Source organism: Myotis myotis, unplaced genomic scaffold, assembly GCF_014108235.1.
Source record: "Myotis myotis isolate mMyoMyo1 unplaced genomic scaffold, mMyoMyo1.p scaffold_m19_p_6, whole genome shotgun sequence".
Taxonomy (NCBI): domain Eukaryota; kingdom Metazoa; phylum Chordata; class Mammalia; order Chiroptera; family Vespertilionidae; genus Myotis; species Myotis myotis.
The window spans coordinates 31,488,795-31,560,883 of NW_023416368.1; positions in this window are offsets into that span (position 1 = coordinate 31,488,795).

A 72,089-nucleotide genomic window follows, 5' to 3' on the forward strand; every position below is an offset into this window, starting at 1 on the left:
CATATGTGGCAAGACTTGTCTACTCTGATATTTTAGTTCATTTTCTTCCCAGCACCTGTGGGAACCTGGTAATTTTACTATTCCCCACCTTGCAGATGTGGAAATTTAGGTACAGAATACTAATAGTTATTGGATTTACCCAAAGTTATACATCTTCTGTAAACTTAAGGCTTGTATTTGAAGACTATACTGGCCTATTGGAATAGGAACCCCTGGGGAACCATTGAAAGAGTTGTGGAAGGCTGGCTGCAGTCCTCTGTGTTTCCTTCCTCTTTTCTGGGAGGTTGAGAACAGGTTTTGCAAGTTGTGGTGTCTCAGTTCCTCATGGCAAAATGGGTATAGTTGTGTTGGCTTTTGCCAGTGTCATGGGGGTATTTAACTTCATTATGTTATATTTAAGATTTATTTTCTTATTCTCTGGGTTGTTAAGATGATGAAAATCTATATTATTAGAAAAATAAGAGATTACTAGAAAGTTTTAGTAACAGGTTTTGGCTAATATCAGTTTGCATTCTTGGGATATACCAAACCATAATCATTACAGCTGACACTTACTAAGCACTTACTCTGGGCCAGGAAGTGTATTAGGTGATTAACTAATGAAATCTTTAAAACCACCCTGTGTGGTCGGCACTCACTTTACAATTGGGAGGTGGTGGAGCTGGGACAGGAAATCACCCTGATTTGGGGGATGTGTTCTTAACCATGGTGCCCCATCCTTCCCATGACAGAAAGCATAACACTCGGACTTTTGAAAAGTTCGACTGAGTCAATGATGAATGCAAATGATTATTTTAGAATGTAGGTGAGGTGTATTCAGAGTGAGGCTCTTTTGAACAATACCTCATCCAAAATAATGAAGCTTAATGCAATATGTATTTAAATGCACCCCATTTGAGGACATCCCAAGATAAATTACTTGGTTGATTTTTACAATGGACATGAACACAATAGAATGATAGATGAGACAAACTCAGGTAATCTCTGGATTAAAATTCTGAGCAAAGAGCATCTTTCGAGAAAGGTTGAATCTCCTGATAAGCTCCAAAGGATATTCCCGCCTTACTTTAGAATATGTGTTGGCAGCTTTAACAAGATCTTGGCACATTCTAATTTGAAATTTATTACAAGATGTGTGCATGTTTAATAGGGGCTTAATTATTCATATCCACAGCTTTCTGACAGTAACTTACTTCAGCTGTAGATCAATTCCTGGTGCATTGGGAAATACTGGCTTCTACTGTTGATAAAATCTAGTGAAAGGAAAATTAAATGCATATGCAAGAAATTACCCAGGACAACCAACTCCACTTAGGCAGGAGGCCTGGTTTCCCTTGTATGGGATTGCTAGCAGAACTCTTCCATGCCCCTGGCCTGGGAGGCAGCCCATCCTGGGAAGAGCTCAGGCTCTGGGGTCAGGCCTAATAGAGGCCAATCCAGTTATGTCCTAAGGGTTGAATTCCCTTGGGCTGATTTCTTAAGGCCTCTAGGCCTCAGCTCTTTTGCATGAAAAAGAGGGTCCCTAATGCCTCTCTCAAAAAGTTGATACAAGGCATACGGGCCAGTATTGCTCAGTGGTTGAGTGTCCACCCATGAACCAGGAGGTCATGGTTTGATACCCGGTCAGGGCACATGCCTGGGTTGTTGGCTCAATCCCCAGTAGGGGATGTGCAGGAGGCAGCTGATTAATAATTCTCTCTCATTATTGATGTTTCTGTCTCTCCCTCTCCCTTCCTCTCTCTGAAATCAATAAATAGAATAATTGCAGTTAAAAAAATAAAATTGATGTGAGGCTGAATTGAAACATCTAAAGAAAGGAGCCCAATACCTGGTACAGGAAGCACTGAAGGGAAGCTCCCTTTCCTTTCCTCTTCTCCCACCATCTGTTCCTTTGAGTCCATCTGTCCAAAGCTCTTGAAGAAAACACAGTGGAAATTATTTTCTATAGAAAGGAACTATGAATCAGTGAGCTGCTGATGAAATGTAGGGAAGTAGGCATGCCCAGATGCTGCTGGTAAGTCTGAATTGGCACAGCCCTTTTAGAGGTCAACTTGTTGATAGCCATTGGAATAAAAGGGCTCAAGGCCTTTGCACTTCTCTCTTCTCTGTGTGGAATGCTTTATTCACACTGGTCCAAATGGCTGGTTCACTCTCTATTTCAGCCTTTGACTCAAATGTAAACTTGCAACACTCATCACTCTATAGATCCTTTGCCCTGCTTGGTTTTCTCCATAGCCCTTAATACTCCCTGACATTGTTATATGTCCATGTATGAGTTTGTGTGCCCATCTGCCCCTCAAATGTCAGTTCCAAGAAGCTGAGTCTTTGAGTTGTTTCTTGCTGCACATCCAGTTCTGAGAGTGCTGCTGTGTCTGGCACAGAGTGGGAGATTGATAAATACTTGTCGAATAATGTAAGTACAAGATACTGCCTTGAAGTTCTGTTTGTGCAGACACGCCATAGAGCTGGGCTGGTAGCTCTCAGGGACCACATATGCACTATTAGTTTGAGCAAAGGTATAGATGCTCTGAAGGAAGTGTCTGAACACAAGATCTGGCTCCCTTGACAAGGAGGGGGTAGGGTGCTTTGTCCTGGTTCAAAGAACAAAGGACAGTGAACTCAGGTGCTAGACATCCAATGGCTTCTCTATGAGAGAAAGGTGAAATTGTTCTGACATGAGAGTTTCATACAAGGGAGGGCTTGTGTGTTTTTATATAGCAAAGATATACTGAGAGATAATACCATAACTGATTGGTAAATAGATTTTTTTAAATCAAGACATTTTATTTCACTATTTTAAATTACATAAATTACTAAAATTTTTCTTTTAAAAGATTCTAATATTATTCATAAGCTAAAAGTATCTTCATCACCTTTTATCCCGGTTGCCCCCACCATCTCCTGTCCAAATGCCAGCACTGTTATCAGTTTGCTGTATGTACATCCAGACATGCTTTTGTGTGTTTCCATACATACATGTCAAACTCAAGGTCTGAAAGTAGACTGGAAAACATTTAGCTTCCTCGGTGAGTGCTGACCCCTCATGTTGCTTCAGCTTTGAGCCATCAAACTTTTCTTTCCTTTTTATTGAATTTACTAGTGGCCCGGTGCACGGATTCATGCACATTAAAAGGAAATTAATTAGAAAAAAGATTCATGCCCTGACCGGTTTGGCTCAGTGGATAGAGCGTCAGCCTGCAGACTGAAGGGTCCCAGGTTCGATTCTGGTCAAGGGCATGTACCTTAGTTGCGGGCACATCCCCAGTAGGGGGTGTGCAAGAGGCAGCTGATCGATGTTTCTCTCTCATCGATGTTTCTAACTCTGTATCCCTCTACCTTCCTCTCTGTAAAAAATCAATAAAATATATTTTTAAAAAAAGATTCATGTGGTAATTATGTTACTGCAAAAAAATTACATGTCAAAATCCTATATAATAAAAGGCTAATATGCAAATCGACCAAGCAGTCGCTGTGACACGCACTGACCACCAGGGGGCTCAATGTAGAAGCTGTCCCCTGGTGGTCAGTGCGCTCCCACAGGGGGTGCGCTGCTCAGCCAGAAGCCAGGCTCACAGCGAGCACAGCCATGGTGGCGGGAACCTCTCTCACCTCCGTGGCAGCGCTAAGGATACCTGAATGCCGGTCCCCGCTGGGAGTGGGCCTAAACCAGCTGTCGGACATCCCCTGAGGACTCCCGGACTGTGAGAGGGTGCAGGCCAGGCTGAGGGACACCTCCCCCGCCCCCCCCCGCCAGTGCACGAATTTCATGCACTGGGCCTCTAGTAGTATATATAATATAGTATTATAGAGTTAAAACGCATGTGTGATTGGCACCAGTGAGAGCTTTATATGTATCATGCATGTGTGAGTCAACGTTTATTTTTAGATTGCCAGTGTGCGTCATATGTACGGGCTGGTCAGTCACTTAGCCTTTTATATATATAGATTGGATTTACACTGGTTAACAAAATTATACAGGTTTCAGGTGCACAATTCCACAACACATCATCTGTACCCTATTGTGGTTTAGCACCCCAAGTTAAGTCTCTGTCACCACACTTGTCCATGTCTGTTTTTTATTTTTTATTTCTTTTTGCTCAATCTCTTCACCCTATCCACCCAGGCACCCAACCCCCTGCTGTTAGCCTGTGTCTGTCGCTATTTTGCTTGTTAGTTTATTTTGTTCATTAGATTCACATTTCTATATGGTTTAATGATGGTGTCGCTTTCCGAATCAGATGGGTTTTCTTTTTCTTGCCTAATTCCTCTGGCTAGGACTCCCAGTACTATATTGAATGGAAGTGTTGATGCTGGGTTTCCTAATCTTGTTTATTATTTTAGAGGAAAAGCTTTCATTTTTTTTTTACCATGTAGCATATAGTTCTGGACTTTTCATATGTGGCCTTTCTTATGTTGAGGTAATTTCTTTCTCTCTCTAATCTATTGTATGTTTTTATCATGAAAGGGTGTTGAATTTTGTGAGATGCTTTTTTTTTTTTTTGCATCAATTGAGATAGTCCTATGATTTTAATTCTTTATTCTGTCAGTCACATTGGTTGACTTACAAAAGTTGAACCCTCGCATGTGAGGGATAAATTCCACTTGGTCTATGATCCCTTTAATATTCTGTCTAATTCAGGTTCCTAGTATTGTGCTTAGGGTTTTTGCATCTATAACAAATAGATATATCCAATAACATTATGGATATTGGCTTGTAGCTTTCTTTCTTTTTTTATTTATTTTTTTGATGAGGTAAGTATTCTTTTTATTAGCTACTTGAAAGGGACAAAGTGGGAGGAGTGGGTGGTTCCGATGCTAGGTCTGCCATGTTTCACTGGCTTGTAGGTGATGGAGAACTCACCCAGGTAGTGGCGAATCATCTCAGGCTTGATTTCCAACTGATTGAAGGTCTTGCTATTGTATACACTCACCATGTAGCTTTCTTTTCTTATAGTATCTTTGTCTGACTTTGGTTTCAGGGTAATGCTGGCCTCATAAAATGAGTTTGAAAGTATTCCTGTTCAATATTTTGGGAGAGTTTGAGAAGGATTTGGGTTAATTCTTCTTTAAATGTTTAGAATTCTCTAGGGAAACCATCTGTTCTTGGGATTTTCTCTTTTGGGAGGCTTTTGATTACTGATTCAATCTTGTTACTCATAATAGGTTTGTTCAGATTTTTTATTTCCTCATGATTCAGTCTTGGTGTGTTGTATGTTTCCAGGAATTTGTCCATTTCATTTAAGTTATCCAATTTGTTGGCTTACAGTTATTCACAGTACTCTTTTATAATCATTTTTACTTCAATAAAATCAGTGAGAATGTCCCCACTTTCATTTCTAAATTGAGTCTTTTTAAAAATTTATCTTTATTGTTGAAAGTATTGCAGATGTCCCCATTTTCCCCCCATTGACCGATTCTAGCTCTCCACACTTCACCCCCTCACACCCTAGACCTTCACCGTACTATTGTCTGAGTCCATGGGTTATATGCATATAAGTTCTTTGGTTAATTTTTCTTGGTCTAGCTAAAGCAAGCATGTCTAATTCATGGCCTGCGGGCTGCATGCGGCCCACAACGAATATTTTTGCGGCCCAGCCAATATAATAGTATCTAAGAAATGTTTTAATAAAACTATTGTAACTTAATTTTTACAATATCCTGTTATACATAATTATGAATAACGAACTACAACATTTGCTAATGACTGATTACTATAATTGTGATGCATTCATTTCCCTTATGCGCCTTACGTGCAGGTGCACTATTTCTCTCCACTAATACTAGCAGTGAATATTTTAGCAGCTGATTGCCACATCATTAGCCTTGTACTGACTTGTTTGGTGTGCACAACAGGAAATATTTCGTTTTTGGAGAACAAGAAAAATAGGTTTCTTTGCGATACACTTACTAATTTGTGCAGTTAGTGTCTGGTAAGTTAATGTACAAGAAAAAGTATTAATTTTTATTAAAATGTTCTATTATTTTGTGTTAACAGCTACTCATTTATTTCAGCCCTTTGTATTCAGCATGTATCTTTTTAAATAAACCTAAGTTTCTATGAAAATTGAAGCTTTTGTTTTTTTTTTTGCAGCCCACATAAACTTAAACCTTGTTTATTTGGCCCGTGTTAGCCTTTGAGTTTGACATGCTTGAGCTAAGAGTTGACATGTTTGAAAAGCCCAACTCTTAGTTTTGTTGACTTTTATTATTTTTCTCTTGTCTATTTTATTTCTGCTCTAATCTTTATTATTTTCTTTCTTCTGCTAACTTCCTTAGTTTGTTCTTTTTCTAGTTCTTTGAGGTGAATGTTAGGTTGTTTGTCTGAGCTCTTTCTTTTCTATATAGGCATTTATAGATAGTCCTTGGGCTAAGTTGGACTCGATGTACGTCACTTCATAGTTACGTCGCCATCTCCCATCCTATATAATAAAAGAGAAACATGTAAATTGACTGTCCCTCCACTATGCTCATCAGCCAATCAGTAGTGAGTATGCAAATTAACCCGACAAAGATAGGTTAATTTGCATACACAGGTACCCGAAGAGAGCAGCCCGGGAGAGCTGGCAGAGAGTGGAGTGGCTTGGGGAAGCCAGATGGAGAGCAGAGAGGGAGAGCTGGTGGCTTGGAGGACTTGGCAGAGTGGGAGGCTGTGGGAGACATAGCAGGAAGGGAAAACCAAGATCGCGGGGAGCACCAGGAATTCTGGGAATAGTATTTTTGGTGACAGCCCCAGGACTGGAAGCGGAAGCCCAGAGCTCAGGGAGCACCAGGAATGCTGGGAATCATAGTTCTGGTGGCAGACGGATCTCCTAGATGCTGGACTCAGCTAAGTGAGCCTGGAGCAAGTTACTGTTGCAGTGGGGGATGGAGGGAACGCAAAGATGAGAGACATAAGTAAAATCAGAGTGTCTAGGAAAAATTAAAGGGAATATATCCTAAAACTTCCAGGAAATCTCCACCAATGAAGCAAAGAAAAAAAAAATGCCTCTATTATTCTGTGAGCAACAAACCAAACTGAGTTGGGGTCTCAGACAATTCGCTCATATGATTGCAAAGACAGACAGAAACTCCTGGATTGGAGAGGGCTCCCCTGAGGGCTCCCAGATTGGAGAGGGTGCAGGTCAGGCTGAGGGACCCTGCACACACCCCAGTGCATGAATGTCGCACACCGGGCCTCTAATTTATTTATATAAAAAGAATTCTGTCATTTTGACGTATGTACATATGTGCTTTATGTTTTTTATTATTTATTTACCACAAGTAAAGGTCAGGAATTGTTATCTTTCTTTCAATTTTTTTATTTTTTACTGTTTCACTTCTTTACTGCTGTGTATGTGCTCCATGTGAGTGATGTAGGTGCTTATGTAGGTGGGTTCTGACTTACGGCAAAAATCGTTTTACATTGTGCCCTAGAAACGGATCTCCGATGTAACCCGAGGACCTACTGTACTGCTAAAAACTTCCCTCTTAGTACTGCTTTTGCTGCATCCCATAAGTTTTGTTGTATTGTGTTTTCTTAATTTCTGTTTTGATTTCTTCTTGACCCAATGTTTGTTCAACAGTATGTTTAGTACTCTCATATTTTTAAAAAATTTCATTTTTCTTTCTGCTATTAATTTCTAGTTTAATTCCATTGTGGTTGAAAAGATACTTGGTATGATTTCAGACTTCTTAAATTTGTTAAGACTTGTTTTATGACCTAACATGTGATCTACCCTTGAGAATATCCTGTGTACACTTCAGAAGAGTATATACTCTGTTGTAGTTGGGTAGGATATTCTGTATATATCTGTTAGGTACATATGGTTTATGGTGCTTATTTCCTCTTTTTTCTTATTAATCGTTTTTTGGGGTGGTCTGTTAATTACTAAGAGTGGAGGATTGAATTGATATCTGTTACTATTATTGTGTTGTTATTTCTCCCTTCAATTCTGTCAATGTTTATTTCATTTATTTGATTTCTCTGATATTGGATGCATATATATTTATAACTTTATTTCTTTAGTAAATTGACCCTTTTATAGTTATATAATGTTCTTCTTTGTCTCTTGTAAGCTTTTGATATAAAATCAATTTTGTCTGAGTACAACCATCCCAGCTCTTTTTGTTTACCATTTGCATACAATATATTTTAACATTCTTTCACTTTCAGTGTGTTCTTAAATCTAAAGTGAGTCTCCTTTAGACAGCATATGGTTGGATTAAAAAAATACATTTAGAGACTGTTTTTGGGGAATTTAATCTGTTTACATTTAAAATAATTTCTCATAGGGAAAGGCTTATTGTTGCCATTTAAAAAATTGTTTTATGTCTGTCTTGTAGCTTTTTTGCCTCTCTTTTTCTCTCTTGTATCCTGTTTTTGTTTTATTGTTTTTTGTTTTCATTCTTTTGTAGACATGCTTTTCCATTCTCATTTTCTTTTGTGTATCTTGTATTGGTATTATCTTTGTGTTTACCATATGACTTAAATAAAACATAATTATAACAATTATTTTGAGCTGGTAACAACTGCAACCATATACAAAAATTATACTCTTTTATTCTTCCCATATGCTTTGTATTATTGATTAGAGGCCTGTGCACAAATTCGTGAACCAGTGGGGTCCCTCAGCCTGGCCTGTGGGATCGGGCTGAAACTGACTCTCCAACATCCCCCAAGGGGTCCCGGATTGCAAGAGGGTGCAGGCCAGGTCGAGGAACACCACTGGTGCATGATTGGGGCTGGGGAGGGATGCGGGAGGTTGGCCATCTGGGGAGGGATTGAGGGAGGGTTCCAGGGTGTGTCTGGACTGTCTCACTCAGTCCTGATCAGCCTGACCCCAGCAGCAAGCTCACCTACTGGTTGGAGCATCAGTCCCCATGTCATAGTGACTGGTTGACCAGTTGACTGTCTGACCCCTGGTGTTCAGTGCACATCATAGCGAGTGGTTGAGTGGCTTTAGCATATCATTAGCATATTATGCTTTGATTGGTTGAACGGCTGACTGGACGACCGGACATTTAGCATATTAGGCTTTTATTATATAGGATGGTACAAATTACATTTTTCATATTATGCATTTATTAACTTATTTTTATAGTTACTTTTGTACTTTTATTTTTACTCCTATACCACAATTAAAGGTGATTTATGCATCACCATTACAGTAGTATAGTATTCTATGTTTTTGTCATATTTACTTTTATTGGTGAGCTTTATACTTTCATATGTTTTTGTGTTGTGGTTTAGCATCATTTCATTTCAACTTGAAGGACTCCTTTAGCTTTTCTTGTAATGCAGGTCTAGGTAAAATACTTGCTTAGCTTTTGTTTGTCTGGCAAAGTCTTTATTTCTTTAATTTGAAAGAATTCTGCTGGGTATAGTATTCTTGGTTATAAGTTTTTTCTTTCAGCATTTGGAATGTATCATTCCAATGCCTTCTGGCCTGCAAGCTTTCAATGGATAAATCTACTGATGATTTCATTGTAGCTTTCTTTTAAATGATGAGTCACTTTTGGTGTTTTTAAAATTCTTTCTTTGTCTGACTTTTGACAGTTTGATTATAATCTATCTTTATGTGAACTCCTTTGGATTCACCTCAATTGGGATCTCTTGGACTTCTTGAATCTGGATGTTTTCAGCCATTATTTCTTCAAATAAGCTTTTTGTCCACTTCTCTCTCTTTTCTTCTTTTGAGAATCCTACAGTGTGTGTATTGGTCTTCTTCATGGTATTCCATAAATCATTTAGGCTTCACTCATTTTCATTGTGGTTTTTTTTTTCTCCATTAACTAGATCATTTCAAATGACCTCTCATTTGAAGTTCTTTGATTCTTTTATTTGCTTAAGTCTGCTGTTGAACCCTTCTACTAAATTTTTCAATTTATTTATTGGGTTCTTCAACTCCAGAATTTTTATTTGATTCTTCTTGAAATTCTCTATTTCTTTGTTGATATTCTCATTTTGTTCATGCATCATTTTCCTGAGTTGGTTGAGTCTCTTCATTAGGGTTGAATTCTTGGTCATATAATTCATATATCTATTTATTGAGGAATGCTTTCTGGAGATTTATTTTGTTTATTTGATTGGGCCATGTTTCATTTTTGCTTTGTGAGCCTTGTAACTGTGTGTTGGGATATATGCATTTGAAAAAACACCATTTCTTTCAGTCCTTACAGACTTGCTTCATACAGGGAAAGAACTTCATCAATCGGTGGTGCTAGAGATTCTGAGAGTCTCTCAAACCTTTCCTGGAAGTGTGTAATCTCTGGGCTTGTGCATATATTTTCCCAATTAGAGGGGTTTACCAGTTTTTTTTTTTTGTTTGTTTTTTTTTAAGGAGCTTGTTGTCTCTTTATTTCCTCTGGTGTCTGTCTGCAGCACTGCAGGTTCTCTGGTCTGCCAAAAGCCACTAAGCTCTCTTTTGTTCTCTATGGCCCCCAGGTACTCAATGTATGCCAGTTTTTATCTGTGCTCTGAATCATATGAGATGGAATATTTTATGCATGTTTCACTGTTTTATTTTTTCACAAGGGAAAAGCCACCAGCTGGGCATTTTCTCCCAATTGCAGTGAGCTGTGTCAGTTTCTGTTTGCAGTATTACAAGTTCTCTGGTGTTTCCATGAGCTTGAGCTCTTTCATGTTCTTTGAAGCCCCCAGGCATTCAAGGTATGCTGTTCCTCATCAGTGCTCTGAGACAGGTGAGACAGAAATCACTCCTCTAGGCAGCCCCCTAAAATGTCGGAGCATTGACATATATTCCATTCTTCCCTTTCCCTCCCCAGGGAGAAGCTACAAGTTGGGTCTTTCTTCCTAACTGTGAACAGTGTCAGGTTGAGGGGGAGGGACTGACGTGGTTGAAATGAAATGACTTCTCTTACCTTTTCAATGCAGCTGTTTTTGGCTTTACAGTACTGAGACTTTCTAATTGGTTTCTAGAGTGCTAATAAAGGCTTTTTGGACTGTACATTAAATTGGCATTTCTGTGGGGGAATGAAGTTGGGGTTTCCTGTTTTGCCAAAATGCTGATAGCATTCAAACACAAAGTATTGTTTTATGGAATTTCCTAAAATTGTAACCCAGCATCACTCTGGTGGTGGTAGAACTAGTTTCATAATTGACATTGTTCAAGAAACCATTTTACAAATTTTAAAAGACCTTCTTTTCAAGGGATGTCAATTTATTATGATTAGTAATAAACATATTGGAAGAATGTGTTGCATGAAAGAAAGGGGTGATGAATGGCTTTAAATTAGTAGGGTTTTTATCCAATGCTAGGCATACTAGTGTTGCTTGCAAATCAATTAAAGGTTAGAGGAAAGCTCAATCATTGAACTCTCTCTGGGTTTTTCCTTACACAGAGATATTCTTCCAAATACAATTGCATTGGGAACCCATGAATCCTGAGTTATTTTGGGGAGAGGCAGCTTAAAATTTACTGGGTAGTTTTCATGATGCTTCAAACAGGCTCCATAAATTTTGTGATATATGGCCTTGGGATTTGTCTACATGTACTTCCTCCTTTTTCTGAGGAAGAGATTGGAGAATCTTGAACTGCTGAAGTGGAGAACGTGACTTATACTATTTAGCCAACTGCATGAGCTGGCAAATTTTAGGGACTAAAATGTGAATTGTATGCCCTTGGCAGAATGGTATCCATGAAACCTCCCCTGTGATTAAACAGTCTGTAAATGAATGAAGTTTTATTTCCTGCAGAGAGGCAGGTGAATCAGTCCACAAAACCACATTATTGAGTGTCTCTGCCCTTGGCTACATGTTAGGAAAAATTTTATCTCGACCAGGTGAAGTGTCCAAAATGGGCCTACTCTGTGCTTTCCCAAGCATGTTCTGATTTTTAGAGTCCTAGTTTTCAGCTTCAGCGTACTACCGGCAACAGAAGGAGAATTCAATAACAGGCAATGTTTTTTTCATCTTTGAATTCCTTTGTCGTCAGGGATGGTTTTCTTAGTGACATCCTGAATCTGTTTCTCTTCCCACTTCAGATCCAGTTGGCCATCTAAGCAATTATCTGGTTCACCACTCACCAGAAACCTAATTATAGAGAGAACCACCTGGAGTGCTCATAGCTCTTCTCAAGGTACGGAGAGCGGTTCCCAGGAGAGAGAGCTGAGAAGACAAAGCCCGTCATGGCGATCAGGTGGCCCCTGGAAATAGAAATTCTGCTTCACATTCTAGACAATAGAGCCATACTTTTTTATTATTTAAAGACAGCTTTTTTCTTTCTTCTCAGCTACTTGACAGCTAGCAATTTAAATGAGCTAGGTTTATGGCTGGCTGCAGAAATCCTCCTCACTCAAACCCTGTATCTATCCATCAGGTACTGTGCAGCACTTTACGGTGGAGGCAGCAAGGGGACAGCTCATCAGACTCACCCCAGTGGAATGTTATGATAGAAAAGGAGAGGAATAGATTACATATTTATGTAGTCTTTGACAATGCAGTGGGACAGGAAGATTGCTTGTAACGTATGCAGTTACATTAAGTGACTATTAACCTTCACTGGTAAAATGTCTGGCGAATACGTTTATGCCTGTGCATGTTGTGTGGCTTGAAAAATTAATGAGACTTTTAAAATAATCAAATGAAAAGTATTTGTTACCCTAGGTTCTGGTGAGCTATCAAAACAAAATAGGGAATAACTCACAAAAATAAAATGCCTGCCAAGAGAAAGAAAAATATAAATTGTGGGGTGGGGAAATTAAGATATGCAGATCTTGGAACTGAGTTTCATTTGATGGAATAAAAGGAGGGAATGTGCCTATTGTAACTCAGTTTCATTTGTAGATTATGGCTGAAAAATTACTCTTTTGTCATAAATGTATCATATTCTGGAGAAAAGAATGTTTTATTTCTGTGGGTGTCAGACTTTTCTTCAACCTGCTGACCTGCAGGGTTGGTTTGCCAGGTGTGGTCATGAGTGGACCTTCTGAACTGAGCCTTCACTTCCTGAAGCAGGACGTTTCAAAGATGCTTTTTTGACAAGGAGAGTTTGACTCTGCTGAAGGTTCAATCACACCATTAAACTTAAATTTTTTTAAAAATTGATTTTAGAGAGAGAAAAAGGGAGGGAGGCAAGAAAGAGGGAGGGAGGAAGGGAGGGAGGGAGAGAGAGAGAGAGGGAGAGGGAGAGAGGGAGAGAGGGAGGGAGAGAGAGAGAGAGAGAGAGAGAGAGAGAGAGAGAGAGAGAGAGAGAGAGAGATGAGAGAAACATCGATTGGTTGCCTCCCACACATGCCCCAGGATCAAACCCACAACCTGGGTATGTGCCCTGAGAGGGAATCAAACCTGTGACCCTTCAGTGCATGGGAGGATACTCCAGCCAATTGAGCCACACTGGCCAGGGCACACCATTACACTTTTTTTTTTTTAACATTCTCACCTGACTTTCATGAAACCATCCCCATCAATTTTTGAAACTCACCCATTCTTGTTATGCTGAGGTCCACATCCTACTCAGCATCCTGCACCACAGCAGCAGTGATGTACATCAGGATGAAACACGGGAGCCCCTGAAGGTTGGAGACCACAAGTTCTCGCTGCCCTCATTTCATGGCCACCAGATAGGAGGGGCAGGAGATAAGGAGTTCCAGCAATTTCACTGTATGAGTGAGGAACAAAGGCCTTTTTTTTTGCTCCCCATTTTAACATTTTTTTATAAAGCCCTTTGCGTTTATCTTGCTGTAGTACAAGGTGGGGAGGGAGACGAAGGCTGTCGATTAATGACCAGGGACTCTGTCTCTAGGACATCAACATCCAACTCTGCCAACAGAGATACCCTACTGCCCCAGCCAAGCAGTGCAGTGAGGGAGCAGTCATGTTGTACCCAGAGCCCTCTGAAAAGAGAGGGCCACTTGGTTTTCCTGGCTGTGGCCTTTCAAAGCACTTATCAACTTGGAGAAAAGAGTAATCCTCTGAAGGATCCACCATGTTATCCTCTTATACGACATGACACTGGTGTGTGTGTGTGTGTGTGTGTGTGTGTGTGTGTGTGTGTGTGTGTGCGGCTCTTTAATGCATCTTCTTCAAAGGCAGGTGGATTTGTTCATTGGCAGACTGCAGCAGGCCCACGCGGATCACAACACCATCTTATCTTAATTGTTAAATAAGAAAGCGACATGTGAGTTTGGCCAATTGATCTGCAGAATTCTAGTTTCCTACAATTTAAGACTCTGTCCTGGGGATGAATGAAATGTTCAGAGGGCAGAGGATTGAGAGATGGAACCTGCAGGGAAGAAAATAGTTAGAATCAAGTTAGAATCAAGGCAGAGACAGTCCTGTATTCCAGGGATTTTGAAGCAGATGGTGGTTGGTACTGATGGACTGTGTGAGTCCTGGTGCTGGTCGTGGCCCTGGCAGTGAGCAGGGAGGGAGTAAGCCTCAGCTCTTCAGGACTGAAGCTCTTCTCTGAATTTCCATGATATCAACAACTAGGAGGGAGGTCTCAGGACATAGTTGAAGAAAAGAAGGTTGGCTCTAGTTAACTGAGCCTCCAGGGATTCCAGTCTCACCCTTTCCAGCAGCCTGGAGGTCACCAGAGCTTATGAGAAGTGCTGGCTCTCGGGGGCTCCACCCCAGCCCCACTGAATCAGTATCTGCATTTGAACTAGAGGCCCCGGGGATCCAGAGCAAAGTCTGAGAGGCACAGAGGGACAGGTGGCTAACTGCATTCTTGCAGCAGATCTTCCTGGGCCACAGCCTAGTTGCCTTGCTGGTCTGGACACAGCAAGAGAAGACAGACTGTGCCTGGTCTTAGGGAGCTTACAGTCTAGAAGACAGGAAGGCAAATAACCATAAAACAAGATAAACTGATCTCATAGGTGTGTTCCTGAGAGCCCGAAGCTGCCAGTGCTTTGGGAGGCCACCTGGTGTACTCTGGTGGCATGTGCCCTGGTGTGGGGATCTTCTTTTCCCCCTGCGTGAAGCAGAGGGGATCCTAGGTAAAGTTTTCAGACTCTCAGCTTCTGTTTCCTTTTCTTTGTTAGTCCTCACCTGAGGATATTTTTTCCATTGATAATTAGAGAGTGGAAGGGAGGGAGGGGAAAGACAGTGAGAGAGAGAGAGAGAGAGAAACATTGATGTGAGAGAGACACAAAACACATTGATTGGTTGCCTCCCACACCTGCCCCAACCAGGAATGGGGATCGTACCTGCAACCCAGGGACATGCCCTTGACTGGGATTCAAACCCACGACCCTGCAGTGCACAGGGTGATGCTCTATCCACTGAACCACACTGGCCAGGGTGGCTTCTGTTTCCTTTTATACAAAATGCAGGGAGAAAATAGTGTCTGCTTCTTAGGACTAAGATCATTCAAGAAGTTTGTGAACATCTGGTTTATACCTCAAACTGTACTTGGTGTGGAGTTGAAGACGGGTCACAGCTCACAGCCTCATGGGACTGACAAAAGAACGAAGAGAGAATTACAGTCCCATGGTGTATGGAATGCGGGGGGAGGTTAGGGGGGTCGAATTCTGTCCAGGGCGGCTCCGGGAAGGCTTCCTAGTAGAGACGGATGGATTTTTAGCTTGGACAATGCAACTGTTCATGGGCATAGCTCCAGCTCTAGCTTTTGTGATTCTTTGTTCCTCTCGGAGCTGCATGTGGCCTTGATAAACTCCCGCTGAGGGAGTAGGGGAAGATGGACCTGGCAGGGCGAGCAGGCCAATGGGGCTCAGATTTTAGAGGAGCCGTAGGATTTCGCCAGCAGCTGGGTGTGGTGCATACAGCAACTTTTTCCTGTGTTCCTGAAGACAGCTCATTTTTGTTAGGTATTGAGATCACGCTGGGAGACAGCTTTAAATGTGCTGACCTCACAAAAGCCAGGTAAAGAGGTGGGTCTGGCTGGGGTGACCTGTGAGCCTCATTTACGGAGCTGTGCTTGGTGCTGAGCCCAGGAGGAGATGGGCTCGGGGAGAAAAAAGGAAATGGAAAACGTGGTCCATGTGCTCTAAAACTTAGAGCCAGGCTACAAATCAATGGCCAGAGATTCTATCTGGGGATTAACAGACATGTGACAGAGATTAATACTAACTACCTTTCGTAGAGAACAGCATGTGTGTTCCAGGCATTGTGCGGGGTGCTTTCTATGTGCCATTTCTAATTAATTTTTCAAAGTCCTTGCCAAAGCAGCTTTTATTATCCTTGTACATGTGAGGAAAGTGAGGCTGAGACTCGGAAGGGCCACGAGGGCAGAGCTGGGATTCAGAGACAGGTTTGGTGGACAGCAGCTCCGTCCTCCTTCTCCTGTGCTGTGTGCTGGTTTTAAATCCAAAACCCAGTCGGGAGAGGCCGGGGCGGTTGCTGAGTGCAAAGGTGGGAGTGTTGGTGAGGCGACATTTTGGAGTTCTTTGAACTGTTATCACGGAAATTAGGGTTATCCCAGTATCACACGAGGGAATGATGTTTCCTTGTCCTAGTCACCCCTGAGCAGGGATGGGATGGGGGTCTTGCCGAGCAGAGGAAAGGAGGTGTGGCCGCTTGTCCGCAGAGGCTGTGGGGAGCAGAGAGGCCCTCCCAGGGCTCTCCATGCAGGCTCCGGAGGGGCAGGAGAACAGCAGAAATAGGATCAATAGGATCAAGCCCCAGGGCAGGGAAGCCTGAGGCCAGACTGAATTGAGATGACCCTGGGACCAGCTCCCTCTGAGAGAGGCTGCATGTCTGCTGGGGGTGGGGGCAGGGTCCATGTGGAAGCACTTGTCAGCTCCATCTTTCCCTGTGGGGAGCCCCTGACAATTTTGCGTCTCCCATGGGACACGCTCGCAAAGAGGCTCTTCGTTTCCCCCAGGATGTGGAACCACTGAGCCCTGCAGCAAATGACTAGGAGCAGCAGGAAAACTGTTCCTGTTCCTGTTCCTGTTCCTGTTCCTGTTCCTGTTCCTGTTCCTGTTCCTGTTCCTGTCCCTGTTCCTGGGGGGCTGCAGGGAGCAGCCTGTAGGGCATGGTGGGCTTACATTTGAATGATTCTTTTCCAGAGCATCAGTGTTTGTGCGGTGTAGCAATGTATTCTGGGAGCTTGGAGGAATGGGCTCAGGTTCATTTGAGGGGATAGAAGGGAGGCCGGAGCCTGTGATTCTCTTCCTGAGGTTGGTTGGGTGACTCAGGTGCCCAGCCTGCTCCCTATTTCCAGAGACTACGACTTGCAGCAGACGAGGCACCAGGGTCCTCAGCAATAAGCCAGTGGTGGGCTCTGCTCTTTCTCTCTTCCCCTTCACTCCCCTACTGGCAATGGATGGCAGCGGCACATTTTGGTTCAGGACAAGTAGGCCCCACCATCTGTTACCCCATGTAGGTAGGACTTTGTTCTATTGCTGTGTCAAGCTTTGCTCTTAGTCTAAGATGCTTCAAGGGGAAGACAGTCACCCAGGGTCCCCAGGATTGGGATTCACGTTTAGCTGACAACAACAACAACAACGACAAACAATAACAACGACAAAAGGCCTGGCCCAGCTTCACTGGTGCCTGGTGGTGGTTCTGCCTTTCAGACCCACCCATTAGTGGACATTTCTGCTTCAGGGGCTTTTACTAGTCAAAGAAGGCCTCCTACCATAGATATTACTCCTGTTGGAGTATTTACCAGGTGGGGATGGGAAAGAGAGATGGGCTAGATTTTGGAGCAAAGAAAGCATTTCTTCTCAAATCCTCAAGACTTTGAGCTCTGGTGGGCTCCTTCACCCTTCCCTGTACCTCATTCCCTGGTGGCCAGGAGCCAGGGCCATGCCGCTTCTGAAAGAGCACAGATTCCCTCCCTGCACCATGGATGGCCCCGGCGGGTGTGGGCGCCTGTGTGGGCACTTCTTGGCATAGTCTATTCTATAACAAAATCTCTGAACTTGGGTTAAGGAAAAGAAAACAACAACACAATTTTGCTCCTTCCTCACTGGTGTGGTGTAAAGGGCCTGGAGTGTTCATGGCATGGTTTTGCCCAGGGGTTCAGCGATTTTCTGCTTTATTCTCAAACCGTCCTGTAGGAGGCGCTGACTGGCTGAAGGGTGATGCGCTCATGTGAGTGTTGCAAGGATGAAAGCCAGCGGACACCTGGCCCTCTGAGGTCATGAGCCAAATCAGACCAGAGCCGGGGCCAGACCTTGTCTCTGGAACCTGTGGTTTTCTTCTCTGGACACTCACCGCTCTGGCAGGACGCTGCCCGGAGCTTGGCCTGTGAACTCTCCTGTGCAGCCCCGCTGCTGGGGTGTAAGGGAGCCAGGTTTGGGTACTGAGCCATATCCTAGGGGGTTTCTAGGCACTTTTTAAAATAAGATGTGTCTAGGATCCCTTTAAAATAAAAGCACCCACAAGAATAGGGATATTATTGCAGCTACATGTCAAGCAGTGAAAGGGGCTCCACATTTTCAAATAACTGATCACCTGCTTTTTCTGGTTTGGGCTTAGCAATGGGAGACTCACTTTTGTCAGAGAGTATAACACCTAATGAATTCAGACGAACTAAGTAAATTAGGGCACAGGCGTACATGGTGATACTAGGCAGGCACTAAAATGATGCTGTAGAATATTTTAACGCCATGGGGAAGGTTCATGCTTTATTAAGTGTAAAAAGCAGGTTACTAGAGTGGGTGCAAAATTATCCTATTTTTCTTGTCATTGAAAAAAAGTCCAGAAAAAGACTGACAGGGCGGGTATCAAAATGTTAACAGTGGTTCTTCCTGGAGTTCGGTTTGCAGGTAATTGCTATAATTTCTTATTTTTATATATTTGTTATTTTTAGTATACATGTGGCATTTCTCAAGTAATAGGGGGAAACAGCACTAAAAGTGTGTGTGTGTGTGTGTGTGTGTGTGTGTGTGTGTGTGTGTGTGTAAAGCTTAGATTTGTGAAAAAGAGGGAAGAGTAGATACTTGGAACTTATTTGGAAGTATTGGGACTAATTACCTGTGCTTACAGATTCAGCAAAGTGCAAATAACCTTATCTTTTTCTACAGGATGGATGTAATTACCAAATGAGAACGTCCTGTGTGAAAACTCTAAGGCATCAGCATTTTTTGATACTCTCCAGGTAGCTTTAATATGTGGCCAGGACTGAAAGCCAGTCATTAGCATGGGGCTCAGGAATAGACATCAATAGGGAGTCAATCTCCTCATCTCCCACCCCCACCACCACCCCCAAGCCGAGAGAGAGAGAGAGAGAGAGAGAGAGAGAGAGAGAGAGAGAGAGAGAGAATCTAGGGTGGGCTTAGCATATAGATACTTAGAAAAAGGTCAGCCATCTTTTTCTGAAATCAGTGCTTTACTTCTGGTTACAATAAAACCATGACATTCTGAAGTAAATGAGACAAAGAAATGACTTTGAATCTGTTCCTTTCAGACGAGCTGTGTTTGTTAAGGTAACACCGGAGGAACTGTGAGAGGCCCGAGAGATTAGTGCCCACTTTGAAATGTGCTCTTTAAGATTTTTAGACCAGCGTGTAGGAGGGTTGCCCTTGGGTGAGAGGAGGGTCCTCGAGCCATCATGGTACCCTGTCATAGGCGCCCAATTGATTTCAGTACCGTCTCACCTGCATCCGGCCAGGGGAGGCAGCTTTCCTCCTGTTACGTGTCGCAGCCTCTCATTTCTTGGGTTGCTCTTGAAGTATTTCATGGACATTACTTAGTAGAAAATAGCCATAAATGTTCGCTGAATTATTAATTCGTTAGTCAATTCATTAAGCTCTTGGTGCTTTGCAGTGATTGATGATGGGGGCCCGTCCCCCATTGGAACCCCCGTTCTCAGGCACAGATTCCCACTGCTGTGCATGGGGCAGGGCAGGGAGGGGGATGCTGATGAAGGGTGGGATGACACAGCTACAGATTTTTGTGCAAATTCTCCTTTCATCACAGGAAGAAAGCTCCACGGAGGCCAGCTCACTGAATGTGCGTTACTGTTTTGATGATTAATGATTCTGGCGTGTTGATCCACCCTCTTTTCTTCAAAACAATTATTTCAGCTGTAATCTCCCCTGCGGAATTGCTTCTTCTGGTTAGTCAATCAACAGACAACATAAAATTCTTAAATGAAGACGGCACCAGCGCGGCTCCACCTGGGTGCCTCTGTGCTGTGCCGTTTATAATTGCACTGAGGTTTGCTTGCCTTTTTTCCTGAGCTGAGAAAAGACTTGATGTCATTCATTTGAATGGGAGGTCGACAGTCACTATTTGCAGAGCCCTCCCAGGCCAGGAGCTGTGTTAAGCACGCTGGATACGTTTTCTCGTGTAATCCGCACAAGAATCCTTTTAAGGAAAGTAGTATCAGCTCTGTTGTACAGGCTTGGCTCGGCGAGGCTCAGTGGCTTCCCTAGGCACGGGGCTGGGCAGTGCAGCTGCGCTCAACACACAGGGCAAAGTGTGCTCTTTCTAGGCCTTTTGCCTCGCGGGTTATTGTGCAAAGAGGCAGGCATTTTCATGTCCGGGTTCCTCATGACCAGTTTGGTGACATCGATGTATTAAAAGGGACATTGAACAACCTAATGCCTTCAGTGTGTAAGCCCCTCTACTGAAGGCTGGACCATGAATGATGGGGAGACCCCACCCTCTGAGTCCCTACTTACTTGGCAGGCATGATACTAGATACTTTTCTGGGGGTTGTATTTGATCTTCACGAGAATCCCGTGTGGTAAGTGTCTGTAGCCTCAACTCACAGTTCAGTGAAGGGGAGGGATCTGCATGAGGACGCAGAGCTTCAGTGGCAGAACCAGGATTTGGATTTATGTTCGAGCTTCTCGTAAACAGTTACCATCCGTGGGAATCACGCCACAGCGTGCTCCGCCCCTGGTAGAGGACAGTGCATTTAGCAGGCACTTGTGCTGCCTTCGTGTGCCAAGAAGAAGGGAGCAGACGCACTAGGGAGAACAGCAGGAGGCCGGGAAGGGTGGGGGCTTCTGGAGGAGGCGATTGATTTGTTTCCTGACTGGAGGGAGGGGGCGGACAAGTGGGTGATGAGAACAAAGCTCCCAAGACCAGTGTGGAATGACCAGGAGGGGCCTGTTCCCCTGGCAGGAATTCTGGTGACTCTGCCGTCTTCTATCTCATCGCCCTGTTATCTTCCTGTGGGCTCCTCGCTTCACCCTTCCCTTCCGCCAGGAGCAAGGGCGGAAGGCCTTCGCCACGGAGTCTCTGAGTTAGGCAGAGAGACAGCAGGATGCCCATGGAGTAGCTGATCCATCACTTCTTCCCGGAGATCGATCTCTTTTTAGATGACATTTCCCCCCAGAATAGAATGGACTCTTTTGCTATTCTGATATAAAAGTAATTCATACTTATTACGAAGGAATCAAACTCTTCAGAAAAGCACAAAGAAATAAAAAAAAATCCATAATCTTACCACCTGGAGATAACTTGTCAAAATTTCATGTATATTTCTACAGTTATTTTTTAGCATATATATGAACATCCCTCTCCCTGTCTTTTTCTGAGTATGATACTGTTTTACAGTCTACTTGTTCTCTTAACCATTGCCCTCAGTCATCTTAATATGTCAGTACATTCACCACTCTTCCTGTGGCTGCTGAGTGCTCCGTTGAGTGGCTGTATAACAAATTTTCTCTAGATGGTGCATCGGTCAGGGTCCAGTTAGGAAAACAGAAACCACTTCAAATGTTTCAGTGGAGAAATTTAATACAGAGAGTTGGTTATGGAGGTGGAAGAGGAGAGAAGAGCCGGAAATTGTTCCTCACCTGGGAGGCAGTGGTGGTACGAGAGATCAGAAGCCAGAACTGTGGTGAGGGTGGCCCTGGGTGAGCGAGGACCACGGGATGGCTGTCCACAGGCTTGGAGTCATGCTGAGATGCCACCTCAGCAAGGAGAGGTGGGGCGAAGCACCCCGGGCCATCCCTGTTCCCTGCCCTCCACCATCCCACCTGGGCCTCCCATTGCTGCAGCCAGAGGTCAAGAGAGTTGAGAAATGTCTTTCCTTCTGACACAGAGCAGAGGCAGAGCAAGGAGTTGTTCTGAGATCAAACAGGCAAGTGACTGGCACAGATGAGCATTGGGTAACTTAGTCAAAGGTTTTACTAACCGCCAGTTCTGTGCTCAGCACTGTGTGTATTATTCATCCTCATGGCTCAGGGAACAGTATCCCATTTCTTCTTTTTAAAAAATATTTTTATTGATTTCAGAGAGGAAAGGAGAGGGAGAGAGAGATAGAAACATCAATGATGAGCAACAAGCCCTGTGTCCCTGGCTGGGAGCAGAAGCAGCTCTTGGAGGAAGAGAGGCTTATTAAAACTGCCCTGTCTGGGCTTATGTGAATATGTGATTTAGGTTGTTAGGAAGATTTCAGAGGTGGTGGCTAAATGGATGGACTCTCGTTCCCATCAGCAAAGCCCCACTTCCCCTCCGGTCTGTGTGCGCATGACAACAGCCACCTCATCTATATCAGTTTTTGCTCAAGTTTGTATTTCTAGCTCTTAGCACAGGACGTGGGAGAAGCGACAAATATTTATTTGGGACTGAGGATACAAACTGGCCTATAAGCTAATTCCATTTTACAGCCAAGTTAGGTAACCATGAAGTGACGGAGTTGGACAAGGATGAGGTCTGTCTTGGCACCCGAGGGGCCCTGCTGAGGAGTGTGTGTGCTGGGTGCATTCAAGACTCCTCACTTTTCCAGGTTTTGTGGGGCCTGGAGCTAGTACAGCACAGGGGCCTCCTTATGAAAAAGGATACAATGTGATATAGACAGACTTAGGAGTAGGATTATTCGTTGTTTAGGCTGAAAAAATAAATCATCAGAAAATTACACATTTAAAAAGAAGCTGACAGACATGACAAACATGATCCAGTCTGGAAAATAACAGATTTATATTATAAATTAACCAGTGACACACCTCTGTAATCAATTTGTCGTGTGTGTGTGTGTGTGTGTGTGTGTGTGTGTGTGTGTGTTTTCTGCATGCTCTTTGGTTGTCTCTTTATATAATATTAATTTCATAATATTTTCTACAGAGAGATTAGAAAGATAATTCAGTCTTCCCTCTAGCATGGCTGATGAAATTTGTTTTTATTTTTGATGATTGCATGAACAAAGCACCTGATTTCTCACACAGATATACGCTACTCACTATTGTAATGTATCCCTCATGCGCAGAGATTCCGAATAACCCTAGGTCATGTGACTCCCACCAAGATGTAAAGGAATAAAGCATGTGCGTTTGTAATTAATTGCTCATGCTTCATTCTCGAGGGTGCTCCTGGTGGGAGAGAACTTGCATTCTGAACAGGCATTAACAAGCACTGTTTTACGTGGCTGATGTCTTGCTGTCTTGAATTTGTCTCCGTATGTTTAAGACTTCTTTTCTTCTCTACCCACATACTTTGCTGCTGGGCACTGAGGGGCATGTTTCTACCTTGACATGACTTTTGGCCCTGTTCTTGCGTGTCACCAGGACACCGTGTGCGTGGTTACACTCTGGAAAGCCATTCCCAGACCACTGTACTTGTACATAGAAGTGCCCCCAAACTACCTAATTCATCCCAGCAAATTCTCCCTGCTTATATCTCCACTGATTCCTCTTAGCGGGATTCCAGTGCTAGCTGGAGAAGGTAGACTGTGACAGAGTGGAATGTGTCATGGGAGGAGAGAGTCTTAATTGACTGTAGTAAAATCTTACTTGTGTCCATTTTATGCAAATGTATGTCCACGTAAGCACATTGCTAGGCCCGACCCAAGGTTTTGGAAGGAGGGTGTTTGAGAAGGGTCCCTGAGGCTTATTACCTTCTCAGCACACTTGGCTTGAGCCTAGGGGCATCTCCAGGTCCTTTGGGCTGCTTTGGCTGAAGTTGCAATGGAGCAATTGGATTTGAGCTGGGCACTAAGGAGATAGGACTGGCAGCAGCCTACAGGGAGGAGCCCTGTTTTTATGGAAGGTCATGACTAAGCAGTCAGTAAGCAGCACAGACAATGAGGTGGAATAGCATAGAGGACAGGAGTGGCCATCTTGAGACCTGTCTGTGTCACCAATAACAGTCAATGAGCTGCTGACACTGAATACTTCCTGTGGCTGGCACTGTACTAAGAGCTTTTCAGCCCTATCTTGGCGAATCTCCCAGTGATGCATTGAATTGTGGCTTCCAGAAGGATCTGTTGAAGTCCTAACCCCTGGTATCTCTGAGTGTGATCTGATTCAGAAAGAGTTTTTTTACAGATGTAATCAAGATTATCATTCCTTCCCTACCTTCAGTGTCAGGTGTGGATTCAAGCCTTTGAACATTAAGGTCATTAGAGTAGACCCTGATCCAATGTAGCCAGTGTTCTTGTAAGGATAGAAGAGACACCGACAGAGACAAAGGAGGGTAAATGCTGTACATGGCAGAGGCAGAGACTGCAGTGCTGCAGCCACAACCCAAAGAATGCCAGGATTTCCATCAAACACAAGAGGCAAGGAAGGATTCCCCTCTACAGGTGTTAGGGAGAGCATGGCTCTGCTGACACCTTGATTTTAGAGTTCTAGCCCCCCAAACTGTGAGATAATAAGCTTCTATTATTTCCAGGCATCCAGTTTGTGGTATTGTGTTGTAGCATCCCTAAGAAACTAATATACTCCCCAACAACCAAGAGTGAGATGACATTATAGTCCCTGCTGGCTGATGTGGGAGCTGAGGCCCAGACTGGGTGAGTCACTTGTTGAGGTCACACAGCCAGTCACGGTAGAACCTGGTCAGCGTCTCTCCCCTCTGCTCTAGAGAGGGGCTATCCTGGTGGAACCTGTGTGACCCATGGGTCCCTGGCCAGAGCAGCTTACAGACTTTACTCCTTGGTGAACCAGGACAACCTGCCTGCTCGCCCTCAAGCTGGGAGCCACTTCCCTCATCAGGTCTGCTGGTTCCCAACATCGCAGACGTTACCACAGTGCCTTCTGGGGGGGACATTCCTAATTAGTTGTCACCATAAAAATCCTGTTCCTGACTGTCCCACACATTCTGCAGCAAACATAAACTGCTGAACTTGGCGAAGCCCGTGCCTTCCCTGTGATGAGAGTCTTCTAGAAGGCTGTGGAGCCTACGAGGAAATGCAGCTGCTGTAGGGCTTGTGTACCCCTGTGAACAAGTTTATGGCAAACCTGCTGTGCCAGGGCCTGGGAGAGGTGCTGTGGGAGATGCCGAGATAAACAAAACATCCTTCCTTTCTACCTCCAGTGTCAGGTGTGGATTCAAGCCTTTGAACATCAAAATCTAGTTTCTCATGAATAAAAATACTTCAATATTTTTTTTTTACTGTCAATGATGGTGTCTTTTCTATTTTCAGTTGGTAAAGGCTTTAATGTTTAAATTTTATTCTCTTTGGTCTTGTTTACAATTCCTGTTTCCTTATTCAGTAACGGTATTTATTGAGCACCTACTTTGGAACAGCCCTGTGTCTGTTCTGGAAATAGAGTGGTGGAAGTGTGCAGAACAGTTGGCCTTATAACTCCCCTCTTTTATGCACTGAGACAGGTGACAGGGTAGGAAACGGAGATGCACTGTTGAGTTCTTTAACCTTGAGTCATGAACTCCTAATGGATGTGAGAGTTCATGGATACATTAGAGGGTGTATAAACCCCTGAAACTATTTGTGATGCATTTGTATAAATATGTGCTTTTTTTTTTCTTGGAAGGGAACATATAGTTTAATTAGACTTTCAATGGGATCTAAAATGGATTTAAAGGAACCTTAAGGTTAACTCCTTTTGTAAAGTGAAGTAATCTACAATATGCATGCCCTCCCACACTTTATCTGTTCAAAACTATTAAAAATCTAACTTTATTTCCCCCTTTGCCTTTACATTGTTTCTAAAAGGTCCATTTCCATGAGGTAGGGCTAGCCTGAATTTCTGCTAGTCTGTTTAAAGATGCTGCAGTGATCCAGTAGTAAGTTCAGGTGCTTTGTAGGATGCCTCTTCAAGAGCTCATTCAATGTTACAACAGTTGGAAGCACATTGTTTTAGAAAATCACGATCCCAGTACTATGGGCCACCTAGAGTGTGCTGCTCATGGATGTCAGTCACCACTTACAGCCCTTGCCACCCTCTCAGCATTTAAAATATTTACCTATGACTCTGAAGCCATGCTGCCTAGAGAAAATTTGTGAATCTGGATTTGTCAAAATCCAAACTTGAAATCAGACTTCCTTCCTTCCTTCCTTCCTTCCTTCCTTCCTTCCTTCCTTCCTTCCTTCCTTCCTTCCTCCCTCTCTCCCTCCCTCCCTCCCTCCCTCCTTCCCTCCCTTCCTTCCTTCCTTCCTTCCTTCCTTTCCTCCCCCAAGGATATTTTCCCATTGATTTTTACAGAGGGTAGAAGGAAGAGAGAGAGACACAGAGAGAGAAACATTGAGGTGAGAGAGACACCTTGACTGGTTGTGTCCTACACATGCCCCGACCTGGGGCTAGGGATTGAGTCTGCAATCCAGGTATGTGCCCTTGACCAGAATTGAACCTGGGACCCTTTGATCCAAGGGCCATTGAGCCAAACTGGCTAGGGCAGACTGATTTATTTTATTCTCTAGATTGTCTTTGCTTATGTATAGGAGATTTCCAAAAAATGGTGTGATTCTTCTTCTTTCTGTGCCTTGAGTAGTCCTTGCCAAAACGAGAACATGCTTAGAACAATAATGATGAAATATTTGAGTGTTCTCACATGACAGAGTTCCTAATGGTCTCAACCAGACTTCATGCCTAAGAAAAAGGAAATGAGGAGATATTGCTTTAGTATTTACTATTGCTCCAGAATAGACCAGGGGGAACTGGAACTGATGGTGGAGGTGGAAGGGAGGTTCACATGGAGCTATTCCTATTTCTGAAGGCGCTCAAAACTGGTGTTGGCAGAGAACATTGCTACTTATAGTCCTGCCCCAAATAGCACCCCCATCCCCCCTGTGGCTGCCCCTAGTGTACATAGTAGGATTGTCATGGATGCCTCTTAGTTCATACATTTTTTTGAATAACACAATCACTAATGGATCATGGACACCCATGGGCGGCTATAGGGACCTGCTATTTGATAGATATCTAACAGTAGATCCTGAAAGTGTGAGTAGAGATGAGCCATTTACCTTTATTGGTGGTAAAGGGGAGGTGAACAACCCAGGTGGGGGTTCCAAGGTGGTATCAGAGTCCACGGGAGGCATGGATAAGAGAACATGGATAAAAGTCAGTTAATGGACTGGAAGTTTCTCAAGGATATGTCTCTCTTTGCTGTTTGTTTGAGGATGAACCTATTCTTTTATCAAGACCTCATAGTTTTAGACTAGATTCCTAAAGAAGTTTCCTTTCTCTGAGAAACAAACTCATTGGCTTAGGTGTGCCAGAAGAAACTAGAAGGAATTTGGTCCTTGAAAGAAGATACTGCAGTTGGTAAAATTTGTATTTTTTGCTTGAGGGAACTCCGTAGTTACTGGAGCAAGGAGTAGTTAGAAGTCAAGCAGAACAAAACAAAACAAAAAACCTGTGCTATTAGTGAATTGGGGAGTTGGAGGACAGAGTTTAGAGCTGCCATAACAACTGGAAAATGAAGGAGGAAATGTTAGAAATGAGGGCAACCACAGAAGGAGGAGCATGAAAATCATTGGTAACTTTGCTCAAATCATTCACTGACTTCTGAGCTCACATGAATGGGGAGACTTCAAGGTTCCTAGCAAAAAACAACAGCTGAACAGTGGAAGGAACTGAGAAATTTTAGCTGGTACCCTTGGTAGGGGAAACTGACTTTGGAGTTTGAACTAGCCCAATTAACTACCTGCTACAATATAAAAATGAATATTTCCTCCCCAAAGATAAAAGAATTTAGACCCTCTTAATGTATTATACTACATAATAAAAATTACTAGAAGAAATAGGAATGTATAAACTGTGGCTAAGAGACAAGACAAACTAACTTATCCTGAGATGATCCAGATGTTGGAATTAGGAAATAAATGCTTTAAAGCAACCGTTATAAATATTTTCAAAGATTTAAAGGGAAAGGCAGTCTTAATGAATAAACAGATTGAGGAATCTAAACAGATAAATGAAAACTATTTAAAAAATGAAAATTCCAGTGTTGAAATGTATCTGAAATTAATAGTTTATTAGATGGGGTTAACAGCATATTAAAAATGGTAGAAGGAAGAGTCACTGAACCTGAGGTTAGATCAAGTAAAAATATATACAATCTGAAAAACAGAAAAAAAATAGGAAAGATTTAACAGAGCATTAGCGATAGTGGAACAATATAAAATGGCCTAATATATATGTAATTGGAATCTAAGAAGGAGACAAGAGAGAGAGAATGGTGCAGAAAAAATATTAGGAGACATAATGAACTGATATTCCCAAAATTGGTGAGAAAAAATCAACTTACAGAGACAACAAGTTCAGCAAACCCAAAGCAGGATAAATACAAAGAAAGTTGCTGTTTACATAATAGTCAAAGTATTAAAAACAAAGAAAGATAAGTTCTGAAAGCAGCCAGAAAGGTTAAAATGACATAATACATGTGGTAAAAATAATGATATTACTAGTAAAAGACTGACTCCTTATTAGAAGTAATGGAGACCAGATGACAATGCCATAACATTTAAAATACTAAAGAACATGAAAAAAAAAATCTGTCAACCCTTAAGATCAGTATTCAACAATCCTATATAATAAAAGCCTAATATGCTAAGTGTCCGGTTGTCTGGTTATCTGTTCAACCAATCAAAGTGTAATATGCTAATGATATGCTAAGACCACTCTACCACTCGTTATGATGTGCACTGACCACTAAGGGGCAGACAGTCAACCAGCCGACCAGTCACTATGATGTGCACTGACCACCAGGGGGCAGATGCTCCAACTGGTAGGTGAGCTTGCTGCTGGGGTCTGGCAGATAGGGACTGAGCAAGATGGGCCAGACATGCCCTGGAGCCCTCCCACAGTCCCTCCCTGTCTGGCCAACCTCCCACATCCCTCCCTGGCTCTGATCGTGCACTGGTGGGGTCCCTCGGCCTGGCCTGCACCCCTTGCAATCCGGGACCCCTTGGGGCATGTCGGAGAGCCAGTTTTGGCCCGATCCAGTATGCCAGGCTGAGGGACCCCACTAGTGCATGAATTCATGCACTGGGCCTCTGGTAATGTACATAAAAATGAAAGTGAAATATTTTCAGAGAAGTAAAAGAAAATGTGTCAACAGCATAATTGTATCATGCTAAAGGAAGTTCTTCAAGTTGAAGGGAAGTGGCTCCTACTGACAACATAGATCTGCAGGAATGAATCTATATACATAAACAGTTTTATATATATATATATATATATATATATATATTTTCTTGATTTATTTAAAATAAATATAGCTATTTAAAATAAAAGGTAAACCACTGTTTTAGTTTATAATGTATGCCCCTTTGGGCTATTGCACATGGAGTGTTTGCCTTTGTCATAAAATAAGACTCGAATTTTAAAAGATTGAAATCTTAGAGTTTGTTCTCAGACCACAATGGAATTGAATTAGAAGTCAGTGTTTAGAAAATCCCAAATAAATGGAATTTAATGATGCTGTGTCTGCAGTTCCCACAGGAGGTCTGGGAAGGCCCCTTTCTGGTGTCCAAAGTCACAGGATACCCTGCACTCAGGGTTGGTTAGTCCATCACAGTGAAAGGGGAAGATAGTGGCATTCACCAAGTTCTCACTTGTTACAAAGTACCTTAGATGCCTAACTCCTGTAATCCTTACAGGGCTATCCCTGGGTGAGAGCTAGGATCAAGTGACTTGCCCAGCGTTTCATAGGTAGGTGGGAGAGCCGAGGTGGGGCCAGGTCTGACTCCAGAGGCCCTTCCCAGGGCCACATTAAAGTGTGGTCCCTTCATCACATTTGTATAGTTGCATTTCATTTCCTGATGAGATTTTGGATAAACATAAAAATCTGTTCATTGTCTACCTTTACATCTTACAGCTGTACCTTTTCCACTTCATGTAATTGTTATATTTTCATTAATATTAAGTATTCACAGAAATCTTCCTGTCACACCTCAATTGAAGGGACCTGCTGATCTCGTAGATTTAGGTGAGAGGACCTCTGAAACACGTGTATATATGTGTGTATGCACATAAATGTATATGTGTGTATGTATGCACATGGGTATATGTGTATGTATAGATGCATGCACACACATGTATTTATGTATATATGTATATACTAGAGGCCCAGTGCATGAATTCATGCATGGGAGGGGTCTGGCGGGCTCAGCCCCAATCGGAGTAGATCAGGGCTGGGCCTGTCGGGAGGAGGAGATGGCTAAAGGTTGGCCAGCCAGCCCACCCTGATCAGGGCCCCATCAGGGCCCAGCCAGCTGGGGGGAGGGGCCATGGGTGATTGGCTGGTGGGCCCCGCCCCTGATTGGGGTTTGGGGCCGACTGGGGGCAGGGCCAGCCACGGGGAGGGGCTGTGGGCAGTGGGCTAACCAGCCCCACCCCCGAATGTGGTGGGGAGTGCCGACCAGGGGCCAGTGGCCTGGGGGAGAGGCCATGGATGGTTGGCCAGTCAGCCCTGCCCATGATCGGGGTTGGGGGGGGGGGGCTGATATGGGATGGGGATGGCCAGGGGGAGGGGCTGCAGGAGGTTGGCCAGCCAGCCCCACCCCCTATTGGGGTGGGAGGTGTGATCAGGGGTGGGTGTCCATAGGGAGGGGCTGTGGGCAGTGGGCCAGTTGGCCCTACCCTTGAACAAGGGTGGGGAGCCATCAGGGGTGGGGCTGGCCAGGGGGAGGTGCTATAGGCCAATCAGGGTGGTGGGGGTCCATCGGGGGTGGGGCCAGCCAGGGGAAGGGGCTACAGGAGGTTGGCCAGTCGGCTCTGCCCCCTATTAGGGTGGGGAAGGCCATTAGGGGTGGGACCAGCCAGGGGGAGGGGCTGTGGGCCAATCAGGGTCATGGGGGCGGGGCTGGCCAGCCAACCTCCTTCAGCCCCTCCCCCTGGCCAGCCCCGCCCCCTATTGGGATTGGGGGGCAATCAGGGGTGGGGCCAACCAGGGGGAAGGGTTGCGGGTCAGTCAGGTTGGTGGGGGCACATAGAGGGCCGAGATGGCCAGGGGGAGGGGCTGTGGTCCTATTGTGGTGGGGTGGGCCAATCAGGGGTGGGCTGGCTGGGGGGAGAGGCCGCAGGAGGTTGGTTGGACAGCCCCACCTCCTGATCAGGCCAGTTTGCTGGCTACAGTGGGCATCATAGCAACTGGTCACCAGTCATTACGGTCGTTACAGATCCTGGCTTTTTATATATATAGATTATACAAATAACATACAAATTACATATTTAATATATACAATATATATTTTTGTCTCTTCTTTGGGCTTTCCTTGAGGTTTTCTTAGGTTAACATTCTTTAAGCAGGTTAACCCTGCCACTCCCCCTTTTGCTGGAGGGCTCACCTACCTCCTGTCAAAGCCTGGGGTGGAGGTCTGTGCTCTTCGGCCTGTGTGCTTCATCAAGGCCAGGTCCTGGTCCCTGCTGTATGCGACTGTGTCAAGCTCCTGCCTGGTGTTGAGCGCACCTTTTAACCTGTCTCCCTGGGATGATGAATGGCACTTGTGGAGCGTCAGGCACCTCCACCAGAGAGCCCTAAACTGGGATTTATCTGTGCTTGTCACGGATGAGTGCTGTGCACGCAGGGGGCCTGCGTTAGTGTCAGGCCAGTGGGAAAGCCTTTCCATCTACAGTTCACTGGGCAGCACTTGTCAAACAGTACTGCTCACAGCCCGGATGCACCTTAAGTGCACATGGGTCAGCGGTGCCACCCTCTAACTGCCCATTGCAACTTCGCTGTGGCCTGGACACCCTTCCTGGCTGCTTTCTCATAACTCTTATAACTAGAGATTATATCCTTCACCTCAGCATAGGCTCAGATTTGAATGCTGGCTTGCCCTCCATCTACCTACCTGATGTGGCATTTCAGACACCATATTGCTTTTCTGTGCTTTAGTTTCTTTGCCTTCTTAACAGGAATAATAATAAAGCCCACCTTCTGAGTTGTTCAGAGATTCACTGATCAGTTGTATCAGTTGTTCACTGATATTTGATTGATATAAATCAGAGGCTGCTTGCGTCCAACAATACCTTTTAATTTATCAGTAAAAATGCATTATCTAAGCATGCTTGGTTGGTGAAGTAGAGTGTACCCCCAATTCCCTGATGCCAGCATTATAAATAATGTTTAAGTTGGCCTTTATTGGGGGAGGGGGGAGATGTGTAGCTACTTTGGAAAGTACTGGGAGTTTTCATCCTTAGCCTCTGCTGCAGTTGTAAAATTGTCAGAAATGATGGAGTTATATTTCTTAAATGAAAGAAGTCAAGTATGAGTCATTGGTTGGCCCTGTGGTGGAGCTCCTTGGATCCAGGAGTTGTGAGGAAATACAGACAGACCATCTCTGTTCGAAGGGGTATTAGCTCTGTGAAGGGTAGAGAGTAGAGGCAGACATAAAACTTTGTGGAGGTGATGCTATTAGGGCTACACCATGACAACTGAGTAGGTTTATGTGAAGAACATGTATTGATTTATAACTGCAAGGGATACAGATATGTATTGTAAAATATTGGGGAACTTTTGCTGTGTATCTGTGTACTTATTCAGAGTATTTTCACTGCATGTCTCCTTTGGGCCAGGCGTGGATACATCAGTAAACAGGATAGTATTCCTGTCCTTATGCAGCTTAAGTCCCAAGGAGAGCAGAGGAAGACAGACAATACATATCTGATAAATACTACAGTGAAAAAGAAAGGGAGGGAAATCGGTACCAAGAGTAGTGGCTTGTGGGGGTAAAAGAGGCATTTATAAAAAGGTGATAGTGAAGGAAGGACTCATTTATAAAGGATAACTGAGCAGAAATCTCAGGAAAGAGAGACTAAGCCATGTCAATATCTGAAGAAAGAACATTTCAGGTGAGAAAACAGCTGGTGTAAAGGTCCTGAGGCAGGAGAGTACTATGTTGCTATAACAGAAGGAACAGAGTGAGCACAAGGGGGTGCTGGAGAGCAGGAGGAGCAATGAGGGCCAAGTCCTGCAGTGTGTGGTTGGCCCTGAAACCTTTATCTTTCTCTGTGATGCTAGGTTTCTTTATCTGTGGAACCTTACATAGGCATGCCAATTTATATGTAAAAAGTCATTTCAATTTTAGGAGCTTAGGGTAAGGGCGTTGATAATTCTGTTACCTCTTCTTTGTGTTTTAAGTCGAGCTCATATATTGTGGAGGCAGCATATTGTAACAGAAACAACATGGTGTTGACATTGTAGGATGTGTGTTCAAATCTTGACTCTGTCCTATGCAGTCCTGTGACTTGGACTTTGGGCACATCATTTAGCCCCTTTCAGCCTCAGTTTCCTCATCCATAAAACTTACATGATTGAATTTTTGAGAATAGTAAGCGCTCAGACCATCCATATATACATATATATTTGAGACGGTGTGGGGATGGGGAGAGAAAGGAGAGTTGCTGAGAAGCCAAAGGTGGAAAGGAATATGGTCTAATCCAATTAACTTCTGATTTTATTTCTTTAAATGCTACTGTTCCATTTAGAGCTGCATGATTCAATAAATAAACCAATAGACACGTGTGGCCATTTAAGTTAAAATTAATTGAAGCAAAATAAGATTAAACATTTAATGCCTCAGTCATACTAGTTATATTTCAAGTGCTCATTACCCACATGTGGCCACTGTGCTGGGCAGTGCAGACGGCAAATCATTTCCATCGTCACCAAAAGGTCAATTGGGCAGCGCCGCTCTGGGGCAGGGCAGGCCTGTTTCTCCTGGGCTTTCGTCCAGGTGTGTGGTGAAGTGTGAATGCCTTTCCTGGTGGTGGCGTTTTGTAATGCTGTCTCTGCACCTCTGTGAGCTGGTCCCAGTCACTGGGGAGTGGATGGAGGGATTTCTAAGCCCTGGGACAGAGTTTCCAAGTCAAACTTTTCGAAGGCAAGGCCAGGGGTCTCTCTTAACCATTCCGTCTGGGATTCCAGTGCAGGCTAAAGCTTTCATTTGGGTCTCTAACGGGCATTGTCAGAACTAATTAGGGCACGTTGAACATCCTAAGATGCTTTGATGATGAGAATTGCAGAATAATATTACTAATTGCGTATTGCTTTGGCGAGTCTGTTGTTGCCTTTCTCCTGGTCCACTTAAAATGAGACTCATCTGTGGGTTGTTAGCTCCTCTCCAGATGCATTCCATGTGCACTCATAAACGTTGTCTATGTGGTGTTGTTTTTGTATTTCAACATATTCCTGAAATGAATAGCCCTCTGTGTTGGCTTATTAGATTTCTTTATGAAAAATAAGCCTAATACCCAACGGCCTATAGTAGACATTGAAAAAACAACTCACAAACCAATCAGAGAATTCAGTTAAACAACAGTGGCCACAGTTTCCTTACAGGATTGTGCCAGATGGGCAGTGGCCACAGGGGATACCTAGACCAAGAAGATAAACAAGATTAAAATGAAATTATTTCTCATTCCAAGTCAGGATTTTCTACTGTGTTGGCAGCAGTGACTCTGGGGAAACAGCCTGCGAGGAGTTCACTGTCGCTGCTCGTGTGTGTGTGTGTGTGTGTGTGTGCAGCGATAAATCAGTGGATTTATGGATTTAATTTCCTCTTCCTATCTGAAGATGGGAACTTAAAAGTTAAGGTGTGTATCTACAGGTAGTAAAATGCCATTTTGTTCTTCCTTACTGGCTGAGTCTTGCACAGAATTAAAATTGCAGGAAAATCTCGTTAAAGATGGGTCAACATTCATTACGCCATGGAGATTCAGTTGCCGTCCAGAGGCCTGGCTGTGCGTTCAGCTTTGCCGGGGAAGGGCTGCGTGCTGACAGCGGTTTGCTCTGGAAGACAATGGGTGGCTCAGTTGCTTCTGGTCACGTCTGCACCCCTGGTAGCTGCCCCAGCATTTTGGTCGGGCTCCCCTCCACCTTTCCTTTCCTTTACCTGTCCCAGTGAGTGGGGACAGCACAGTTTTCTCGGGGAAAACACTGCCTTTTTTTCCGGGAAGGTCGGGCGCTTTAGCTTAAGATGGTTCCCACTTGAAACCCTCTTTAGAGGTAACTCAGACTGCTTGGCCTAACCCCCCCGCCCCCCACCACCAGTTTGCCTTGTTTTGGAAAATGTCCCTACATGGTCCTTTATTCAGAGACAAGCTTAAGGAAAGCCGAGTTCTGTTCCACATAACTTGGAAGTCAGGCAGGGCTGCATCCAGGGCACCATCCCCCTTTCTCTCCACCTCTTGGCTGCAGCTCCTTGACACACTGGCTGCATGCTCAGACATGGTTTTCCCATGGGTCTGGGAAGATGTTCTGGGGATGTTCCCAGCCAGCTCTTCCTAATAGAGTCATGCGGAGAGAACAGACCCGTGCCCTGTGTGAGCCGACCCCAGTTCATTCATTTGGCTATTGCTGCACGTTTGAGTTGCTTCAAGTGAGGGTCCTTTTGAGTGTCGCTGCTTATGAACATTGTTGTTTGTGTCTTTTTGTAAATCGGTACTCATTTCTGTTGGGTGTGTTCCTGGGGGTGGAGTCTCTGGGTCAGGAAGTATCTGTCGAGCAGTTTTCTGAAGTGGCTGTACTTCCACTCTCCTGCCAGCAGTGAATCCGAGTTGAGGTCCTCCGCCACTTTTCCTCGCCTGGGCCTGGCCATCGTTTAACACAGAGAGCTTACAGTTGCTCATGTGGAAAATCATACAATAATTAAAAAGTAACAATACAAGAATAAACTCCGTTTCACATACAACTGTAACCTACATGTAGATTAGCCCTACTCGTGGAATATTTTGGCCTAGGGGTATCCTATTGTGTGAAATGCCTGTTCAACTCTCTTGTCCCTTTGAATTGGATTGTTGTCTTTTTCTAATCAATTTGTATACAGTCTGTATATATTCTAGGTGTAAGCCATTTGTTGGTTGTAACTCATGCCAGTATCTTCTCTCACTCTGTGGTTTGTTTCTTTCACTCTCCTTCTGGTTTGTGTTTTTTTGTTTTGTTTTGTTTTGTTTGCTTTTTAAATATATTTTATTGATTTTTTACAGAGAGGAAGGGAGAGGGATAGAAAGTTAGAAACATCGATCAGCTGCCTCCTGCACACGCCCTACTGGGGATGTGCCCGCAACCAAGGTACATGCCTTTGACCGGAATCGAACCTAGGACCCTTGAGTCCGCAGGCCGATGCTCTATCCACTGAGCCAAACCAGTTAGGGCTCCTTCTGGTGTTTTTTGATGAGGATGATGCTTTATGAGTTTTCTCCTTTGCTTAACCATTTCCCTCACATATTTTAAAGCAACATCTAGGAAATATGATTTCCTGCCTCTGTTGAGCAAAGTGTACAGCTCTCTGTGGCTTTGTTCTGGCTTCAACCAACACATCTCCAGCTGGGAACCCTGTGGTCTTTCTTCCTGAATTGCTTTTTAGATGATAAAACAGAAGTACCTGCCCTCACCTCTGCCTCTGGCTTACATGTTAGAGTTTTTGTTTTTTTCCTCTTCTTTTTTAAAGACTCCTAAGCCCCTGACTCTTTAGACCTGTTTTAAGACTGTGGAACCAGAGAATTCTGTGTTTTAAAGAAAAGCAACAGGCCAAACATTCCCTTTGATTTTGTTCGCCTAAAATGGTAATATGATGGGAAGGCTTTGAAAAAGAAGAGGAATTGAGGGTTAAAATGCACATAAATGAGAGTCATTTATTAAAAAATAATTCTACTTATAATGGCTACTCATTATGAGCACCAGTCTTTTTGCTAATCACTTTCCATAGATTATCTCATTTAGACTTTGTGAAGTCTATGAAGTTGGCCCATTAACAATCTCATTTTATAGATTGGAAAGTGAGGTTCTGTACTTCCAAGGTCACGCAGTCAATAAAATTGGAGCCGAGATTCAAAGTGGGCTCTGTTGGGCTCAGAGCTCAGTGCTCTGTCCGACTGCCCTGCTGGCGAAAATACATCCTTGCTCTTTACAAATTGGATCAAGCCAATCAAACCACATTTCAGGCCTCTTCCTACCCATAGTTCAGTACTGGTGAAAAATTGGGTAGCTGCTCCTTTCCCACTTCTCCATCTCAGAAATAAATCCTCGAGGCTGACTGTCTCCTTTTAAAGTTGTGCAGTTTCTCCTCATTCTGGAAGGCATTGCCTGGTTCCATCAGGAGGACCTAGAAGTTTTGGGTAAAATATGGTGGCTTCAAGGTTTAGCAACAACTCAGCCTCGACTTAAGTAAGTTTGTAAAAATTATCGTGTGTCCACGTTTCCCTGTTCAGTGTAGCCTGATGTCCAAGCCGAGCAGCAAACCTAGGAGAGGTCAGTGACTAGATTCTCAGCTTCCAGATCCTCTCTCTACTCTTTGGTTGAAGACTCTTCCTTTCTAGGCCACTGACCAATCCTCTCTCTACTCATTGCTTGAAGACTCTTCCTTTCTAGGCCACTGAACAATCCTCACAGCTATGAGGGTGGGAGTTGGCCCTGGTTGGGGAGATAGGACACTCATTGGGGAAGCACTGAGTAGGACTCAGGCCTCTGTGCTGGGCTTTTTATATTTTCAAGACTTGGGACAAAGTTAGGGTGGGATATGTCCAAGGGCTCCCAAGTCTCTTAGATTCCTGGTTTATGGCTGGAAGGGAGTAACAGCTGCCATTACCTGTTCTTTCTGAGTGTCAGTAGCAGTAGGCCTTGAGTAGCACAATTTACCACAGTTGATTTAGAAGCTACCTGTACATTGTGGAGCCTTGTTCATGGAAGTAGAAAAGCATACAGAGGATGGGGGCTGGACCTGGCTCCCTCTCATTCAGTGCTCCGAGGGCCATAGCAGTGGTGAATTCAGTCTCTCAGGGACTGTTGTAGCTCAGTGCCTTGACATTTGTGGGTGACTCTTGCCACTTTCCTTTTCTCCTCAACCAGAGGGTCTTGCCTTCCTGTGCTCCCACTTGACTATTGATTACCTCTTGCAAAGGGACTTCCCTTCACATTTAACTTGAAAATCGTATTTTCTCAATATTATGGCTTGTGACTTCCACCCGCCCATTACTTCTCTCATGTAGATAATGCCTAAAACATAAACAGCTGTTTTCTGGGTAATCTCCCACATTGCCTTCTGAACAATTTAGCAGTTGCAAGGCCATGGGAATGACTGTCCTAGCCTGAGCCAGCTGTCCGTAGACATCATCGCAGTGGCAGCGAGAAGATGGGCTGTTCAGGGAGTTCAGAGCTTAATAATTGCTGAGAGCAATTTGCTTTCTCTCCTCATTAGTGTCTGTCTAGAGACCCAAGTGAAGAATCTTTACGGGGTAACTGAAAACAATCTTGTCCTTAGAGTTGGAGGTGCAAAAAGGAGGGGGAAAAAGAGTTTCATTCACTGGTTAACTAGTCTCTAACAATTTAACTAAGTTTTTGCCCACTGAAGTCTCGGGAAGACACGGATAGTGTATTTTTTTCCAGTTGGGTAGTATGTAGGAGAAAGGAAGTCTCATGGGCCCCCTTTCCCCATTGCTGTCTCTCATGGAAGTGTTGCCAAACACTGAGGCAGAGCCAGTCCCTGTGTTGTAGGACCTTCTGCAGCATGTGGCTCAGCTTGCCTCTTGCAAGTTTTGACCATGAAGTCTGTGTCCAGGAGGTGGAGTGTGGGGCATGGCACACCTGGGTAGTCTCAGGGCTGGGCCCAGCCGTCTTCTGCTGGGGACTCTGGGCAGAAACAGTTTACATCATGACATGGTAAGTCTCCTGATGATTGGGGGGTGGGGTGGGGTGGTGGCCTGGGACAGTAATGGCGAACCTATGACACGTGTGTCAGAGGTGACACGTGAACTCATTTTTTTGGTTGATTTTTCTTTGTTAAATGGAATTTAAATATATAAAATAAATATCAAAATATAAGTCTTTGTTTTACTATGGTTGCAAATATAAAAAAAATTTCTATATGTGACACGGCACTAGAGTTAAGTTAGGGTTTTTCAAAATGCTGACACGCCGAGCTCAAAAGGTTCGCCATCGCTGGCCTAGGAGTCACAGGTCAGGGGAACTGTTGGGGGAGGAGCCGGCGGAGCACCTGAAGAGCAGTCACACTGGGTCTCGCCCATTTTGCTTTCAGGATAAGAGTCTCTTTTCGTTGAGGCTGGAACCTATACAATATACCAGGTGTACTGGTGAATAATGCAGATTTTTTTTTCAATAGATGGAGTTACACATATGTTGATATATGTGTCATTTGATATGGATGCTATTTTGTTGTATTGACAACAAACTTCAAAACTGCATGTGTCAAATTTTATGACGGTGTTAACGACATAGATATTTTTATGCTTAAAAATGTTGAATTTTGTGCCAAAAAAAGAGAGCATTTGCAGGAAGTTTTAATTCATTATTTTGAAGAAAAAGTTATCGTATAATTCAGGAAGCTTATGGTGAACATGCTCCATCTCAAGATACTCGTGAACGCTGGTTTAAACGCTTTAAAAGTGATGATTTCAATGTGAACGACAAAGAATGTCCAGGTCAACTGAAAAAGTTTGAAGACCAACAATTACAAGCATTATTGGATGAAGATGCGTGTCAAACTCAAAAACAACTTGCAGAAAGATTAAATGTTGCTCAGCAAACAATTTCCAATCATTTACAAGCAATGGGAAAGATTTTAAAGGAAGGAAAATGGGTGCCATATCAACTGAATAGAAGACAAGTGGAAAAGTTATCAGTAAAATGTTGCTTCAACGACACGAAAGAAAGTCTTTTTTGCATCGAATTGTGTCTGGCGATGAAAAGTGGATTTATTTTGAGAATCCCAAATGCACAAAATCATGGGTTAATCCAGGTCAACCATCAACATGGACTGCAAGGCCAAATCGCTTCGGAAAGAAGACAGTGCTCTGCGTTTGGTGGGATCAGGAAGGTGTGGTGTATTATGAGCTTCTAAAACCAGAGGAAGCTCATACTGATTGCTACGGACAACAGATAATCAATTTGAACCACACTTTGATCATAAAATGACCAGAATGGGCCAGAAGACACGGCAAAGTAATTTTGCTTCATGATAACACACCATCACACACTTCCAAACCAGTTAAAGACCTGTTAAAAGATCTAGCCTGGGAAATATTAACCACCCGCTGTATTCACCAGACCTTGCTCCTTCAGACTACCACTTGTTCTGATCGATGGCACCCGCACTTTCTGAGCAGCACTTCAAAACGTACAAAGAAGTGGAAAATTGGGTCTCTGAATGGTTTGCCTCAAAACAAGAAAAGTTCTATTGGGATGGTATTCACAAATTACCTGAAAGATGGGGAAATGTGTAGTTAGTGACGAACATCACTTTGAATAAAGCACTTTTGATGTATCTCTTAAAATTATCATGTTTTCTTTGATTAAAAAATTCGCATTATTAACCAGTACACCTGATAAACCTCATGATGTTAGGGAAATTCTCCAGTTGCTGCTGGCTTCCTTTAATAAACTCGTAGGTAAGTGATCACCAAGAGAGTCAATAAATGTCCATTGAACTAAATAGAACTTGTGTAAATCTTCCTTTCTTTTTTTTTTTTTTTTTAAATATTTTATTGATTTTTTACAGAGAGGAAGGGCGAGAGATAGAGAGTCAGAAACATCGATGTGAGAGAAACATCGATCAGCTGCCTCCTGCACATCTCCTACTGGGGATGTGCCCGCAACCCAGATACATGCCCTTGACCGGAATCGAACCTGAGACCTTTCAGTCCGCAGGCCGACGCTCTATCCACTGAGCCAAACCGGTTTCGGCAAAATCTTCCTTTAAAATACCCATTTTCCACCATTACCACCCTTTGGAGGAATGAAACCCATTACTTCATACTCTGTGTGAAACAGTGGTCTTTCTTTCTCCTTACTGCAAAACTCCATCCTGAGACTTGAGGGTGGTGACGCGTTTGGTTTTCCTTCATGACTGAGGCTTGGTGCCCAGGTGCCTGTCACTGGCTGCCTTGCCACCTTCTTGCTCTGTGAGTCTACACACTTGACTCTATTCTGTCTCCACTGTTCCAGGCTGCAGGCTCCTCCCACATCCTGCCCCATCCCCAGGGGGTACCCAGCAGGCCTGCTGCAGCCACCCTGGGGAATTGGGGAGAAACAAGGAGGAGTCCTCTCTGGTGGGTGCAGCCCTGCTCCCAGGTGTGGTTGAGGCAGCAGTGCACGTGGGATTTCAGCCCCCTCCCTTCCTGACCAGGCATTCTGTAAGTGAGCAGGCTATGTGGCCATCCATGGCGATTCCATGGACTCTCACATGGGAAGTCCATTGCCAGGGCTCCATATACAAAAGGCACCGACAGATACCGGTTCCTTCGACATCCCTTCTTACCCATACTAGAAATTCACTCTTGGTTGAAAAGAGCATTGCTGAGCTCAGAGTGGTTCTGAGGCCCTGGGATATAGTGGGAAGTTTATGATCTTTGAAAACCAGTGGGCCGAGGCTGTGATCCTGCCTGGCTTTGCACTTGGATACTTCACTTGGATACTTCAGCCAAGTGTGTGATCCCTAACATCTCAGCACCTCATTCCCTTTGTCTTTAAAATGGGACGACAGACAGCATCCACCACACAGGATGGGGAAGAGCATAAGTGGTCTGCTCAGAGCAGGGCAGTGAACAGCCTGCAGGCAAACCCAGCGGAGGTCAGTAGTTTAGAATATTCTGTACATTTTTAAAGAAGGAAGGAGAATGTGTGTCAGAGTCTGGATGGGCCCACAAAGCCAAAAATATTTACTCTTTGGCCCTTTACAGACAAGTTTGCTGACCCCTGGTTTGGAGGGTTGAGCCCCACCTGGCACTGGGTGGCAGCTCTACACAGGGGGTTCCTTCCTCATCTGTTACAGCTCTTTCCCCAGGGCTCCTCCCGCCTGAGCACTTGGTGCGAAAGGATTCATCACCAAGATCAGCCAGGAAGGCTGAGGCGGGCCTCCAGTGGACGCGAGCTCAGAAGGGAAATCGGTAGCAGTTCTGTGGTTTACGACTTCTGCCGCCTTTCAGTGTAAAACCCACTGAGGACGGCGTGTGCTTATGGTTACCCCAGGTGTGAGTAGCGTTCGATGATTTCTAATAAATCATTGTGTTTAAGCTGAGCATTGGTGGGGCATTTTTCTGACAGTCTTTAAAACAGTTATTTATTTTCTTGGAGAAACGTAACCCAAACGGCTTGGTAATGAACTGCCACTGCTGTTACGGGGCTTGTTCCCGTTATGGTGGGAAGATTTATGTTCGCAGGTAGATGGTGGTTGCGGGAGATGTAAGAATAATGTGGTTCTCTAAGAGCAGAGACGGCGTGAATAAGCACTAAAGGTCTGGGGAGCCGTGGTCCAGGATGTGTCCATAACTTACTCAATATTCTCTCCAGACCAGCCATTCAGGCATAATTGTGTGGGAGAATGCAAGGACCAGCAAGAAGGCAAGCAGGGACGGAAACCATATCTGTACCTGATTTGGTGAGGTGGACCCGGGTTTGTTACAGAGTGTGCTCACTCAGACGAGTGCCGAGGAGCCGCCGTTGGGCTCACGCTACTGCTGGGGGAGGAGGCGTATTAGTCGGGGTGACTCACAGGTCACACTGCAGATTGGTGCCCTCAGCAGGCGGGCTCACTTCGAATGCAGAGGACAGACTCCTGCTTCATCCTCTTCCTCCAGCCCAGCTCCACCCTCGCCACCACGCAGAGGTTTGGTGTATGTTCCTCCTGTTCATTTTCCATCATCCATGTTCGTTTTCCTGGTCACTGTGTCTTTTTCCTTCCTTTCTCCTCTCTTTCCATACTCTGGCTTCACTTATCTCTTAGCCCTAAAGGCTCAGCTTCCCTGGGAATTGTCAAGGGCGAGCCTTTTCCTTCAAAAGAACGAAGTTACCAGTTGCCAAGAGAAGTCATAATTTCTTCACATACCGGCTCTGATTCAACCATAGCGGGTCTGAGCTGGTTCTGCAGGGCTCCTCCTTCGGGAGATGATGGTCCAGAACTTGGGGAGGTGCTTGGCCAACTTGGGTGCTGGGCAGTTATGGCGTGGAAAGAGGCCAGGGCTCTGCAGTCGAACAGAGCTGGATTTGAATCCCTGCTCTGCTGCTTTTTGCTGTGTGACCTGGAACCATAGTTGCCTCAATGGTAAAATGTAGAGGATACTGCCATCCTTGCAAAGCCATGGTGATGATTATGAGGGCTATTCAACATAAAGCTGAGAGCACAGTGCTTGGCCAGTGGTAGATGCTCAAAAGACACTCGCTGCTTCCCATCGTAGGTTCAATGCAGGCTTGAGTTGCTGTCTATTGAACTCCCTTTAGAAAATGATGGGACCAGCACCTCCCTAAGACCCAAGTCCTTGCCTGACTGCCCTCTGAGTCCACTGCAGGTCTGTAATCAAGCATGTTCTTACATCATCCATGTTCATTTTCCTGGTCACTGTATCTTTTCTCTTCGAGACTGTAGACTCTTTTCATTCCCCTTTTCCCTCTTCACCAGTTCTTAATGCCCCTCACCTTTCATCCTTGCCTGGACCTGAGCTGACAGGTGCATCATAAATTCAGGGGTCCGCCAAAGCCCTCTCCCCAAATGTTTCTTACCTTTTCTGTTGTCAGGATTTTGCCACCTCGGACTTGGATCCCTTATTGAATGTGAATGGCCTGGGAGCTGGCATGGTCCACTTTACCTGGCTCTGAAGGAAGGGTCCAGGAGCAAATGTCGATGAGCGCTGTAGGGAGACAACCACGAGGGCACAGAAGCCCTGGTGGGCCAGAAGGGCTGAGCCTCTGAGAACAAGCCTTGCCTCAGTCAGAGTGCTCGTGTGTAGGGATCTCCGTCCCCACGGAAAGGCAGTCGGTGCCTCGTTGAACATCGATTTAACACAGAACTGGCCCTGATGTCCTTCCTGGGGCTACTTCAGCCTGTGCCCTGCAGACACCCACTTCTGTGGAGGGCACTTGCAGCTGAATTCTGAAGGGGCTTTTCTAGAGCTGCTGCATTTATCCAGAGCATGAATGGTCGAAGGACCTAGCCTATCCCTGGTTACTTCTCGGCACTTCTCAGGGTGGCTCTGGTCAGTGGAAACTCCTGGGATTTCAGAGCCCACCCCCCCCCCCCCTCGCCTCCCCCGCCAGAAAGGAAGTGGATTTGGTGCAGTGTTACCTTTGGTGCTTAGTTTGGTACTGGGCACTTCCCAGTCAAAAGTAGGCTGCAATAGCATCTGAGAGGCACCACCCCTACCTGGCAGGGAGCCCCTGTGAGGTGAGGAAGGGACTTTTTAAAAAAATTGATTTGTGAGAGAGAGGAAGGGGGCGAGAGAGAGAGAGAGAGAGAGAGAGAGAGAGAGAGAGAGAGAGAGAGAGACAGACATTGGTTGCTTCTTGTATGTGCCCTGACCTGGGATCAAACCAGTAACCTTGATGTATTGTGAGGATGTTCTAACCAACCGAGCTACCCAGCCAGGGCCAGGAAGGGACCTTTAATGGCTGACTTAGAACCTGGCAGCTCTTCCCCAGGAAAACGTGTGAATTTGTATTACCACCTTATTATGAAGGCACCAGCTCCTGCTTGTGGAGTCTGTCCCCACTGATAGCAGGAGTGTGCGTCCCATCAGGAGCTGGTGTAGATGTTCCCAGCCAGTACACTCAGCCGGTTGGATGGGCTGCAGTGGCAGCCAACAGGTAATGAGAAATCCATCATACACGCTGTTGCTTGAAGCTCTGGATCACATGCCTTGAGCTGTGAGTAATGTGATTACTTAAGCGGCATTTTATTTACACTTTCACACAGAGCAGTGGTTGCTGCTTTTCCAAAGCAGCCATCACCCAGGTTTGATTTCTTAAAAGTCTCTGCAGAGTCCGGATGGCAGCATTGCAAATATCCTAATCCAGACGATGCTAGTGGTCTGTGCTTGAAACTCTGCTATCAGCTTAGAGCAGGAGATACTAGTACACTGAGGTCAGTTTAAAAATGCAGGTTCCATTTTTGGTGCATACTACATGCTGGGCATTTTGCATATATGTCTCAAATAATCTTCCCAGTAATCTCAGTAAAGTAGGCACCATGGCCCTCATATTACAGATGAGGAAACGGCAGCTTGCAGCGATAGAATTGCTTGCCCAGAATCATTTAAGCAATGGCAGTGCCGGTGTCAAGAGAAGTTACCAGTTAAAAAGCTGCCATAGGCATTTATGTTTTTTTATGTTTCAGATTGGGAAGCAGAACCACTAAATTCAGCTCCAAGCTGGGTTAAGAGCTGAGTTTTGTGAAAAGAGCCGCGTGAGAAATGGACATCTGAGGCTTTGATGGGCGACACCAAAGTAACCCATGCAATGCTGTTCCCAGATAATTCCGGCAGGCAGTCCTGACACGGTGTCTGCAATTCTAGCCGTGATTTGTGTGCCCTGCTGGTAAATGAGATGAGGTATCTGAGCCTCGGATGCCTTATTAAATGGAGCCACAATTTGGGTTTGTTGCAGGAGCTGTCACTGCCTTGTGGACACATGTATGATTTCCACTGTGAGCCCTGGGCCCTTCTCCTGCATGCTTGTGGCAGGGGCCATGGCTGTGCGCGGGTGCATCAGCTGAGGATCACCCTCTGCTTACTCCAGATCACTCATTCCTTAATAGGGTAGAAGCAGTGTCAGGACAAAAGGAATAAATGAATGGTGAACTTGTGTGCCAGCCCAGAAACAGGCTAATAATAATGGTTTGTGGTTCCATCCAGCTGCCCGGAAATGGTTCTAGTCATTATCCTAGGTCAGTGATGGCGAACTTTTTGAGCTCGGCGTGTCAGCATTTTGAAAAACCCTAACTTAACTCTGGTGCCGTGTCACATATAGAAATTTTTTAATCTTTGCAACCATAGTAAAACAAAGACTTACATTTCTGATATTTATTTTATATATTTAAATGCCATTTAACAAAGAAAAATCAACCAAAAAAATGAGTTTGCGTGTCACCTCTGACACGTGTGTCATAGGTTCGCCATCACTGGCTTATGAGAAGCTAATTTGACTAAAGAATTTGAGCTAAGGAACTTTTTCCAAGAAATTCACTCTTAGTAGCTCTGGACATCAAGTGCAAAAACCCAGCTGGACTCTTTCTTTAATGTTTGTAGGTTATTTAATAGGAAAGGAACATAAAGATCTAGGACCTAGTTATGGTTTGTGTTCCTATTAGGTGCTCACATTTGAAGCAAAAGCAGTTTATTGCTTCTGTATACCTTGGATTCTTCCAGCACATTGTAGTCTTGCTAGTCTGTGAAAATTGCTCCTACTTTATTTACACAGAGCTTTCTGGCACATTTGATTTATTATTTGACATATTTAGAGTCATTGAATTTTAGAGCTGGCTGGGACTTACATTATTAACATTCCTGTTATTCCCCCAAATAATAAATGACAAGAAAGTGTAACAATAAAAGTATTACATGGCTTCTGCTGGCTGTGTGCTCCTCCACAAGAAATAAGTACATCCTTCTTCATGTGTATTTTGTTACCATATAAATGGTCTCACCTGATAATTTCCCTCTGGGGGGTTTTGATCTTAAATGATGGGTGCCAGGGAATCCTGGCTGTTTATCTCCACTTCCTACACCTATTCCCTGCAAACAAGAAGGGGGCCTTCAAAGGCTCAGTGAGAACAGGAGGCGATTACTGGTTATCAGTGACCAGGTGTTGGGAGGGGTACCTCCAGGGTCCTGCTTCCCAGGCATGGTCACAGGGCATGGCCCTTGTTCTCAGGGAGCTGGTTGAGAACAAGTGAAAGATGTTTAATTATTTGATGAAGTAAAGGTGCAGCAAGCATATGTCCCTGTAGGATGGAGAGAGTGACAGACATACTGACTAGCTTGTTCCACTTGTGGTCCTTAATGACTCACACATGTCCTTCCTAGGTGGCATGGCAACCCCTGCTGATGGAGTCTCATCCCTGGCATGTCACACACGGGTCAGTGTGACGTAGTGGCATCACTCAGCCATCCAGCCAGAGTGCACAGATTGTAATGATGCCAATGACCAGCTCCAGTAGCTGTAGAGCATCCTGTCCCAGAGCAAAGGGCAGACTGAGTGTTGTGGTGATGGGCGTTGGAAGACCCTGAGCAGAGCTGGCCAGTGTCTCCCGTCATCTTGTCTCTGTGATTGCACCTGCACTCAGGCTTCTTTGCTTTTAGCTTGAGCTGAGAGCTGTTGCAGCAAAGACTGGGCTCATGTGCTGCCGGTGCTGGTTCCTCCACCTGCAGGGCCCTGTCCCCTCCACTGCTCGTTCTTGGCAAACTCCGATCCTCAGGACCCAGCTGAGTCCCACTTCCTCAGTAGAATCTGCCCTGGCTTTCAGGAGTGGTTGGTGGCTTCCTCCTCTGCGTTCCTGTAACTTTTAGTTTTTGTAATGATCACATTGCCAAGTAACATTATGCTTCATCGGCTTGTATTCTGGGTCTCTCTCCCCTAGTCAGATTGTGGCTCCCAGAATGTAAGGGCTGGTGCTACTTGTATCTTTGTCTAGCACAGGGCAGATATATAACAAACATTCTATCGGTGATCATTGTGCACCTGTAGACTGACCTTCTTCACTGTGTCCATGGCTGCATGTGGCTCCCTCTAATCTGTGACATACTCAGCCTAGAGTCCTTCAGAAAATACCAGTTGATAGTGTCAACCTCCACGTAAGCCCTCCAGTGCCTCCTCGGTGCTTACAGATAAGTCAGCCAGGCTCATGGGTCATTAAGATCCTCAAACCTCTTGGCAGCTTCAGCCTTGTACTCTCTCTGGGTGCCCCAGGCCCTAAATGACCACGTCCAGGTTGTAGAAATTCCCTTGGAGGGGAGAGGGCAGCCAGGTGTTCATGGAGTCTCCTGGTAGTAGGGGCTGAACTACCAGTAGGGGATTCACACACATTGCTCTTTGCTTGAAGACAGTTCCTCTGTTCCTCTGGGCTCTCTGTCTGGTCACATGACATAAGTCTATCATCTACTGGACCACGGTGCCAGCTGAGCAGCTTCCCAAGTGTGGAGCCTTATGGTCGTCTCTCCAAGTCCCCTGAGTCCACCAGGCATCCTCTGGCGGTGCTGGGAGTGAGAGACTGTTATGACAATCACTGAGTTGCACTAATGCGAGTGGAGTGAGAGAAAAGGCAGCTTGTTGCCATGGCCCAGTGCTCCTCGGCCCAGAAGCCTGTGGGAGTGGGACCTGTGGAGAGTGTTCAGTCAGCCTCCGAGGAGTGTTCGGCTTCTGTGACGAGCTGTGGTTTTCGCCATGGCTGTGCCTCAGAGAGGGGTGCCCACTGTTCCCCCTGGAAGCCTCGCTGGTGATTGCAGAGGTGGGTTGTGGCTAGGGAGTGTTCCCTGCGCTGGCTACCTCTCACTATGGGGGAAATGTCAAATGAGCACTTTGCGATCCTGACACCTTTGGCTTGAAGTGGGCAAAGGACCTTGAGCGGATTTATTCCTAGGGCTTGGGAGGAGCATCTGCTGTGTGAGTGGTCCAAGGGCAGGGCCTCAGCATGCAGAGGAGGGCGGCAGGGTGGCTGCTAGGATACTTTCAGGGACATAGTGAAGCGAGTCTTTATTGCTACCCTTCCCAGATGTTCCCTCGAAGCAGAGGCTGAATGACAGAGCTGGGAGGACCTGAAGCAGACCTAGCTGTGCAGCTAATGAAAATTTCATGCAAAGTCTGTGGCTGTAGTTCCCAGAGCAGCGGCTGGTGCCAAAGCCACCACTTCCCCCATGCTGTGGCTTGATGTCAGTGTTGGATGTTCTACTCTGAATGGGACTTTAGGGGGTGCTGGTGGCGGACGGGTGAGTGCTCAGCCCGGAGCACACAGAGACAGAGGGCTCCTGGGGCCACTGCTCCTGGGGTCACGTTCTGAAGCCCCGGAAGCCGCCTGGGTCTGGGTGGATTAGTCAGGTGTCTTGCCTGTTTTCCAAGACCCAGAAGCGTGACAGATGGTTTAGCTGTTTGGTCTCACATAGACTTTGTGAGGCAGATGTTGCTGTCCCCCATTTCACAGTTCAAAAAGCTGAGGCCAGATACTAAGTCATGGCAGTGGTAGAGAGGGCCTCTTGGGAGGTCTCTGGTCTATGCGCTCATCTCCTGTCCCGTGGCATCTCTTGCCAGTGTCATCACAGGGCAGCCGGCCCCTGTCCTCTCTCCAGGGAATGCAGTCTTCACAGCCCTCGCTGCTCCTCTCTTCATCGGGTGCCACGGAGGCGGTGTGTGGTGGCTGGAGCCTGATGTTTGGAGTTGGGCAAAACTGAGAGTTTCAAATCCCCGTCCTGCTTCTCACTAGTGATTTCTTCTCTTAGCTTCACTTTCCCAGCTACCTCACAGGGTGCTGTTTGTGCCTATCTCAGAAGGTCATTGTAAGGACTCAAGGAAATAAAACACAGGGCTTAGCACAGTGCCTGGTACACTTGGAGCATTCAAAAATGGTAGCTGCCGAAACCGGTTTGGCTCAGTGGATGGAGCGTCGGCCTGCGGACTGAAGGGTCCCGGGTTCGATTCCGGTCAAGGGCATGTGCCTGGGTTGCGGGCACATCCCCAGTGGGGGGTGTGCAGGAAGCGGCTGATCGATGTTTCTCTCTCATTGATGTTTCTGACTCTCTGTCTCTTCCCTTCCTCTCTGTGAAAAATCAATAAAATATATTTTTTAAAAAATGGTAGCTGCTATTATTACCATATGATTAATATTAATGTTATGACTACTTTGATTATTTAATTTGATTTCAACTTTTTTATTTGAACAGGAACTTGATGCAAGTCCTGAACATTGCATCAGATTCCATCTCAGCTATGGAGAACCAGGCTATAGAGCCCGCTTGTTCCTTGGGGGCTGAGTGCCCTAGTGGATGTGGGTGAGGATGTTGGACCAAGGTCTGCCGGTCCTCCTCTTGCATACCTTAGTCAGTTTTTCCAAGACCTTCCAGAGTCATCCCGGCTGGTCCCAGGTTCTGGTTCCTGCTGGACTTTAAGTCACCCTAAGGGAGTCGTTGATCCCTTTCCTCAGAAACCTCCAGGTCACTCGGAGAGGAAGTAGTTGGGGAGTTGCAGCCCCAGACACTGGCATAAAAAATCAGAGCTTGAACTGTTTTCTTTGCTCATTAAGTACCAGTTGCACAGTGGGTACTGTGCTGGGCCTGGGGGTTTGGTGGTGAAGATGCCCAGCCCCTGGCCTTCTGTGTGGTGAGTTGCAGGAGTAACTGTGCCTGACGTGTGGGTGGGTCAGTGCTCTGTTGGGGAAACCACAGGGGCTGTGGACAGCACAGCAGAGCCACCCCAGGTGGCAGGGAGTGGGGACAGGGAGTCTGCCCCTGAGAAGCACTATCTGAACCGGGGTTTGGTAGAACAGTGAATGTTTAGTTACTAAAGGAGGCAAAGGAAGGGAGATTCCAGCAGTGGAGGAGCAGCAGGTACAGAGTCTCAGAGGCCCAAGAGAGCCTGTGAGCTGGCCTGTGGGTGCAGGGAGACAGGGAGGCTCAGCAGAAACTGTACCTCGCAGGGTCCTGGAAGCTGCTACTGGGCCTGGCCTTAGTCTGGGAGCTGGGGAGACAATTTGACAACTCGAGTGCTTTAGTGGAGGTGGAGGGGCGGGGGTGTGATGTGATGTGGGTAGACTGTCACCGTGGGAGCAGTGTCAACAGCCGGCAGGGCTGGAAGGAGGCAGAGGCTGGTTCAGGCATATGGCAGTGGCCCAAGGGGAAGCTGTGGAGGCCTGACCTGAGGGAGAGGCTGTGGATACAAACCAGGGAGACGTGAGGTCCAGGAGGGAGAGGACTTGGTCATTGTCTGGGTGGCAGAGGGAAGGAAGTGGGAGGATCAGCCCAAGATGTGGGTTCTTGCTGGGCAACTGGGTGGACTGAGCTGGGGAAGCCTGGGTGGGGCGGGGGGTGGGGGATGGCAGGCCTGGAAGTGGAAGATGGAGACAACTCTGGAAGCTCTGACGGGCTGCACCTGGTCTTCTGTTTGCGGTGGGTCTGAATCCTCCCTCCTCACCTTACCCCCTTCTAAGTCACTGTGACTGGGTTAGTGTGTGGTTTCCTTTAGCCAGTGAAGCTACACAGTAGAATCATTTGGGGGCTTTAAAAAATCCCATTATGGAGCTCACAGCCAGACCACTGAGTCAGCCTCTCCTGGGTGGGGCCTTGGTTTTGACCCCCGTGACAGTCAAGGATGAGAACCACTGCTCTCCCAGTCCTGCTTTCATGTCTCCTGCTAATGAGGTCAGATGTATGGGCTTTTAGTCTGGGGAGACACCCCTGGTCTCAGTCAGTGGACAACTGGAGCATCTTATACCCATTCATGTTCCCGGGAGAAAAAGCCACATGCAAAGCATACTTTGGGGAAGAAAACTCAGATTCAGTTTTTCTCTTTGAGAAAAGAACAAGCCAGTGGGTCACTCCACCACCCCCATCACAGATGGACAGACAGGAACAGACAGACAGTCCCCAGGAAGGGGAACTCTTTGCCATGATTATAATCTTTAAATTGTCTGGAGGTGTCATGACAGTCTCATTCATTTACGTAAAGCGTGTCCCCTCCAAAATGTGTGCACACTTTAACAGCTGATAGCTGAATTTTGAAAATGTAATGTATTTCAATAAACAATTTATAATTATTCAAAGTGTGTGTATACATTTTGGGGAACACCGTATATTTTTGAGACCATAAATCTGTATCTTTCTCAGGTTTTAGACCTCTATGAACTATTTTGGAGCTTCAAGACAAAATAATTTATTTGCCAAAATGTAGAAGGTCTATTACTGTTGGTCTCTGATGTCATTTGGGGGTTTTTATTGAATGTCACTCTATGTCACAGGAAATTGTTCTTTTGGAACTCTCATAGACACTACTCATGGGCTAACCATATTTCTGGTAGCTGTTTTACAGTGATGACATAGTCACCAGAGCACACTCAGATTTCTCCCCACTTCCGGTCTCCTACCCCATAACCTAACGTTCTTTCCCAGGGACATAGTGAATGATGGGACCTTTTCAAGGGAATGATGGTCAGTGACTTAAGGAAAATGTCTGCATATGACCTCTCTAATGGTATGATAACATGACAATTTAACGTAATTATAAAAATGTTTACATTCCTTCCTATTGTTTGATGTGATTCTCTTTTTTTCCCTCATTTATAATGCTTTCATACTCAGGAAGTTGAGGTACGTTTTTGACTTTTAAACTGTATGTAGACATAGTATCCAAATGGTTGCTGAGTAAAATGTAAATTTTATTCTAAATCCTAAATCTCAGTGGTAAATATTTGTTTTAGTTCAGTGAGCCAGCACGCGTGTATTTATTTTTCATTGGTGTATCCAGGGGCTGCAATTTATCAAATGCACATAAACAGTCCATTTGCTGCTTTATCTTTTCTCATTAGTTACAGTACAAGTTTGATTGTCAGTTATTATCCGTGTTTTACTGGTGGGTTATTTATTGAGAGAGCAGAGCAACTGACATTGTTATTTTCAGAATCAGTTTGTCTGAGGCCTGCAGGACTTTATACCAAATGTCAGAGCAATTCATCACAGAATCACTCTATTCAGGAGGAGAGTGATTTAGGGTGTGTGCACAAGCATACACCCACCAGTATGGACACACACCCAGGAACAGCCATGGGACTTCCCAGGGATACAGAGATGCTAAAGCTGGCACAGCTTACTTATATTTTATACAATTCGGCCAGGACTTGCTGTGTGCTTGTCACTCACTCCTGGTGGAGACAAATGAGGTTCCCATTTATTTTCTAGGCTGGAATTTTGTATTATCTCAGGTAATATTCAGATGAAACTGCAGGGCTCAAAAAACTTAAGCTAAGATATTTATGAAGGAGAAATAATGTTTCATGTGAGCTAAGAATCTTTGACTTGTAGTATCTGAAGGTGTAAGGTAGATGATATAGTGCATCACCTTCAGAAGAAGCAAGAATAAAGCAGCTGGACTTCAAAAATGGCTTCCGTTTGGTTCTGCCACCCCATCCCTTCCTCAGAGGCGGCCGAGACAGTCTCCACGCTGTGCTAAGCATCTCTCGAAAGGCAAAGCCCTAGGGAATGTTCAAACTGAATGTCATCAGCCGCTGGGGCTGTGGGGCAGTGGGAGAGAAATCCAAGTTTCCCTTCAAAATGGGCGGGAACTATAGACTTTCCGTTGGTCATGAGCGTCTGTGCTAAAGGGAGGAATCGCCCAAATTATAGCAGGAATGTTTTTGCCTCACTTGTTGTTAGGGAGGCTTAAAGGTTTTATTGCAAAATGCTTTATAGAATAGGATGTTCTTTGGCATATATGAATATATATGTACATACATCTATTAAACTATGTATTGATAAACATTCTTATTAATATAATATAGGAATACATAATCTGTTATATATGTATATATTTTAAACAGATTTCCTTCCCACGAATGCTTATCAAATTGAATTATCTCTAAAGTACTTGAAAACCCAAAGCTACTGGATGCCAACAATTTCACAGGGTTCAGTACTATGTCAAATATATTTATTTTGCAAAATAAATGGAGAAATATGCCTTTATCTATATTGATCAGTTGTGAAAGATTAACAGAAAAATTGGGGCTTGGATCATTCCCAGTCTGCCATTCTTCTACCACCAGAACCACCTCCTTTTGCCTCAGCTAGACATGGAATGATTTGTCACTTTCTTACTGTGACTGTATGCTTTATTTTAAAACATATATTGATTGATTTGAGAGAGAGAAAGAGAGAGAGAGAGAGAGAGAGAGACCTATTTATTGCTCCACTCATTTATGCACTCATTGGCTGGTTTTTGTATGTGCCCTGACAGAGGACCGAACCCGAAACCTTGGAGTGCCGGGACGATGTTCCAACTAACTGAGCTACCTGGCCAGGGCCTTCATGCTGACCTTTTATGCCTTCTTAGTGTGACTTTATGTTGCCCTGGGATATTTCATAATGTCAGACATAAGTCACTATGGTCAAGTTTGAGACTGCTTACATGGATAGGTTCCCCCAGATTTTAACAGTTGATAATTTCCATCGATGGGGTGGCACCATGAAGTGCGATCAGCCTTTCCTCATATGGGTGGGATGTGGTGGGAGGCTGCTCTCTGCCCTCCCAGTAGAGGCCTGACCTAGTGACCGTACAGGGAGGCCCCCAGGATGCTCAGTTGTGGCTGCACTGCCGGCCCTCAGTTCTGCCAGCCCTCAGTCCTCAGCCTGCTTTAAACACTAATAGGAGTAATTGAATTTAAGAAATTACTGTATGTAGATTTGCATCTTTCTATTTAGGCTCATGTTTTAAAAATGAACTGTTGCTGAGGTCCTTGCAAGTCATTTTTAAAAGCGTCATCACTAGATGATAAAATCACCAGTTAACAGGTCAACTCAGACAGGAACACATTTCCTGGCGAGTTTGATCTAATACATCTGACATGCTTTTTAGCTCGTCTTTATTTTAACAGGCCATAACTTTATTGGGCTGGAAGGGGGATCAGACACCAGGGCCCCTTCAGCCCAGCACTTTTTGAGCATCCGAGTGGACTCTGGGGTTCATTGAACACACGGTGATACAGTGCAGCATTGAGATGGTGTGCGGGCAGGCACGCGCCTTCCAGGATGGAAATTGTCCCTGTCAGAAAACTGATAGAACTTTCAACAGCCTGGGAAGTCGTGGCTCTGTTTTAGGATAATGTAAAATAAACACTATATATTTTTATTTAGATAGAAAATAAGAAAAAAGCTGGGTGGTGCCTCTGGGTGTTAGGCCTTGGGGAAACTACCAGCCCTGGCATGGCAGAGTATTGGTTCAGGCCACAGGCAGCCGTCCTTGAGTCCTTTGAGCATCTGATTGCTAAGTGGGACTCAGGGATGAACACATTCTCAGGAGGCGAAGCCCTGGAAGAGGAATTCTTTTATCCTTGGCCTTTTCCACATGGGTTTGGATGCTGCCTCACCAGAAATACCCCACGTAGAGTGAATTGATGGATATAGCCCTGGCCTGCTTGGACTTGCCCCGTGTGCAGGCCAGTCAGACCGGCTAGTACAGTGTGGAAGGGCGCTCCATGTGCCCAGTCTTATACTCAGGCCTGCTGCACAATGCTCACTAGGAAGCCCCTCCTCCCTGCTCACTGACCACACCCCAAGTGGGCTTGGCACCCAGAGTGCTTCCCACGTGTCCGTTCCCATGGCCCCTGCATGGGGTCTCTCTCTCCGCTGGAGCCGAAGCAGTTACACCAAGGGTTTCATCAGTTCCTGGCTCATTGGTTTTTGCTTTGGCAATCCACTTTCCTAAGGCAGCGCAAAAGCAATCAGATGCAAGGCATCACTTTCTCTCACTGCGTGGCCTTGCTGAGCAGGGGCTGTTTGAAGGACTCGCTTTGCATAATGAGCTTTCACTCAAGGTGCACTTTCACATTTTGGCAGCAATTAGGCAGTGTTATTACATTTCAATGGGTTTCAAATGCTGTAATGCAGATACCTGCTTTTAGAGCCTTTATACTTAAAACTATGACTTTTCCCCCAAAATTTGTAAAAATGGCAATTACGGTTAACCTGGAAAAGTGACAAGGTCCAGAAGCATGCTTCACATTCTACCCAAGTTACAAAGTGTGCTGAAATCAATAGGGGATATTCAGTTCTTGGGGCTTTCTCAAACCTTTCTTCAACATCGGAGAGAATGTGACATGTCAGACACATGCCTAAGTTCCCAAGGACTGCCTTGTATTAGAACAGCGTATTCAAGTAGGAAGCATTCACAGATTCCACATTGCCATTGGACATGGTGCCGACCTCTGGATGCGAAGGGTCATTGATGGACCATAGTTGGAGAGATGGATGTTTTGTTATTTTTGCCTTTAGTGTGAAGATGAGTTCATCTTGGCTGTCTCTCCTCCACCCTGTGAGCAGCAGAATGTGTTGGCACCATGCGTGTGCTAGGGCTCAGAGCACAGTGGCCATCACACGGAGAAATGAGGTGCTAAATTTTCCACTTACCATCCAGCCCTTAACTTAGAATCAGTTAACACCGGCTGCTGCGTTTCAAACCACATAGTTCCAAAGATTCAGAATCAGAGGTGGAGAGAGGTGGCAGAGGGGTTGTTTTCAGCTTTCTCGGTGATGTGTCAGGGTGCAGCCCTAGAGACTCCGTAACCAGATGGGTGAGGTGGCCAGTGATGCCACAAAGTACAGTCAGAACAAAGGGGACCGATTCCTTGGAGCTAAAAAAATAATTTAATGGCGAGTCCCCAGGATCCAGAGGGCCCTGTTCATGTTTATTCATGCTCTGGAAAATGGAATCACTGCCCATGAAGCAATATGTTCTGGTTTTACTCTAAATCCAGTTTCCTAAAATCTCTTTAAGGGCTTAGGTGAACTCAACTAGGATCTAATAAGGCCAGGTAATTGCACAGCACAGAGGCTGGTACAATTCACAGGAGATCGTGTCATAGATAAACTGCAGCAGGAGACAGCACGGACAATAATTTAAACTAATTGTGCACTTTGATGTAAATTAACTTCTCTGGAAGAGAAATTGAGGCCTCGTTTTGGACCGCTTGCTGAAAGTGTCTGCAGCATTCAGAGTACCTTCCAAAAACACATACGGCAAATACTTTGGGTACCGTCAGGAGGAAATTATCTGAAAGGGGGCCATGCCCTAAAAATGGCATGAGGATGATGTACAAGGGGGAAGCCTCCTCACCTTCCGAACTTCTTTGCTTTGCTAACACCTTGAGGGAAGCGGGGGAAGGGGAGGAGTGCTGGGGGTTGGGGAGAGAGAGAGAGTAGACAGTGGTGGTTTGCAAGGAAAGGGTTATTAGATGTGGGGAATAGATTATGTGTAAATATGAAGAAGTGAGTGACCCAGACCTTTGCAATTTTAAAGTAATGGAGTGTCTGGCCTCGGAGCACAGACCGATGCCAGCTGCGTGCAAGGAAGACATGGTTATGAATCCGCCAGATTGGCTGGCCTTTGTTTTTTTATCTTAACACGCTGAGAACAAATGGAATTAAGCTACATGTGTGCCTGTGGTTGATCCTAGCATTTGACTGGCTCTGCTTTTAGGTTTTGTGAGTGCTGCAAAACTGGGACGGCACACAAGTTACACGTCTCCCTGTAAAAGAAATGTTGACAGTTGAATTATCAGCTCTTACAAACAAAGAGTCTTAGTCCATCAGGGAGCGCAGCGGGGCCTCACCTGCAGTGTAACTGATAGCAAGCACACCTTGCGCTTTTGGAAGGTCTCTTGGCTTATCCGTCACACTGAGGGAGAGCGTTGCTGTTTCCATATGAGGCTGAGATGCTTTTGCTGTTCCCAGAATTGCATCCATACAGTTGAAAAGACAAGAATTGGAAAAGTAAATTGATACCATTGATTGCACGTTAATATCTGTCTGGGGGAATGTTTCTAAGCCTGTTGTTTTCCTTTGTGTTTTGGGAGGTGGGGAGAAAGGCAGTTTTTAATGCAGTCATGCAAGAAGCCTCCTGAAATCTGACCGCTGCTTTCCCTTTTTTCCTTCTATAGGATGATTATTTCAGGAACTGGAATCCCAGCAAGCCCTTTGACCAAGGTAAAGGATGCGCTACTTCTTGCTGTCTACTTCATGGAAACGCTGTCTCATTTTTCCTTGCATGCCCAGTTACAGTTTCTACCAGGCCAGCTGGCTGTCTTACTTTACTGACTTTGGGAAAGGAATTGATTGGGGTGATAGAAATTGTTTCTATCAAATTGGTTGTTTGTTTGAAATTGCCTAAGGCAGATTAAAAAAAGATTTTAATGGAATTGACCCCAATAATCATTGGTTGCTTTTGTTTAAAAAAATATAGTAAAATGGGTATCAGGCTAATGGTGCGTTGTTGGTCCGAATCCAGTGATTTCATTCATGGGAAGAGGCTGTGCCTGAAGACGCTGCTAATTCACAGGAGCCATAAATATGAAAACTTCTTTTTAGAAACATGTTAATCCTGAGAGGCTTTCAATGGCACTAGTATTTTTATTTGTTAAAAAAACTTCATCATACTTTCTAAATAGAAACTATGTCTGAGTTGGCTCACCGACCACTTGGGGTTAAGCCTGGTCCTCAGAGGGCTCTCCCACTCACACCAGAGAGCCAGTCTCCTGATGGCATTATAACCACCTCTGTGTCCTCCTGGGGGTTGTTTAAGACACAGTGAGGATCTCCGTGAACCAGCTACCTGCTCCTGTCCTTCCATGCGTGGCTGCTGCTGGCACAGACCCTGCTTGCTGAAAATGGTGGTATGTTATTCTTTAAGTACATATACATGCAATTGAAGCTGAAACTCGGAGGATGAGTTCCAGTTTTGTAGTTTGAGTATTTGATGTGATCATGATGGTGAAGGTGACACAATTAGAGGAAGGCATTGACATGTAACAGGGTAGCAGGTGCTGCCCTCACTTTTGCCATTTTGATTTCTTCTTCTTCTTCTTCTTCTTCTTCTTCTTCTTCTTCTTCTTCTTCTTCTTCTTCTTCTTCTTCTTCTTCTCTTCTTCTTCTTCTTCTTCTTCTTCTTCTTCTTCTTCTTTCTCTCTCTCTCTCTCTCTCTCTCCTCTCTCTCTCTCTCTCTCTCTCTCTCTCTCCTCTGGTTTTCTTATAAGCAAAATTGGTATTAAAATGTCCACATATGTATTTTAGTTTGTGACTTCAAGACGGTAGGGCCACATTGTATTCCACATTTGTGCACGGGGGGAGTGTCCCCTCAGCCTGGCCTGTACCCTCTTGCAGTCTGGGACCCCTTGGGGGTGTCTGCCTGTTGGCTTAGGCCTGTTTCCCACAGGGATGGGCCTACACCGGCAGTCGGACATCCCTCTTGCAATCTGGGACCCCTTGCTCCTTACCACCCACCCACTCACTGCTCCTTACTGCTCGGCTGGCTGCTCCTTAGTGCTGCCATGGAGGCAGGAGAGGCTCCTGCCACCGCTGCTGCACGTGCCAGTAGTGAGCCTGACTCTGGCTGAGCGGCACTCTTCCTGTGGGAGCGCACTGACCACCAGGGGCAGCTCCTGCGTTTAGCATCTGCCCCCTGGTGGTCAGTGTGCGTCATAGCGGCCGGTCATTCTGGTTGTTCTGCGTAACAGTCGCTTAGGCTTTTCTTATATAGATATACACATTCATTCGTTCTCAACATTGATTGAAGTGTGACTGGGTGCATAAGCACCACGCCACGGCAGCCTGTGGTTAATGGCTGGGATGGAGGTGGCTGTGGGGAAGTCTTGGGTCTCTAGGTGGGGGACTGTGTGTGTGCGTGTGTGTGTGTGTGTGTAGGGAGTGGGTACCAATACATATCTCAGCAACCTCCGATGGCCTCACTCCTTTCACCTTGAGTAATGACTGAATCATCATAGTAAATCGCATTTAGAGCACATGAAAGTATTTGTAATTTAGTTTAGAAATTTTCCATAAAAAATGGTCAAAATTCCTAAACAGTTCCCCTTTGAAAGGATGTACCTTCATTTTGGAACAACACTCAGATACAGAGCAGCATGGGATCTATCTGATGACCACGCCCCTCTGTCAACATCCCTGCCAGGACTTTGCTTCTGCAGCTCTCTCCTCGAACAGCGCACGCAGTGCACTGGTTCTTTCCAGCCCAGAACCAGAAATGTGTTCTGTCCTGTAAGGATCAGTATTACCTAAGTCACTGCCAGATTTACACTTCCCAAGGCTTGCAAACAAATACAAAAACTTTGCCCAGGGAACATATTCTTAGGGTTACTGATACACATTGGGAAGGTAATACGTGAAGGTGGGTATCACTTACCCCTAAGGGATAGAAATGATCACTTCCCTTGACTTGGGGGTGAACACAGAAACCGAGCATCAGAAAGAACATGGTATTTCAATCTGTTTAACCAAAAAAACAAAACAAAAGAATGATGGCAACTATTTCTGGCTGAGCCCTGCCCCCTGCTCCAGCTTTTTCTAGCTTCGTGGGCTTGAGAGCCAGATCTGATTGTATAAATCCTCCTGGAAAACCTCATGACTTTATGGGGTATAATGGAGGACTTCAGCTGAGAAGCCCCACATTATTCCTCAGGTATAGCTGCTGTTGGCTATTTATATACAAAGCCATGGGGAGAGGAGGCAGATCTGAGAATAGCCTTCACTTAAAATATCAGCCCCAGAGGTTGTCATCAATTACATTGTATGCTGCTCAATAAAAATGGGAGGTTACTATATCAGCACTGACACCCCTTGCTGAAATATAAACCACAGGCATGGAAGATGCAGAGCATTTCATCTTCCAGAAAACAGGAGGACTGCTGAACTCCAGGGGAAGGTGCCCGTGCCCCTCCTAAGCTAAAAAAGAAATGCTGTTAAGTGGCTTCGTGGTTGGGGAAAACTTAGAGTTTGTGAAAGTAGAGCTTGTTGGAAAGCGTTTCAGATGACAAATGTGGGCAGGGATGCAGGTGGAAGGGGCCTCAGGATGGAGGGGGGTGAGGAGCAGGCTTGAAATGAGGGGGAAGGGAGACTGCATGGGGAATTCTGGTGGAGTGTAGCCAGAAAGGTGGAGTTGAGGCAGCTTGTGATGAATGTGCCAATCATGAAGTCTGAACTTTGTTTTATTGGCACTGGGGAGCCATAGCATGTTTGTGAGCAGAGGAGTGACATGATGAGGGCAATATTTTGGAGGAGTTAGTCTGGTGACTCAGCAGCTGTGAATAGGGACTCAAGACATGCCTGCTAAATGATGTCCCTCCTACAGGACTCTTAGGAAACTTCTCCACTGCATCATTCATTACCTCGGAATTTGGTTTATTCCACGGTGGTCTGACTTCCCACTCAGTGTTGAGATTCACCTGTGAAATGCCCGTGTAGCTCCTGATTGCCTTAGGTGTTGGTGTGAATAGTTAGGACACTCATCGTAATGGTATTCAAGAAGATTTGACTTTGGGTGGTGGAATATACAGATGATATGTCATGTAATTGTATACTTGAAACCCCTATAATTTTGTTAATCAGTGTCACCCCAGTACATTTAATAGAAAAGAAATAGTTACCTGTACTTGCTTTCTCTGCTTGAGGATGCCTACTGAACTCTGAACAACAGGGCTTCATAGAATGAGCACTTGGCATGTAATTGACTCCAAGGCAGTCAGCAGATAAGTGCCTCAGCTGCCAGGCTCTATCCAGAGACTGAGAATGTCTTTAAGTTATTACCTTTAAGCAAATCATCACTGCTTCTGTCAGTGGCCGGCAATAGCCATCAACTCAGGCTTCTCCAAGAAGAATTCTTTCTGAGATTTGGGTAGAGTAGGATACCTTTTTGATTGTAATGATTTCATGCAGAATCTCACCGAAGGGACAGACAGGAGGTGGGAAATGAAGGGAGCAATGAACTCAGGTGAGGACTTTCCTTTGTGAAATCCACAAAGACAGAAGCCCCGCAGAGCGAGTGGGGCAGGCTGCATAGTTTGAGGGGGCAGCGGCAGGTGCAGTGGAAGTGGATGTTGAGCAGACACAGGCTTATGCTGCTGAAAGTGGCTTTTTCTTGACCTCCCCAGGCAAAAGCTCCTGGTCAAGTAAGTGTGGGACCGACCCTGCTCTGTTCTTCCCGTGGAGATTCACAGTGCAGCATTAGCCATTGAAAAGCTCTAACCAGTCATATATATATATATATAAAAGCCCATTTAACTTGCCATTTTCCAAATTTGCCTTGGACCAAATGTTTTTATTTTTTCACCCCACACATCTCAGGCACCCAGAGAAATCAGTGTATTCAGTGGGATACACTCTTGTAAGTGCAGGAGCAGGTTTTGGACTGTGCAGCCAGATTCTCCAAGTTTAGAACTTGATTGTGACAGTTACTAGCTGTGTGATTCTAGGCAACTTGCTTCACTTCTCTGGTTCTAAACCTTCCCATCTGGAAATGGCAACAACAAAGCATTACGAGGGTTAAATGAGTTAGCATGTCTGGCATATAGGCCATACTCTCGGTAAGTGTTGTTTTAGCAAGTAATTGATCTTTATATTCCCCCCTCTTCCTACTAGCTGCCCCTTGTTGGTGCTTCCCTCCCTTCTCACTCAGGGTTTTCCTTTCTTCTTTTATTCCCTCTGGAGGCCTTCAGAGTTGTCATGTCTGAAGCTCTCAGGGCTAAATTGGAGCTGGCCTGTTTTATATTAGGCAGGTCACTGTAGAGGTGTACCCCAGTTCCTCATTCTAGGGGTTCAAGAGGTTCAGGCTATTAGTGTGTTCATTCATTTATTCCACAACGGTACCAGATGCTCAGTATTTAAGCCCACTGTGCTGGGTGATAGGAACCACACTAAGGAAGGCCTCTCTGGGAGACACTCCAGGTTATCGATCATGTCATCCGTTAAGGTCTCACACAGGCTTCATGTGTGTAAGTACAGTGGTCCCCCTTAGCCGAGACCCCCATGGATGTCTGAAACTTAGGATAGTACCAACCTTATATATATTATGTTATTTCCTATATATACACAACCTATGATAAAGTTTAATTTATAAATAAAGCACAGTAAGAGATTAGTAACAGTAACTAATAATAAGTGGAACAGTATATACTGTAATAAAAGTTATATGAGTGTTCTTCCCCCCCCCCTCTCGCTGATAACTGATCTCATAACTGATACAGCTAGTGGGAGGTAGTGTGCACAGCATGGACATGCTGATAAAGGGATGATTCATGTCCTGGGAAGGGCATAGTGGGGTGGTGCAGTATTTCACCACTTTACTCAGAACAGCATACAATTTAAAACTTACGAATTGTTTATTTCTGGCATTTTCTATTTAATATTTTTAGATCTTCGTTGACCGTGAGTAACTGAAACCATGGGAAGCTAAACCACGGATAAGGGGGTACTGCTGTACTGGGGGCAATGGGCAGGAGCAAGAACTAGTGGGGGAAGCAAAGTGGGGTTGGTCTGGGAAATGCATAAAGTGACAAGTGTTTACATAGTGACATAGGTCAGTTTTAGCTGAGGTGCCAGGTTTTGCAGCAACATGGCCTCACTCATTCTGTGCGTCTGACTCTGTCCACTGAGCCAAACTGGCTAGCGTGTAGCTTTTCTCTTGATGTGGAATTTAACCTCTCTCAAAAGGAGCCTCTGAGTTGCATATGTACAGCCTTGGCAAGGATCTGTTTACGGCATCTGGTCCCTTGAACTGTTGATTTTCAGAGGTAGCTGGCCTGGTTTGTGGGAAGCATCTTAATACTTTTCCCTGGGTTCCCCCTTGTTTGGTCTGGTTGGTTTCTCTCCTTACCTTTCTTGCCACATAGTTTAAGGACTGTTCTTTCCTCTATAGCAACAGGTCCTCTTACTCAACCCATTCCCACTCCAGACAATCCCACCCCACCCTCGCCTCTCTTCTGTCTTAATTATGAAAATGAAATAGTATTTAAAAATAATTCTAGGGTATTGGCTTTTACATGCTCCAAGTCAATTGTGCCGGAAAAGAAACCAAAACTATATGAATTCAAATGTGGGTGTGCTCCGGCTTTGACTCAGTCTGTCCGCTTTGACGTTAGATCACGTTGAAAGTTTCACCTTCCATCTCTGGCTGCCTTTGCCTGTTTGCCTATTTTAAGAAAAGAAAATATCAGCTTTAAGGTTGAAATCCCATGGGTGCCCTTCCTTTAATAGATTTCCCACTCTCTTTTTCCTAAAGGTGACTGTATCATTAACATGCTTTTCTGTCCATGTTTTTTCTATTTTCATGTCATACAAGCATGTCTACAACCAATAGATTACATTATATGTTGTGAAATAGAAATCAGTTTCTTTTACTCTAACATGTTTATCTTACTGAAAATAGTTTTAGTGGGGTTTTTTGATAGTTGTAGATCTAGTTGATTCCTTTATACTGTAATATTCCTTTATGCTACAGCATATCCACTTATTTCAGCCTTGGCAGACATTGGTGTTGTCTCCATTCCTTTTGCTTTTGGGGCTGCTTTTTTTGCAACATTCCTCACACAGTGATGGATTCTTCCATCAAGCCACTGGGCCTGGAGAGTGCGGTTCCCAGCTGGAGGCAGGACAGGACTCTGCTCAACTTCAGGCAGTCATGTGGCCTATGCCCATCCCTGCAATAAAATGGGTAGACTACATGGTTCCTGAGGTCCTTCCCATCTATGATAGTGGAGCTGTGGTGGTTGCAGGCAGCATAGAGTCTGTGTATGTTTTCCTCAGAAAAGGAGAAATGAAAAATTTGAAGCCTGATGCTCTTATTTCAAAGGTTCCAGTTTAACCAATGAGGTATGCATATAACTTCAATAAAACCAATGGAATTAAAGGGCCTTTTAACCATCGGGAGTGGGGAGGGGGCGGCTCAAAATCAGAGCAGAAAAGGCCGAAGTTGAGAGTTACTTTCTCTTCTCTCTGAGTTCAGTGGGCACTGCCCGGTATGGACAGAGCAGGGTTCAAATCTCGGGCCTCACATTAACGTGCTGCAGACATTTGAGTAATGTGCCTTATCTAGCCTTCATTTTATCATCTGTCAAGTGGGGCTAGTGAATGCGTCTTGCAGGGCATTTGTGAGGACGGAATGAGATCGCGTTTGTGAAGGGCTAGGAGTTGGCCTGTGGCATGGGCTCAGGAAACCTCGGTTTCTTCCCAGCTCAGTCAGCTCAGTCAGGTCGCCTGCGGGCTCCCGTTCCTCATGGGGTGCCAGGGGCTGCAACGGGTTATGTTCCGCTTCCCCTGGCCTCTCTAGGAGCTCCCAGTGTTTCCGGAGCCAAGAAGCAAACGCTGCCCTGGGTTGTGTGCCACCCTTTGGTGGAATAATAGGCAGTCGTGACAGGTAGTAAAATTCTCCCTATAATTATGGGGCACTGTGGCCTTCTATTGCTGTGTTTAAAAGGTTCTTCCGGCATGAGCAGATCTATTTTAAAGGCATGTTTATTACCTTTTCCCCAACACACAAACTGTAGTGTTAGTTTTATAAAAAAGAAAAAAAATCCTCCCTGTTAGTCCACCTGCTAGGACAACAGCCCCTGAATTAATTATATTGTATTGGTTGAGTCCTAATGAAACAGCCTTGGTTTGAGGCAATTCTCAATGGGGGGAAAATGTCAGTTGAATTTTAAAGCCAATCAATAACACTGTTTAAATTTTTCTCATTTGAGACTGTTGTGGATTTTTCACAATAGCAAGATGGCTGCTTGGAGAAACTTGCCCGAATCACCTATGTCCCCATAGCTCGTATGCCTGAGATGGAGTTTTCTTTGTTAAGGTGTTCAGCTGTGCTAGGTAGCAGTTCATTGCTGGAGGCCTAGCAAATGTTTGTTCTGCCCTCATAACCATGCATGCTGAGCTGCAGTATGACAAATTGGAAAGGCTCTGGGCTTTGCAGTCGCAAAGATGGGGTTCAGTTCCAAGCTCTTCCCTTTCATAGCTGTGTGAACTTAGGCAAGTGATTAACTTCTCTGAGCCTCAATTTCCTTATCTGTAAAATAGAAATGTTGGCATTTATTTCACCTATGACGTGGGTGAAATGGTGAAATGCCTGATCAAATCTTGTTGTAATGAACATGGTAAAGTCAGTAAGCTTTGTTTTTAACCCTCACCCAAGGATATTTTTTCCATTGATTTTTAGAGAGGGTGGGAGAGAAGGAAGAGAGAGAGAGAGAGAGAGAGAGAGAGAGAGAGAGAGAGAGAGAGAGAGAACAATGTGAGAGAGACATTTATTGGTTGCCTCCCTCACGTGCCCTGACTGGGGCCAGGGTTGGAACCTACAACCCAGGTGCATACCCTTGATTGGAATAGAACCTGAGACCCTTTGGTATGTGGGCTGATGCTCTAACCCAGCCGTGGGCAAACTACGGCCTGCGGGCCGGATCCGGCCCGTTTGAAATGAATAAAACTAAAACAAACAAAAAAAGACTGTACCCTTTTATGTAATGATGTTTACTTTGAATTTATATTAGTTCACACAAACACTCCATCCATGCTTTTGTTCCGGCCCTCCGGTCCAGTTTAAGAACCCATTGTGGCCCTGGAGTCAAAAAGTTTGCCCACCCCTGCTCTAACCACTATGCACACAGCCAGGGCAAAGGCAGCAAAGTTTCGGTCAAAGATGGTGGGCTAATGCTTTGTTTTGGATTTTCAGATTTGAAAGGATCTTAAAGGAAGTTTCTGATGTGTCTACTTATCCATCTCTGTGTGAGCTGCTTGATCAGTGAGTTGTTCACTCAAGTGTTTATGACCTAGCAGGTGCTGAGTTGGTTACATGCAGGAACCAGGAGGGGGAATGTGACAGGCTTTCATAAGGGTGCTCACTGTCTATGTAGCTGAGAAAGAGATAGAGAAAGAGAGACAGAGATACAGAGGAAGAGGGTGTTTTGAGGTACCACACAGAACCTTGTAGACTAGGATTCAGGTGAGGGATGTCAGCCTTTCCTGGTTAAGGGTCAGGAAAAGGTTCTTAGAGGAAGTTGACCTGGGAGCCTTTCTAAGGATGGGTAGATGTTTGGAAAGTAAAGCCAATTTAGAGCTTCAGTGCCATGCATTTGAAACTAACCTAGTCTTCTGAGTGGGTTCTATTGTCTTTGGCAAGAATGGCCAGGGGATAAATGGCCCTTGTGCCATTTTTTATCTTGCCAGAGCGCAGATGCAGGCATAAGTTTTGAAATGTAGTGTGATTTCTCAATGTGGCGTTTGGAGAAAGAAGTGTTTGCGCCTCACATGCGGATGCTGGACTAAAGGGGAGTGAATGGGGAAAGATGTGGAACCTTTGTCTTCACACAGAAGGCCCTGGGGGCCTGGAGGACCAGATTAGGCTGGTCCCTGCTCTCGGGGAGAGTCCAGTTCCCACATGAGCACTGTTGTTCAGCTTCCAAGGCGAGAGCCACATCCATGGATCCCTTACCACAGCCCCAAAGGGCATGCTTGTCCAACTTCCTGTCATCTACAGCTGTGTTGTTGGGGAAATCTGAGTGCATGCAGGATTAAATGTGGTTTTGTTAGCACATCAAATAATGACTCCCTAGAAGTTTAGGACATCATGCTATCTCACCCCAAAGAAAAGACTCTGCAACTGTCAGATAAAGAGGGATTATGATGTGTTTGGAGAGTGTGTGGCTAGCAGTCAACACTGCACAGGTTTTCCCAGGAGGAGAAAGAGGAGGGACCATCTCTGCCTTCATGTACATTAGGGCTGAACACTCAGACCACCAGGCTGGGGTCTCAGTCAGAAATGAGAATGCCGGCTGTTGGCTTCGTCATGCTATCGGAGTTTTTTTTTGTTTTGTTTTTTTTATAGACTATTTTCAATAACTGCTTCATCTGTTATTCACATTTTTCTTCTTTGCTCAGCATGTTTCCATTTTTCTTAGAACCATGCTTTCCTACATGAGTTTGATTCTTTCAATACACAAAATAGAAAGTTTTCTGAGTGGTAATTAAGAGAACAAATTGGAGTTATCTCTTAGCTATTTGACTGCTCCTTTAAGAGCTCGGTATAATGTTATAATAGTTAGCCAATAGTTTGCACATACCCTGTTTCCTCCACTTTATGTATTCCTGGCCTCTCCATGTGGCTGTCCAACTCATCCTTGAGGTCTCAGTTTGTATGTCACTTCCTCAAGGAAACCTCTTACTCCTAGACTAGATTAGTTTGGCCTAATAGCCTCTCCTAATAGGCTGTGCTTTTCATTGCCACACAGTTGTAGTTGAATAATTTTAAGATTTATTTACTGTTAGTTTCGAAGAAACAGTAAATGGCCAGACTCTGTACTACTATATTTCCAAGGCCTAGTGTAGGATCAGACACAAAGTACTGAGTTAATATGTATTGAAAATCATAATCATCATTTATTGTGCACCTACTGTATGCCAGTACTGCCTGTCCCTCTTTTAAAAACTGTGTATGTACACACACCTGATCTTTGTTCATACTGACAACATCTCTGTAAGGAAAACTCGGTCACTCCCATTTTACAACTGGGAAACTGGGTTCAATGTTAAGTGTAAGAATGTGCAGCAGCTTTCAATGTTCAGGATATTCATATCTAGTCAACCGGAAAAATATCTTAAAGACAATGAGGCTAAAAGATGAGGACATTTTCTCCTTGTATGGGCAAGGTTGAGTAAGGTTTGCTTCAGGGAGCAGGAAGTGGGGAAAATGATGAGGAATGAGAGCTTTACTTTTTAAAAAAATAATTCTTTATTATTGAAAGTATTACATATGTCCCCCTTTTTTCCCCATTGGCCCCCTCCACCCCCTGTGTCCCCCCCTCCCCCACAGGCCTTCACGGCCCCATTGTCTGTGTCCATGGGACATGCATATATGCATACAAGATCCTTGGTTGGTTAACTCCCACCCACCCACCCTCACCTGCCTTCCCTCCAAGTTTCTGCACTCTGTTCCATGCTTCCATGCTTCCATGTCTCTGGATCCACTCCGTTCATCAGCTTATTTTGTTATTAGATTCCACATATGAGTGAGATCATGGGATACTTGTGTTTCTCTGACTGACTTATTTCTCTTAGCATGATACCCTCCAGGTCCCTCCATGCTGTCTCAAAGGGTAAGAGATTCTTCTGTTTTACTGCTGCATAGTATTCCATGGAATAAATGTAGAGCTTTTTTTCATCTACTGATGGTTACTTGGGCTGTTTCCAGATCTTAGCTATTGTAGATTGTGTGAGAGGTTTACTTTTCCAGTGACTCAGTAGTGTATAGGTCAGTGGTTCTCAAAGTGTGGCCCCAGACCAGCTGCATGGCATCACTTGAGAACAGCCCAGAAATGCAAATTCTCCAGCCTCACCTCAGACCTACCAAATGGGAAACTCCAGGTATGGGATCCAGCAACTTGCGTCACCCAGAAACAGCTTGCTGGGGGATTCTAATGCACACTCGTTTGAGAACCTTTGGTGGAAAGGAAAGGAGATGGGACTTTGCTTTCTCATGTTTCCATTCCATTAGTTGGGACCTGTGATATGTCACCTGACGACTCTGGATGTCAGTTTCATTGTCTATAGCAGTGATGGCGAGGCTATGACACGCGTGTCAGAGGTGACACGGGAACTCATTTTTTTGGTTGATTTTTCTTTGTTAAATGGCATTTAAATATATAAAATAAATATCAAAAATATAAATCTTTGTTTTACTATGGTTTCAAATATCAAAAAATTTCTATATGTGACACGGCACCAGAGTTAAGTTAGGGTTTTTCAAAATGCTGACACGCCGAGCTCAGAAGGTTCACCATCACTGTTCTATAGGATGAGGGTAGTGACACCTAACCTACAGAGTTGCTGGAAGGATCAGTAAGCTAATGTAGGTGAGTGTGATTTGTACAGTGTGATTTGTTATTTGTCAATACCAAATAATCAAGGTGAGGTATGTGTTTGCTCTGATCCTCTTGGACTGGTAAATATCACCATCACTCCCTCTCAGGGTGGGCCTGTGAGGCTACTTTAGTTCTCCTTTCCCTGTAGAATAATACAGCCTATTCCTGACTGTTGAGGCCATTCCATGCATCTTCCCAAGGACCTTCCAGCTTCCCAAGGCTCTGAACATGGCAGCAAGAAGCCCATGTTGGCTGGTGAAGGGGGAGGATTGTGGCTAAAGGAGCAGCCTGGAAGGCTGTGCTGTGAAACTGACCCAGGTTCCATGCAAAAGACCTGGAAAGCTGTTTTGAGACAGCAGGTAGTCATTACAGGTGACAGGTGACCATGACCTGAGTGTGGAGACTTATCAGTAAAGGTAATGATCATTGTAATTATAGCTAAACAATTTGGTGACTAACATGTGATGGGCTCAGTCTTCTTTCCTATAAGTTCAGATCGCATTGATTGGCCTGAGTCCATCCCCCGCCCGGACCATTGCAGTGGCTCCTATCTATCTTCCTGTTTTCAACCTTGTATCTCTTCAGTCTATTTTCAACACAGCTGCCCAAGGGAGCCTGTTAAAATAAAAGTCAGAGGAGAGTATTTCTCTGTCTAAAACCATCCATTGTTCCCTTATCTCGGAGTCAAAGTCAAGGTCCTCATAATATCCCAGGAGGCTTGACAACATCTTTCCCACTTACCTTTCTGCCCACATTTCCTACCAGTTTTCTGCTCACTTACTTTACTCTTTGAACATTCATGCATCCTCCCACCTCAGACCCTAGCTCTTCCTGGCACTACTGCACAAAATATATTCTATAGAGATGCATAAGGCTTTTTCTTTTCCCTCTTTTAGGATTTTACTGAAATTCATATTCTAAATTGAAGTAGGAAGTTATTTGTTTGGATATACCAATATTTTTTTTTAAATGAATATTTAATGGATGTAGCTCAAAGCCAAATGTGGTTTATTTTTATCCCAATGACTTCTGCAAAATAGCTACCGTTTATTCATTGAGTAAATGGACATAGTCTAGCCAGGGCTGCTGCCACTCTAGAGGAGGCTTCCTCAGCCTCAGCACTGCTGACATCGGTTGGGTGACTGTGGGAGTGTCTGGCGCAGTGCAAAATGTTAGCAGCATCCCTGGCCTCAGTTCATTAGATGCCAGCAGCAACCGCCCTAGTAGGAAAGCCAAAAATAGCTACAGACATTGCCAAATGCCCCATAGGGGGAAAAATTACTCTAACCACATGAAGAGTGTCATGAACAAAACCCAGGCTTCAGAGCCAGACAGGCTGGGGTTCAAATCCCCACTCAGCCACCCTACCACCTAGGAAACCTTGGGCAATGAAGAAGGTGAGAAATGGGCTCAAGCTTTGCTGACAAATTGGATGCATCAAGGAAGCCTTCATAGTTTTGTTCTGAAAACTAGAAGCCTATAATGACCTTTTCTGAAAGAGGGAGGATTGCTGGGGAGACATCGCAATCATGGACATACTGAATTTGAGATGTCAGTCTCCATTGTGGAATGTCTTTTTAAAACTAAATATCGTCTGACTCTCTTAACAACAAAAATAAAAAACCTCAGTGTTATAATGTTAACAAAGACTCTACCTCTTGACTTGGTCTTATCAAAGACTCTGACCATGCAGGCATATTAAGTCACTCTCCTACTTAAAACTATCCAGTGGCTTTCCACTGAATATAGAATAAAATCTAATAATTTCTTACCACACTCTCCAAGGCCCTTCCTATACGTCCTATCTGCCCAACTTACCTTGTAACAACCTTCTCCTCGTACATTATACTACTTCTATAGGGGCCTTATGTCTGTATTGTGAACATGTCAAGACCATTTAGGTGTTAGGGACTTGCTACTACTGTTGTCTCTTTCTGGAATACTCTTCCCACTGTTTTTCTTCTGTACCAGAGACTGTGTGTGATCAGTCAGCTTGCAGCCTTCCTGTTATCTCCTCAGAATGTTATTTTGTAATCATGATTATCTTTTTAGCCTTTCTCATCCTCTGAAGTTGCTCATCCATTTGTTTATACATTCATTGATTGTCTCCCCCTTCCTTCCCCATGCACTATCTTATCTGATTAGTGTGCCACTGTATTCTCAGCATCTAATAGAGTGTCTGGTACACATTAGGCATATAGTTGTCTCACAGTGTCCCACATTGAACCCCCTTTAATTGTCATGTTTATCCTCAAACCAGCATGCTTTCTCCTCCTACCTCCCCCCAGTTACAGGTAGAGCCATATTTGTTAGCATCACATCTTATGTAACAATTATATATTATGGATAGATATCCCATATATCACTTCTCTCCTAGCCATGCAATATTGGAATCTGGGTGTTAGTGAACATCAGTTATGAAAATCATCATCATCTATAAAAATAGTGAGGGTACTATAATTAATGCCCTATCAGGTACTATGATGCTTTATGTGTTCTTGTATCTTCTCCATCCCCAGAACTATGACTTGCACAAAGCAGGTACTTTACACAAGTTTGCTCATCAAACTCATTGCCTATTTATCAAGCTTATTTTCTCCTTCAAAAATAAGAAACAACTTTGTGTAATTTTATATTTGGAACTACCCTCCCCTTCTTTATGTTCAAAAACGAACTTGTTGCAGACCTTTGGATATAGAAAATAACTGAATCATTTTTTTAAAAGAGGACTATTTGGGCATCTTATGTAGTTTTCTGAACAAGTATATTTATATACTTGTTGAGTGGTGAGGGACTTATAATAGGCTTTTCCTCTACTAAAAATGTGTCTTTTATTATAATTTGAGATCATGGCTGTTTGAAGGTACATGACCCTAGAGATTAAATGTCTCTAAGAGAAGGGGAAAATCATAAATCAAGACCAAATGAAAT